We start from the raw sequence: 71,007 nt of genomic DNA, 5'->3' as shown, positions 1-71,007 counted from the left end.
GTGCTAGGCAAGCATTCTACCACTGGGCCACAAAGCCAGCCCCTTGATATTATTTCTTGAGCTTTAGGAGTTCTATTTAAGAAATTGTTGCCTGAATCTATATGTTGGAATGGTGAACCTATGTTTTCTTCTATGAGTTGCATACTTCCTGGTCAATTCTTAGGTCTTTATTCCATTTTGGGTTCACTTGTGTGCAGGGTGGGAGATGAGGATCTAGTCCTATTCTTCTACATATGAATGACCAGTTTTCTCAGTACCATTTGTTTAAAAGGGTATCTTTTATTCAATATATTTTTTATTCTAATTTGTTATCTATGACAGCAGAATGCATTACAGTTCATATTACACATATAGAGCACAATGTTTTATATCTCTGGTTGTATACAAAGTATATTCACACCATTCATGTCTTTAATCATGTACTTTGGGTAATGATGTCCATCTCATTCCACCGCCTTTTTTATCCCCATGCCTTCTCCCTTTCCCTCCAATCCCTTTGCCCTATCTAGAATTTGTTTAATTCTTCCTTGCTCCCCTTTCCAACCCCACTATGAGTCAGCCTCCTTAAAATCAGAGAAAACGTTCAGCATTTGTTTTTTGGGGATTGGCTAACTTTACCTAGCGTTACATTTTCCAACTACATCCATTTACCTGCAAATGCCATGATTTTATTCTCTTTTATTGCTGAGTAATATTCCATTGTGTATAGGTATTACATTTTCTTTGTCCATTGATCTACTGAGGGGCATCTTGGTTGGTTCCACAGTTTAGCTATTGTGAATTGTATTGCAATAAACATTGATGTGGCTGTGTCACTGTAGAATGATGTTTTTAAGTCGTCTGGGTATAGACTGAGGAGTAGGATAGCTGGGTCAAATGTGGTTCCCTTCCAAGTTTTCCAAGGAATCTCCATACTGCTTTTTGTATTGTCTGCACCATTTTGCAGTCACACCAGCAATGTATGAGTGTGCCTTTTCCCCCACATCCTCACCAACACTTATTGTTGTTTCTATTCTTAATAGCTGCCATTCTGATTAGAGTGAGATGAAATCTTAGAGTAGTTTTGATTTGCATTTCTCTAATTGCTAGAGATGTTGAACATATTTTTCCATATATTTATTGATTGATTGTATATCCTCTTCTGAGAGCAGTTCCTTGTCCCATTTATTGATTGGGTTATTTGTTTTTTTGTTTTTTTTTTTTTGGTGTTTAGCTTTTTGAGTTCTTTATATACCCTAGAGATACCTCTATCTGATGTGCAAGTTGTAAAAATTTGCTCCCCAGCTGTAGGCTCTCTATTCACCTCACTGATTGTTTCCTTTGCCGAGAAGAAGTTTTGTAGTTTAAATACATCCCACATATTAATTTTTTATTTTAATTCTTGCACTATAGGAGTCTTATTAAGGAAATAGGAGCCTAATCTAATATGATGGAGGTTTGTACCTACTTTTTCTTTTTATTAGATGCAGGGTCTTTGGTTTAATTCCTAGGTCCTTGATCTACTTTGAGTTGAGTTGCATGGTGAAAGATAGGGGTTTAATTTCATTTTGTCACATATGGATTTCAGTTTTCCCAGTACCATTTGTTGAAGGGGCTATCTTTTCTCCAATGTATGTTTTTGGTGCCTTCAATGTATGTTTTGTCAAGGATCAAAAGACTGTAAATGTGTGGGTTTGTCACTGTGTCATCTATCTGTACGATTGGTCTATATGTCTGTTTTTATGCCAGTATTATGTGTTTTTTTGTTACTAGAGCTTTATATTGTAATTTGAAATTAGGTGTTGTGATACTTCCAGCACTGCTTTTTGAATTATAACTGCTTGGGCCATTCGGGATCATTTATTTCTCAAAATAAATTTAGGAATATTTTTGCAATTCTGTGAAGAACGTCCTTGGTATTTTGATGGGAATTTCATTGAATCTGTACATTGTTTTTGGTAATATGGCAATATTAACAATAATTCTGCCCATGAAAGTTCCTTCCACCTTCCAGTATCTTCTGTAGTGTTTTTTCTTTTTTTTAATTTTTAATATTAGTTGTTCAAAACATTACATAGTTCTTGACATATCATATTTCATACATTAGATTGAAGTGGGTTATGAACTCCCAATTTTACCCCATATACAGATTGCAGAATCACATCGGTTACACATCCACTTTTTTTACATACTGCCATACTAATGTCTGTTGTATTCTGCTGCCTATCCTTTCCTCTACTATCCCCCCTCCCCTCCCCTCCCCTCCCATCTTCTCTTTCTACCCCCTCTACTGTAATTCATTTCTCCCCCTTGTTTTTTTTCTCTTTCCCCTCACTTCCTCTTATATGTAATTTTGTATAACAATGAGGGTCTCCTTCCATTTCCATGCAGTTTCCCTTCTCTCTCCCTTTCCCTCCCACCTCTCGTCCCTGTTTAATGGTAATCTTCTTCTCATGCTCTTCCTCCCTGCTCTGTTCTTTGTTGTTCTCCTTATATCAAAGAAGACATTTGTCATTTGTTTTTTAGGGATTGGCTAGCTTCACTTAGCATAATCTGCTCTAATGCCATCCATTTCACTGCAAATTCCATGATTTTGTCATTTTTAGTGCAGAGTTATATTCCATTGTGTATAAATGCCACATTTTTTTTTATCCATTCATCTATTGAAGGGCATCTAGGTTGGTTCCACAGTCTAGCTATTGTGAATTGTGCTGCTATGAACATCGATGTAGCAGTATCTCTATAGTATGCTCTTTTAAGGTCTTTAGGGAATAGTCCAAGAAGGGGAATAGTTGGGTCAAATGGTGGTTCCATTCCCAGCTTTCCAAGGAATCTCCATACTGCTTTCCAATTGGTGGCACTAATTTGCAGTCCCACCAGCAATGTACAAGTGTACCCTTTTCCCCACATCCTCGCCAGCACTTGTTGTTCGACTTGATAATGGCTGCCAATCTTACTGGAGTGAGATGGTATCTTAGGGTGGTTTTGATTTGCATTTCTCTGACTGCTAGAGATGGTGAGCATTTTTTCATGTACTTGTTGATTGATTGTATGTCCTCCTCTGAGAAGTGTGTGTTCAGGTCCTTGGCCCATTGGTTGATGGGGTTATTTGTTTTCTTATTGTTTAATTTTTTGAGTTCTTTGTATACTCTGGATATTAGGGCTCTATCTGAAGTGTGAGGAGTAAAAATTTGTTCCCAGGATGTAGGCTCCCTATTTTCCTCTCTTATTGTTTCTCTTGCTGAGAAAAAAACTTTTTAGTTTGAGTAAGTCCCATTTGTTGATTCTTGTTATTAACTCTTGTGCTCTGGGTGTCCTATTAAGGAATTTGGAGCCTGAGCCCACAATATGTAGATCGGAGCCAACATTTTCTTCAATCAGATGCAGAGTCTCTGTTTTGATATCAAGCTCCTTAATCCATTTTGAGTTAACTTTTGTGCATGGCGAGAGAAAGGGATTCAGTTTCATTTTGTTGCATATGGATTTCCAGTTTTCCCAGCACCATTTGTTGAAGATGCTATCCTGCCACCATTGCGTGCACCTTTATCAAATATAAGATAGTTGTAATTTTGTGGATTGGTCTCTGTGTCCTCTATTCTGTACCATTGGTCCACCTGCCTGTTTTGGTACCAGTACCATGCTGTTTTTGTTACTATTGCTCTGTAGTATAGTTCAAAATCTGGTATCGCTATACCGCCTGACTCACACTTCCTGCTTAGAATTGCTTTTGCTATTCTGGGTCTTTTATTTTTCCATATGAATTTCATAATTGCTTTATCTATTTCTACAAGAAACGCCCTTGAGATTTTGATTGGCCTTGCATTAAACCTATAGAGAACTTTTGGTAATATCGCCATTTTGATGAAGTTAGTTCTTCCTATCCATGAACAGGGTATATTTTTCCATCTTCTAAGGTCTTCTCCTATTTCTCTCTTTAGGGTTCTGTAGTTTTCATTGTAAAGATCTTTCACTGTGGTGAGCCGCTTCTGCCGTTTCTGCAGACTATGGTCGCCATTACGAGATGGCGCTGGCTCTGCTGTGGTATGTGACAAACAACTCCTTATCTGAGAGAGTTGGCACATGATTTTTCACCACCCTGTGAGAGAGTTCCACGCGGCAGCTTTGCATTGGGGCTTGGGATGCTTTATTAAGGCTGGGAAGGCATCCGGGAAGGGGGAGAAGAAGAAAGAATAAGAAATATCAAGGGACCTGAATAAACTGCTGAGAGAAGATTCCTGAGTGTTGCGTCTTCCTTGCGGGCAAGGGGTCGCGACAAGTGGTGCCGAAACCCGGGAACCAGAACTTTCAGCAGTCAGGGGTGGTGCACCGGTTAGTCCCAGGTAAGTGGGATCCGCGACCAAAGCGGGGTTAGTCCCAGGTAAGTGGGATCCGCGACCAAAGCGGGGTTAGTCCCAGGTAAATGGGATCCGCGACCAAAGCAGGGCAGCTCCTCTGTAAAGAAAGAGAGAGCATTACATTTTATTGCAGCTGCACTGTGTACTTTCGCTTCTACTTTCACTTTTGTTTTTTGTGCTTCCTTTGTTGTTGTGTCATGGGTGCCGCATCTTCAAGTCCGCTTCTCCTGGCCCTAGATGGCCTGTTACGTTCCAAGGGCCTGGAAGTGAAACATAGTACTTTACAGAGATTTTTACAGAAGATAGATATCGCTGCACCGTGGTTTGCATTTTCGGGCAGCCTTACTGTACCTAGTTGGGATAAATTAGGCAAAGATCTTGACTTTGCATCTGAGCAGGGCATATTAGAGGGTGGGGTGATACCCCTTTGGAAAATGGTCCGTAGTTGCCTTACAGATGGTAAATGCCAAGAAGCTGTGAGTGAGGGTCAGGCCGTTCTTGAACAACTACATGAGGAAAAATCTGAAGGATCACATAGTGAAGTGGCAGAGAGTATCAAAAGTAACAGTAGTGAGAAGGCAAAAGAGCCTGAAGATAAAAATAGGAGAAGGCTCTATCCAGACTTGACCGAATTAAAAACATCTGAGGACACAAGCGGCTCAGAGTGTTCTGAGGACCTTGATATATTGTTGCAACAACTACATAAGATAAAAGTAAAAAAGAAGAAAAAGGAGACACAAAACGCGCATGCCTACTGTAAGAAGGGGGAGGAATCTAATATTGGTCAACAGAATTCTGAGGAGGAGGAGGTTGAAAATTTAGAAGAAGATATGATGCCTGTTGCCCCACCCCCGTATGTGGGGGGGAGCCAAGGTTCCGGGAGATCTTTTCATGCACAAGTTTGGAGGACAGTTAATACAGATATGGGACTTGCATACCCGGTGTTTCAGGACAATAATAGAGGAAGATATCATGAGCCTTTAGACTTTAAGATAATTAAAACCTTAGCAGAATCTGTCCGCACTTATGGCATAGATGCCGCTTTCACTCTCACTCAAGTGGAGGGACTTACTAGATTTTGCATGACTCCCTCAGATTGGGCTAGTCTGGTGCGCGCTTGTGTCTCCCCAGGCAAATACTTGGACTGGAGAGCATTTATGCTAGAGGGCGCGGTAGAGCAGGCTGCACAAAATCATGCAGCAGGACACCCTGCCTGGGATAAGGATATGCTTTTTATCTAATGCTACTTTGCCCTCCACAGCAGTCTGTCTCCAATCTCCGTTCCTGTTTCTTTTGGCTAATGTTACATTACAGGGGATGCTTAATTGTTCTAATGTTACTTGCTACTTGTCTGAGTGTTGGAATGGCTCCTGGACTATGGCAGTGATTATGAAAATTCCAACCTTTGTCCCGATCCCAGTTACTGCAGATCCAGAATCCTTTCCTATTGTTGAATTGATTAGAGCCCGTAGAAATTTTGGAATTACGGCAGCTATAGTGACAGCTGTGGCAGTGTCTGCTGCTGCAGCAGTTACAGCTGGAGTAGCCATGGCCAGCCAAGTACAAACTGCTGCCACTACTAATCAGGTTATTCAACAAACATCCACTGTACTTGAATCCCAAAATTCAATTAATCAACATATTTTGTCAGGGATTTTAGCTGCCAACCAAAGGATAGATCTGCTTCAAGCTCAAGTTGAGGAATTGTCTGACCTAGTACATTTGGGTTGTATTGATCAACGTGCACATTTATGTATAACCTCTGTCAGATTTTATGATTCCAGAAATGCCTCCCGCATCATCGGAGAGTATCTATCCGGAACCTGGTCCATGGAAGCAGAAAACTTGATCCAGTCTCAACTAACTCAGATTGCTGTTTTGAATAGTACCCGTGTCGAACCAGTGACTTTGGGTCAATTCACCAGTTGGCTATCGTCTGCCTTTTCCTTCTTTAAGGAATGGGTGGGAGTGGGCATTTTTGGTGCAATGTGTTGCTTCAGTGTTATACTTTGTTTGTGGTTTCTCTGTCGCCTTAAAACTCGCCATGCACAAGAAAAGGCTATGATCATACAAGCTCTTGCAGCTTTAGAAAATGGCAACTCACCTCAAGTCTGGCTTGCGCATCTTAAACAGTAAACCTTTGTCATGGTCGTTGCACCCCAAGTTGTTATAACATTGCACTGGGATCGACATGACTTTCCTTGTTATTCTCTTAGTGTTGGAAAGCCCTTGCACTCTGCTGGTCTTGCTGCCATTGCACGCAGATGGGTTTCCACACTAGTGCTTTACTATCGCTTTAAAGTCCGTGCCTTTCTTTCAGGGTGCTGTCAACTTGTTTGTCATTAATACAGCCACAGTTCAGCCTCAGCTATCCCCCTTCGTCCACCATCGTCACGATACAGGATGCGAGGCAAGGCACTGCACTTGAGTGATCCTTGACGTGGACCTCAAGGAGAGCATGTCCTATTGCATGCGGGTTAGACGCGTCCACGCCCCGCCCCACGAAAAAAGGCGTCGGCTGATATGGCCTCGGATCTGGGGAAGGGCCCTCCTTAGGACTGAGCCATACTATGCAGCCACTTCTGCACAGTGGGATAGGACCTCTACTCTCGCCTGTATTGTTTTAATAAAACAGAAAGGGGGAACTGTGGTGAGCCGCTTCTGCCGTTTCTGCAGACTATGGTCGCCATTACGAGATGGCGCTGGCTCTGCTGTGGTATGTGACAAACAACTCCTTATCTGAGAGAGTTGGCACATGATTTTTCACCACCCTGTGAGAGAGTTCCACGCGGCAGCTTTGCATTGGGGCTTGGGATGCTTTATTAAGGCTGGGAAGGCATCCGGGAAGGGGGAGAAGAAGAAAGAATAAGAAATATCAAGGGACCTGAATAAACTGCTGAGAGAAGATTCCTGAGTGTTGCGTCTTCCTTGCGGGCAAGGGGTCGCGACATTTCACCTCTTTTGTTAGGTTGATTCCCAAGTATTTTATTTTTTTTGAGGATATTGTGAATGGGGTGGTTATCCTCATTTCCATTTCAGAAGATTTGTCACTGGTATACAGGAATGCCTTTGATTTATGTGTGTTGATTTTATATCCTGCCACTTGGCTGAATTCATTTATTAACTCTAGTAGTTTCTTTGTAGAACCTTTTGGGTCTGTCAGATATAGTATCATATCAGCCGCAAATAGTGATAATTTAAATTCTTTTTTTCCTATTTTTATGCCTTTAATTTCTTTCTTCTGTCTAATTGCTCTGGCTAGTATTTCAAGAACTAAATTGAATAGAAGTGGTGAGAGAGGACATCCCTGTCTTGTTCCAGATTTTAGAGGGAATGCCTTCAGTTTTTCTCCATTCAGAATGATGCTAGCCTGAGGTTTAGCATATATAGCTTTTACGATGTTGAGGTAAGTTCCTATTATTCCTAGTTTTTCTAGTGTTTTGAACATAAAGGGATGTTGTACTTTGTCGAATGCTTTTTCTGCATCTATCGAGATGATCATGTGGTTCTTATCTTTAAGTCTATTGATGTGGTGAATAACATTTATTGATTTCCGTATATTGAACCAGCCTTGCATCCCAGGGATGAATCCTACTTGATCATGGTGCACAATTTTTTTGATATGCTTTTGTTTTCGATTCGCCAGGATTTTATTGAGGATTTTTGCATCTAAGTTCATTAGAGATATTGGTCTGTAGTTTTCTTTCTTTGAAGTGTCTTTTTCTGGTTTCAGGATTAGGGTGATCTTGGCCTCATAGAATGAATTTGGAAGATCTCCTTCTTTTTCTATTTCTTGAAATAACTTGAAATGTATTGGTATTAATTCTTCTTTTAAGGTTTTGTAAAACTCTGCTGTATATCCATCCAGTCCAGGGCTTTTCTTGGTTGGTAGTCTTTTGATGGCTTCTTCTATTTCCTCCTTTGTTATTGGTCTGTTTAAATTGTATGTATCTTCCTGACTCAATCTGGGCAAATCATATGACTTAAGAAATTTATCGATATCTTCACTATCTTCTATTTTATTGTAATATAGGGTTTCAAAATAATTTCTAATTATCTTCTGTATTCCTGTAGTGTCTGTTGTGATATTGCGTTTTTCATCCCGTATGTTAGTAATTTGAGTTCTCTCTCTTCTTCTCTTCATTAGCATGGCTAAGGGTCTGTCGATCTTATTTATTTTTTCGAAGAACCAACAATTTTTTTAATTTATCAATTTTTTTAATGGTTTTTGTTTGTTTGTTCAATTTCGTTGATTTCCACTATGATTTTAATTATTTCTTGCCTTCTACTACATTTGCTGTTGTTTTGCTCTTCCTTCCTTTTCTAGGGTTTCAAGATGAAGTGTGAATTCATTTATTTGTTGGTTTTTTCTTTTATTGAGGAATGAACCCGAGGCAATGAATTTCCCTCTTAAACTCTTAAAACTGCTTTCATTGTGTCCCATAGATTCCGATATGTTGTGTCTGTATTTTCATTTATCTCTAAGAATTTTTTGATTTCCTCCTTTATGTCTTCTGTAACCCATTGATCATTTAGTAACATATTGTTCATTTTCCAGGTGATGCAGGATTTTTCCTTCCTTCTTTTATCATTGATTTCCAGTTTCATTCCACTATGATCAGATAAGATGCATGGTATTATCTCCACACCTTTATATTTACTAAGAGTTGCCCTATGGCATAATATATGGTCTATCTTTGAGAAGGATCCATGTGCTGCTGAGAAGAACGTGTATCCACTTGATGATGGTTGATATATTCTATATATGTCGGTTAAGTCTAGGTTATTGATTGTGTTATTGAGTTCTATAGTTTCTTTATTCAGCTTTTGTCTGATGGATCTGTCCAATGGAGAGAGCGGTGTGTTGAAGTCACCCATAATTATTGTGTTGTGGTCTATTTTGCTCTTGAACTTGAGGAGAGTTTGTTTTATGAACGTTGCAGCACCATTGTTTGGTGCATACATATTGATAATTGTTATGTCTTGTTGGTGGATGGTTCCTTTTAACAGTATATAGTGTCCTTCTTTATCCCTTTTGATTAACTTGGGTTTGAAGTTGATTTTATTCAATATGAGTATGGCCATTCCTGCTTGCTTCCAAGGACCATGCGAGTGGTTTGATTTTTCCCAATTTTTCACTTTCAACCTGTGTATGTCTTTTCCTATCATATGAGTCTCCTGAAGGCAGCATATTGTTGGATTTGTTTTTTTAATCCAGGTTACTAGCCTTTGTCTCTTGATTGGTGAATTTAAGCCATTAAGGTTTAAGGTTACTATTGATATATTGTTTGTACTTCCAGTCATGCTTATGTATTTATTTATTTTAATATGGCTCGTTTTTCCTTTTTGGTTATTTTTTTTTCTTCCCTTTACTGAGTTACCTCCCACTGTTAGTTTTGGGTGCTGTTTTTCAATTCCTCTTCTTGTAGTGTTTTGCTCAAAATGCCTTGCAGTGCTGGTTTTCTGGCTGCGAATTCTTTTAACTTTTGTTTATCATGAAATATTTTAATTTCATTGTCAAATCTGAAGCTTAATTTTGCTGGATACAGTATTCTTGGTTGGAATCCATTATTTTTCAGCATTTGAAATACATTGTTCCAGGATCTTCTTGCTTTCAATGTCTGTGATGAAAAATCAGCCATTAACCTAATTAGTTTACCCCTGAATGTAATTTGCCTTCTTTCTCTCGTAGCTTTTAACATTCTCTCCTTGTTCTGTCTGTTGGATATCTTCATAATTATGTGTCTTGGAGTTGGTCTATTACGGTTTTGTATGTTTGGGGTCCTGTAGGCTTCCAGGATTTGGCAATCCAATCCATCTTTCATATCTGGGAAGTTTTCTAGGATTATTTCATTCAGTAGATTGTTCATTCCTTTGGTTTGAACCTCTATACCTTCTTCTATCCCGATGACTCTCAAGTTTGGTTTTTTTATGACATCCCATATCTCTTGGATAGATTGCTGGTGATTTCTTAGCATCCTTTCTGTGTTGACTATATTCTTTTCAAGTTGATAAACTTTGTCTTCATTATCTGATGTTCTGACTTCTATTTGATCTAGTCTATTTGTAATATTCTCATTTGAGTTTTTAATTTGGTTTATGGTTTTCTGCATTTCTAGGATTACTGTTTGATTTTTTTTTAAATCTCTATCTCCTGGTAGAGCTCGTTTTTTGCCATTTGAATTTGCCTATTTAATTCATTTCCAAAGTATACTTTCATTGTTTGGACTTGCTGTCTAATGTCTTCTCTAAGATTCCGTTCCATCTGAGTTAGGTATGCCTTGAGTTCTTTCTCTGTCCATTTTTCTGATGCCTCTAGGTTCTCCTGTGAATTTAAGTTGTCCTGCATTGTTTGTAATCCTTTTTTCCCTTGTTTTTTCATGGTGCTCACGTTACTTTCCAACTCTGTTTGACTACTCTGTTTCTGTTTTCTTCTTTAAATTTGTTTTGGTTTTTATAGTTCCAATATCTCTCCTTTGTGTTGGGAGACAATGTTTAGAAATGTTGGATTTAATTGTGATTTAAGGTAAATTCATTAGTTTCATTAAAGGCCTACAGAATTTGATGGCATGTATAGAATTGAGGTTTGAACTTAGGATTTTATGTTGAGGTCGGGCGATTTGATGGTATGGAGGTTAGTATATGTTAGCTTCTTTGGGGTGTTGCTCAAATGCAGGCGGATATTAACAAGAGAAAAGACAGGAGTACTTGGGAGTAGTTAAGGGCTTAGGCGGACTATGGACCGATTTGTAGTATTCATCTATTTGCATTTAGTAAGTTGTACGTAATCTGGGTGGTCATGCTTAAGAGGAAAGATGGGGAAAAGGTAAGGAAGCAATCCAAGAAAGAGAGAGGTAGAGAGGAAAGAAAGAGAAAAGAATAGAAAAGAAAAAGAAATGATAATAAAAAATAATAATAAAATGCAGTAAAATACAAATTACATTTAAAAAATAATAATATAATTATAGAAAAGAAAAAAAATTAAAATTAAAAAATTTTTAAAAAATTTAAAAAAAAAAGAAAGAAAAATGGGACACTGTTAGACTTCTATTTTCTTCGCTTCCAGTAGGTGGTGCTGTGTCTTCTGGGCCAAGATTTTGCCCTCTGGCTGTAGGAAACAATCCATGTGAGGCCACAACCTCCTCCCCCCCCTGGTGTCTCTCAAATCCTGTTAGCTTAGGTTTATTACTGGTTTCTAGTCTCCTGACTTCTCCTGTCAGCCAGGCCTTTCCCGGTGTGATACCTCTCAGCAGTTCAAACTACACTCTGTGCCTGCAGTTTCCTGGACATGGAGCGCAGATTTTGGGAACTGGCACCTTATTGTTTTGATTCCCTCCACTAGCCCCTCCTCCAAGACCTGGCGCTACAGGTTTTGTTTTCGCCGCTGTTGGGGGCGGGAGTTGGAGGTCAGGTGCCTTTACCTTTCCCCACAGGTCTATTCACGTTCACTCTGTTAATCACACCCCCAGAAAGCCGGGGAGAGATTTTATGTGATTTCCCCACTGTATGGGAGATGGTCTAAATGACACAGACCTGTTCTATCGCTAAATGAGCTGCAATCTGTCGAAAACTGGCGATGGTGACGTCAGCTCTCCAAGATGGTGGCCGCTGGCTTCCTAGGTGGGCTGCCCAGTGTGGAGGATAGAACTGAACCGCTTCCTTCCCCCGTCTCAAACCCAGAACTCAGCCCGGAGCACAGTGAGGGCACAGCTGGCAGGAGCCCACAGAATCTGCAGCACCATTTCTCTGCATTGCTAGCTTGCCATTTCTAGGGACGCCGTTTCCCAGCACGCCACAGTCTCTAGCAGCGGGGTGGGCCACTGAATAAACAGCTTGAATCTCTGGGCGGACAGTTCACTCATGGTTGAGCCCCAGTAACTGATCCTTGGGCGATGGAAATCCTTCCTCTAGGTTTTGGTGCACCCCAATTTTGCTGGAAATTCCTAACAAGATAGCTTTTGGCCGTTCTAACTCGTCATTCACCAGCGCAGTGACGCGGTACACGGGGGTGATGCACTCCATTCGCCGCCATCTTCCACATTCTGATAAACAGTGGAAATTTAAATTTTGCCTTTCCTGTTATCCATTGTATTTCCCTCTCTTGCCATATTGTTCTGGCTAGAATTTCTAATTCTATATAGAATAGGAGTGGTAGGAGTGGATATCCTTAACTTATATTGGATTTTAAAGAAAATGTTTTTGGCTTTTCCCCATTCACTATAAGGCTTTGGGTTTGTCATATATAGTCTATAGGATGTTATGGTAAGTTCCTCCTACCCCTCATTCCTTTAGTGTTTTTATCATGAAAGAGAGTTGAACATTGTTGAAGATTTGTCTACATCTATGGAGATGATTTGTGATTTATATCCTTAATCCTATTTATGAAGTGAATTACATTTAATTGAATTGCAAATGTTAAACCATCCTTGTAACCTTGGGTTGAAATCAACTTGGTGAAGATATCTAATCTTCTCAATATATTGTTGAATATGATTTGCTAATATTTTATTGCAGATTTTTAAATATAATTTAATCAGTGATTTTGGTCTATGAGTTTTCTTTCTTTGGTATGTCCTTACCTGGTTCTGGTATTAGAATGATACTAGCTACATAGAATAAATTTTATTTTTTTTATATTTTAAGGAATAACTTGAAGAGTGTTGGCATTCTTTTTTCTTTTTTCCTACTTTTTCTTGAATCACTTTTGTAATATAATCTTTCCTAGTAATTTAACAATTTTAACTAAATTTAAAACATATTAAAAATAAGTTTTCAATAACATCTTTTGTTCTATTTTCTACTATATCTGTAGTTGAAATTTCCTTTTTATTCATAGTATTATGTACTTGGGTCTTTTAACCTTTTTATTGTTCAGTTTTGTCAAATATATTTTTAGGAATTTATTTCAACCTTTCAGAAACGGGACTTCTGATTATTTTAAATATCTGTTATCTATGTTATCAATTGTTGCTCTTTATTATTTCATCTAATTTCTCTCGTTTTATTCTGTTATTCCTCTAATTTTTAAAAAATTAGATGTTTAACTCATTTACTATAAGACTTTTTACTTTTTTTAAATGAACATTTTTTAAAGCTATAAATATCTAAGTTCAGCATTAGCTGCAGCTGCAAGTTTGACATGTAGTTTATTGACATGTATTCACTACTACATATGAAAAGAAATTATGATTTCTTTTTGAATATGTGAGTAATTTGAAACTTTTTTAAAAGAACTTTACTAAAGTATCTTTGAAAGCAATATCTCATACTTGGTTTCCTCCACAATTACAGTAAATGTATGGTGCAAGCATCATGTCATCAACATCATGGTGAGGGGACTATGGCGGAGTCATAACATAGTGGAGAAATGGACCTAGGTGTGTATAGAAAGGGCCAAGGCAAGGACTGGCCTCACTTTATGACAACCATCCCTCCTGAGGCAGCATCAATCCATTCATGAATGGTGGACTCCCATGACTTTGTAGTTTGGATCTTGAATGACCACTGGGAGGTTCATGTATTCAACACTTGGTCTCCAGACTGTGGTGCTATTGGGAGGGGGTGAATCTTCCGAAGATGAGGCCTAATGGAAAAAACATGATTTGGGGCATGCACTTGAAGGAGTTATTGAGACCCTGGCCCCTCCCCCCACCCCTGCTCTCTCTCTCTCTCTCTCTCTCTCTCTCTCTCTCTCTCTCTGTTTCTTTGTCACCATGATGTTAACAGGCCTCCTCTAACATGCATTCCTACCATGATGCATTGTTGTGTCACAGACCCAAAGCAACATGGATTAAATCCTCTGAAATTGTGAGCCAAAACAAACTTTCCACCTTTCAAATTGTTTTTCTTGGGTATGTTGTCATAGCAATAGAAAACTGACTAACACACCTTCTACTAGGCTCTCTCTCTTAAACAAAATGGGACTAAGCCTAATACCATCATACTGAGGATCAAGATGTCAGCATATGAACTTTTGAGGAAAAAAATCCATATCCAAACCACAGAAGAATTCTCCCCTAGAAGCAGCAGAGAGAACATGGCCCCACATGTATACGCCTGAATTTCTACTTGTAGCCTCTAAATGTATAAAGGATAAATTGTCACTGTTTTTTTCCTTGTCTTTTATGTAACTGGGGATCAAACCCAGGGTTTTGAGAATATGAGGCAAGTGCTTTGCCACTGAGCTGTATCCCAGCCCAATTTCTACTGTTTTAAGCCACTCGTTTTGTGGTACTAAGCTACAGAAATCTAAGGAAAATAATATTTTTGATAAAATATTTTCAATATTTTCCATGCCTTTTAATCACGTCCTGCTATTTTTCTATCCTTACTTCCATTTTGGCCATTCATATTTGCTCAGAAAAAAAGGTTCATGTCATCAGTATATTATAGATCAGTAAACAGGTATTGCAAAAGGTAGTCTCATTTAATCATCTCTGTATCTGTGGTCATATAGCATACTATTTCCTGTTTGTGTTTTTTTTCATTTTAATGAGCTTACCAGGTTTTGTTCTTCACATTTTCAGAAAAAAAAAAAAAAAACAGAAGAATGTGGAACACTTGTATTTATTGTCATTCCAATTGTTAGACCATTTTCAAAATATTACTTTTAGTTCTTATCTTTGTCAACATCATCGTCTTTTCCCATTTTCTAGCTTCTTCAGAAAAATGCTTAGTTCTTTGCTTCCATTCTTACATGTAAAAACTTAAAAGATGCACATTTTAATTGAGACCATTCACCAGCAGGTCTCTCTCAAGTTAGGACCAGAAAAATCGATATAAGATGTTGTTATTTCTCTATACTCAGAATAACCATGTTTTTTTTTTCAGGCAAATATGCATTAATGGGTAGGACCCCAGTGGGAACCCAGGATGCTATAGGATCCAAGAAAGATTCCCACAGTCCCTTCCTCACTCAGTTCTCTCAGCAGCTCCACTCTCCACTACTTCACATTTGATCCCTTACCTGTTGGTTACTTGGAGATAACTAGATTCTCAGAAGTCTTCACTCCTTTTTTGCTCTACTGAGCTTTGAAAATTACCTTTTCTGAGTGCATATTCTACCCGTCCCTGTCTCCTAAAGACCTAACTTTTGTGCCCTTTGAAATCCCTGTTAATTATCAATCAAATACTCTGAAATCTCTGTTTGCTTTTGAAACATACCCTTTACCTTTTTGTTCTGAGTCAACAGTCCACCTTTTCCCAGCTTCTGAAACCCTATCTCTTATCCCTTTGAAATCCATAGTCAATTATCAACCAAATATTCTATAATATCTATGTCTTCTGGGAACCTGTCCTTCACCTATTTGCTCTAACTTGGCCAAATTTCTACGCCTCCTCTGCTTCTGAAGCCCTATATCTTATGCCTTTTGAAATCATGGGCAACTATCAACCAAATACTCTTTAACATCAGCAATCTTCTAGGAACCTGTCCTTCAACTTTTTATTATAGGAAACATTTATCTTCCTTATGAAAATAATGCTCTCCTTGTAGTATTTTTTTTTCCAATTGTGGCCATTTTCTGTCTCATGAGTGGTGTTTGACAGTCCTTCTTTTTTATTGCTAACTTCATATAATTAGCCCATTGTCCTTCATGAAAGACTCAACCCAGTGTTGAATGTTACATTATGTCCACATATCACCCATTATCCATTCTTACTATAGAGATCAACCAACTTGATTCAGTTCTCTCATTCATTGACGATTCCACCTCCTTGATAGCTGAATTGTTATTCCTATTATTTACAACTAGAAACTGATCAAAGCAACTATCAGATGATGTTGAAAGATGGAGGAAAAAAAGATGATTTCCCAGAGATTAAGGACTTCAGTAGCTACCCAGTGTTAAGTTCTGTCTGTTCCCCCTTCTATATATCCAAGCCTGGATACAAGGACAATATATACCCAGAAATTTCAATGGGCACATACTTTAAAAATTTCTGAGCCTGGCGCAGTGGCACACGTCTGTCATCCCAGCAGCTCAGGAGGATGAGACAGGAGGATCGTGAATTCAAAGCCAGCCTCAGCAACAGCAAGGTACTAAGCAACTCAGTAAGACCCTGTCTCTTAATAAAATACAAAATGGAGCTGGAGATGTAGCTCAGTGATTGAGTGCCCTTGAGTTCAATCCCTAGTACAAAAAAAAAAAATTTTTTTGTGAGACAGGTCTGCTCTCTCAACAAGTGGATGGCAGTAAAGAGATCTTGCAGAACAGAATCCTTTTTCACCCTTTCCCAATCTCTTCCAGGCAAATACTAAGGAAAAGCCACTTACCTCCTCCACAGTGGGTTCTGCAGAGACAGTGGGTTTCAGCCTACTTAACTGGAACTTCCCCATGAGCATAAGCAGAGGTGAAATCTATTCCCAGCCATATATATATATATTAGTTATACGCGGACACAACATCTTTGTTTGTATGTGGTGCTGAAGATCGAACCCAGGCTGCACACATGGCAGGTGAGCGCGCTACTGCTTGAGCCAATACCCATCCCAATATTCTTTAATCCTTGCAATGACATCCATCAAATTTAGTCTATAGGGGACATACATGATCCTTCCCTTCTCAAGATTCTCAAGGTTAGGAGACTTCTACCCATTTTTGAGAGGAAACATTAAAATTAACATTTAAAATATAATCAGTCCTTATTTTCAGTGGTTCTCTAAGAGCCCAATGCTTTGTTCTCTTTCTTTTTTCCTCTGGAACTTTTTGCATCTGAGCACATCATTGAGTATTCCCTAATTTTTAAACTTTTGCTAACTATGAATTAATGTTTTGTCCATTTAATTACTGCAAGATTTTTTCTGCTCTTTGGAAATGTTTTCTTATTTATTTTATAAATCAAATAAATGTATGGTAAAAATCAGAAAAATATACAAATCCTATGTACACTGTCACACAAATATTCCCAAAAGGAACAGTACTAAGATCAAGGGAAAAGAAAAAATGCTAACATCCCAGAAGTGCTCTCATTTACCTGTTAAGTTACTGCATTATTCCTTGAAGGTGAACACCCACCTTCTAAAACCATCATTAGTTGCACCTTTTTTCGAATCATATAAGAAAACATGCAATAAGTGTCTGGCATGTTTCCACTGAATATTATATTTCTAAACTTGTGTATGTTTTTCAGAGAATTGTAATTCATGCTTCTTTATAGATAATTTGTTTCATAATGTGAAATATCACAATTTACTTATTTATTTGGATGTACATGGATATTGGTTTGTGCTATGGTTTGGGTAAGTGTCCTCCAAAAGACCCCTGTGTTGAAAGCTCCATCCCTACTCCTTAGTGCTCTTGGGAAGCAGACCACCTGTCGGGTCTAGATGGAGAAAGTTAAGTCATCAGGGCCATTCCATTGGGGAATATTAGGACCCTAGACTTTTCTTCTTTCTCTCTTTTTCCTTCCCAGATGCCTTGAAGGGAGGAGCTTTACTCCACTACACACTGCCCATCATGAAATAATGTTTCACTACAGCCCATAATCCACTGAGTCAAGTGACTGTGTCTGAAAACTCTGAAACAATGATCCAAAATGGACTTTTCCTTTCTTATGAATTTATTATCTCAGGTATTTTGTTATAATAATGGAAAGCCAAGTAACACAGGTTGTTTCCATTTGATGACTTTGTATGGTGCTACCCTTAAAGGCTTATAAATCTACTAAACTTTTATTAAATATTCAACTGTTCAATTTCTGTGATGTAATTTTATTGAGTGATACATTATGGATAGAACTTTGTTGTAGTGGTGGTAGTGTTACTGTACTGGGGAATAACCACAGGGGAGTTCTACTACTGAACTATATCCCCAAGCCTCCTTTCCTTTTCTAAAACTTTTGACACAGGGTCTCTGTATGTAGCTGAGGCTGGCTAGAACTTGCTATCCTCTTACCTCAGCTTCCTAGGTTGTGAGATTACAAGTGCATGCCATCCTGACCAGCCTGAAAAAACTATTTTTTCATCTAGTGCAAACTGTGATCTGTTAAATTATTAAAAAGAAGTACCTATTTATATAGGACTTCTCCATTTATTCTATATCACATTTGAATATCCACATTGATTTCGAAACCAAAGAATTAAAATTTAAGTACAAGAATAAAATGATTTTTAATGTTTAATTGATCCTGAATTTAATTGTGGGTATTGGAAAATACACAATACAGAATAATTTCTGAAGATATTTGCAAGTCATGTTTTATGCTTCCTGTTTTGCCATTTTCATGCAGGGTACCAAAGCTGCAAAAGCATTTTAATTTCTGATTTGTAATTTTAATTATTAAAGTAAAACTATTTTTTTTAAATTTTAAAGAATTCATGGCAACTGATCTAAGCATAGTTTATTTATTTTGTTAATGAAGTTTTATAATTAGTAGTAGGCATTATGTATGTTATTATTATTATGTATGTTAAGGTATAGCATTTGATTAGAGTTTACATGATTCTTTTATAGTTTGATTAGAATTCTACTCCTCATTTATATCCCAGACGAACTTGAGGGGAAAGTCTTTCATTTCCCTTTGGAATATCTGGTCAAATCTTTCATTCTGCTCCACAGTAAAATGATGTTTCCAATCTCCAATGGTACCTAATGGGATATGAACATGAATGTCACTTTGGTGAATAAAGAACACTTCATGCTAAAGACTGCCTCAACCATTTGAACCCATGTGTCCCATTGTCCCAGATGTGGAACCCCTGTCAAATTTAAATGGAGCAACCAATATACCTATTTTTTAACTTTCTAATAATATGTGAATATTATTGTGTTCACAGAATTTAAAAATTGGAAATTAATGGGTTAATCTCTTTTCAACCAAGCTAAATATTTGTTCAGATCCACAGGATTGGAGACCTCATCTTTTCTTACACAGGAATGATTGAATAAAGAATCTAGGAACAAAATAATGCAGTAAAGAGATTTAAAATTTACTTCTCCATATGTTAGCCTTTCCCACTCTGTGATCCTTAGGAATAAAAAAACTATAAAGATATGAATACATTAGAATTTAAAAAGTATTTTAATATATATACTCCTGTATATATACTAAGTGAACCTCATACTAAGTGCACCACATTTATCAACTGTAATATAATTCTTACTAAAACCCTCCAAGATAAGTATTTCTTTCTTTTTCAATTTGAAAAAAAAAAAAACAAAACTCAAGTATTTTCAACCTATAAAATCAAAGTCATATAGAGCACCAGAGCTTCTCTTTCTGCATCTTTTTTTTTTTTATACAAGATTAAACCATCATTATGCCATTCTTTTTCGTGGGGGTGAGTACCGGAGATTGAACTCAGGGGTACTCGACCACTAAACCACTCCCCACCTCTATTTTGTTTTTTATTTAGAGCCAGGATCTCACTGAGTTGCTTAGCACCTTGTTTTTGCTGAGGCTGGCTTTGAACTTGCATTCCTCTGCCTCAGCCTCCTGAACCGCAGGGATTACATTATGCCATTCTTCTTAAGTGAAAAATAACTTGGCATTTCCAGCTATCAGGTTCACATGTATAGACATTATTATTGGCCTTTGGAAAAGATAACAAGCTCTTAGGGATATGAGAATTGCTTTTTATCTACTGTAGCTGAGGAATTAAAAGGGAGAATTTATAATAAATGTCATCAAAAAAAGGAATTTAAAAATATATCAATATCTAGGGCAATTTCCATAGGATGTTTATACAATTGTTCATAAATTAATATCCATCATCCTATTGGTAAATTATGAGCCAATTATGACATAAAATGTGAATAAAGTAGAAGTGAAATGTTTAGAATGTTTATACACTAAATGATTAAATTAAAAATTAACAATTTGAAGCCAGGTGTGGTGTTGTATGCTTGTAATCCCAGCAGCTCAGGAGGCTGAGCAGGAGGATGTTGAGTTCAAAGCCAGCCTCAGCAAGGGTGAGGCTCTAAGCATCTCAGTGTGAGACCCTGTCTCTAAATAAAATACCAAATAGCAGCTGGGGATGTGGTTTAGTGCTTGAGTGCCCCCGAGTTCAATCCTTGGTACTACTATACTACTACTACTAATAATAATAATACTTTGAATTTAAAGGGTATCAGTTACAAGGGAAATAATATTCATTCTTGACAACTACTTCAAGCATGTAATAAGATCACAGTAAAAACGATTTCAAGGATTTTTTGAAGTAACTGAATTCATAGCAGATAGCACTAATAAGATATCACTCTTTGTGATGACACATGGTAACACAGTAATCCAAACCTCCTCCCAGCACAGCAAAACACACATTAAGTTTACTCCTTAGATTATTCTAGAAGAACAAAGGGAAAATAAGGATTATTGTTCTTCTCATTTAATATACCTGACGAGGCTCATGTGACTTAGAAATAAGGCAATACTAATTAAGCAGTTTGTATACTAAAACACTTAGGTTTCTTGAAAACCTCTTCAGACCTACTCTCAATTAGATGCTTAATTTCTCTAGGTTCCAAATGTCACTGTTACTTGGAGAGACATAATGGAAGCACTTATTATTTCTCCTAGGTATCAAGGACTTGAATGACAGCTTACATCTTGCTACTAAGAACTACTGAATAGTACCTTTCCGCAGAAAATTTCCTTCGTTGTTTCTCACTCCCATTTCCTGTTTTACAATATCATCATAATTTGCTTGTGGATTAGTCTTCATGTTCTGAAATGAAGCCTGTTTCACAACAGTATCCACGACTTCTTCACTAAGTTCTTTCTCAAGAAATCTACAGATTTTCAACACTGCACTTCTGAGGTCCTGAAAGAGTCATGAGTATGCATGAGTTACAGCCAAACACACAACATTTTCATATTCTAGTGAAATTGATTGCTGGAATGCAAAGAAGTGTCATCATATGAACCATGCAGTTTGTTATGAAAAGAGAATGGGGAAACAAACTGACATGATTATCTCAATTGATGCACAAAAAACATTTAACAAAACCCAACATCTTTTTATGATGAAACTCTCAATAAATCTGCAATGGAAGGAATCTACGTCAACATGAAAAAGTCTTATATGGAACAGCTAACAGCAAACTCAACTAAGAGAGAAAGATTTTCATCTGAGATGTGGAGTAAGTTCAACTCCATTTTTCCACTTTAATTTATCATGATACTAGAAATACTAGCTGCAGCACCTAAGCAATAAAAACAAAAAAGGTACTGAAATAGAAAATAAAGCAAATGAAGTGGTCCCTGTTAGCGCATAAGATTATCTTTTACATTAAAAACCCCAAGTACACTCACACACACACACACACACACACCAAAACAAACAAAAAATAAAACAAAAAAGACATTAGAACAAAGAAATTTAAGTTGTAGAATAAGAAACCAAATATCTTAAAAGTTCTACTACCCAGAATACATAAAGAATTCTTACAAATCAACGAGAATAAAAAAATCAGTCCAATTAAAAATTGGCAAAGGATTTCTTCAAAGTAGATATACACATGTCCAATAAGTACATGAAAAGATGCTCAGTATCACTAATCATTAGGGAAATGCAAATCAACCACAGTAAGGTACCACTTCACACCCATTAGGAAGGCTATTATTATTTTAAAATTTTAAATATTTTATTTATTTTTATTTCAATATTTTTATTATTAAAAATAAACCACATCAGACAACAATAAGACCAATGAATCAGAAAAATTAAGATTTATGCATGTTGGTAGAAATGTAAAAATGCTGCAAATGCAATGGAAATAGTATGAACCTAAAAACAGCATTACAATATGACCCAACAAATCCACTTCTGTGTATGTACCCCAAATATTGAAAGTTAAAGTCTCAGAGAGAGATTTGTACACCATGTTCATACATCATTATTCACAATGCAGAATATAAAAGTGACCTATATGTATGTATATGTATGAGATACACAAATACAATGTAGTACATATGTACATTGGAATATTATTCAGCCTTAGAAGGAAGGCATTATGCTACAAATGCATGAACCCTGAAGACATTATGGTAAGTTAAGTTAAATGAGCCAGTCAAAAAGGACAAATACTGTATGATTCCACTGATATGATATACTAAGACTAATCAACTTCATAAACACAGAAAGTAGAATGTTTTTTTTACAAGACCTACAGGGAGCTGAGACTGGAGAATGAGGGATTATAGCCTTGTGAATATAGAGTTTCAGTTTTGCAATATGAATTCATTTTAGAGTAGGAGAGTGGTGATGTTGGCACAAGAATATGAACATACTTCATGACACACAACTGTTCCCTTAAAAAATGGTTAAAGCAGGCTGGGAACGGTGGCTCATGCCTGTAATCCCAGGGACTCAGGAGGCAGAGGCAGAAGGATGGTGAGTTCAAAGCCAGCCTCAGCAATTTAGCAAGGGCTAAGCAACTCTGTGAGACCCTGTCTCTAAAAAAATACAAAATAGGGCTGGGGATGTGACTCAGTGGTTGCGTGTCCCTGAGTTCAATCCCTGGTATCCGCTTCAAAGTCGTTAAAGTGGCATATTTTATGTCATGGATATTTTATCACAAGTAAAAAATATACTTTATGTCATGGATATTTTATCACAAGTAAAAACTTCAGTGGGAGGATAAAACCTAAACAGAATTACTATAGGCAATAGTACTTTAACTGGAAAAACTGTATCTCAAAGAGGTTATAACAATTTTCATGAGAAAGGAACTTTTCTTTCAATTCAAGAAGCAAAGATTTCTTTTCTGGATAAAATTTTAAAAAATGAGCCCCCAACTAAAGAAACCTGAAACCCCTAACCCTATGAAATGTGAACTTCAAAGTGCTTGATACACTATGTGCTCACAAGAAATGGAGATGGGTTGGCAGGTTGGGGACAGAGGATACAGGGCCTTGCTAACTTCCTGAGTATGTTAGCTGTATTCTTGTAGGGGAAAAAATGTAGTGTGAGAGGATGAATAAAAATAACAGGTCCACAGAAAATGCTCAGGGGTTACTCCAGTTGAACTGGGCTAATTGGGCTGTGCAAAATAACCACACAAGGGACACAAATACCTTTTTCTTTGGGGTCGCTGTGATGGCTCCTCTGACCTTAAGGGTCCGCAGGAAGAGAGAGAGTGCACATGCCCTGACCCCTTTTATTGAGGAGAAGCTATTCAAATGAGGCAACGGGTCAGGTTTCAGGGGGCTGAGTCTATGTTCATGATGTCCACTGTCACCAGGTTGACTGACACCTGGGTAGGCCACACCCAAGGGCAGAGTAAGAGAAGGGGACACACACAAGGCACTTCCATGGAAGATTCTATCCTAAACAGGGCAAGGGGTTATATTACAAAAGAACAGGTGAGCATAGCTTCACCCATGGGGCTGTAGCAAGACACACCCATGCACGAAACACCAACCCTTGAACCCAAGAAGGGTGGGGAAAGCTCTGCCACATTTCTGTGATTGAGTGCCTCAGCACCCAGCAGAGGAGTGTGACTCAGTCATGTGCAAGGTTGGTCTCCCACACCACAGTTATTAACTTATTTCTACACCAAACTTGGGTGCAGAAAAAAATAATAAAATTAGGATATAAATGAATACAAAGGGATAAGAAAATGTGAACAAGTTCTAGCATAAAAAAGACAATAAAATAGAACTATCAATGTTACAAATGTAGAAATTATCCGAAAGAATTTCAAAACAGCTATACTTGTCACATACAAGGAAATAAGAGATAAAATTAAAGTCTTTCCCTCAAAGCCAACTATTATTAACCAAAGTATCAGATAAACCCCCAGCTTGTTAATCGAAATGTAGACTTTAGTGAATAATTTTAATGGAAGATGAAACACAGATTGTTTTAGTCAGGTTTTTCGTTGCTGTGACCAAAAACACCTGACAAGAATAAACGTAGAGGAGGCAAAGTTTTTTTGGTGGCTCGCGGTTTCAGAGGTCTCAGTCCATAGACAGCCGGCTCCATTCCACAGGGCCTGAAGTGAGTCAGAATATCACGGTGGAAGAATGTGGTGGAGAAAAGCAACTCAAGACATCACACCAGGAAGCAGAGAGAGCTCCAATCAGCTCATGACATTATACCACAAAGGGATATCCCTGATGACCTACCTCCTCCAGCTCTACCCTACCTACCTGCCTAAAATTACCACTTAGGATATTAATGCCCTGATTAGATCAGGCCTTTTATCATCCTATCATATATCATCCCTAAACTTTTCTTTCATAGTCTCACATATGATCTTTTGGGGGACAGGTCATATCTAAATCATAACATAGATTCAGAGAATCTTTTCTAGGTCTTGCTACAGTCTTGCACTTTGGCCAATTCTTCAGAACACCAGCTGTTCCCTAATTCTACTACCTATTACTGTCCAATATTCTGAGCCATATTCCACAAAATGGTTTTTCATGTAACACAACGGGCAGCTCTCTTCTTTACCACTGTATTTGTGGGGTCTCCAAAGACAACTGCCCCACACCCTTCAGGTATATATGCATCTCTTTCCTAGAGGCATCAGCCAGTTCCAATATGTTGAAGGAAAAGATAACAGGATGGGAATGATTAAATCTCTCATATTAGACTCCCCCCAAAGGGGAGTATCATTTCTCTTAAGATAAAGTATTTCCAGAATTTTTACATTTTAAAATAAAATACATATATGAAAATGACACGCATTCCAGAATCCCCCAATAAACACCCTTTCCTCATTTTAAACCTTGTCCTTCCCCTAATGGTAACCTCCATCCTCATTATATGATAATGAATTATTGGTCTTCTAACTTGACTTTTTCCACCTAAATATGAATCTTTAAACATTATAGTTATAATTGCTTCTAGTTCAATTATATACCACTCGACTCTACTTGTGACAGGAAAGTAGAAAATAATCCTGCATAGTCATTAAGGTTCTAGGGCTACTACTACTAATTAAGTGAGAAATGTGAAAAATCCTCTGAGAGAAACTGCCCTGAGTTTATACATTTTGCTGGGTTTATCACTGGAGAAGCAGGCATGGGCAGTGTTTCGTAAAACTACCAAGACATTTCCAAGGGAAGCAACAGACAAAGGAAGACTCCAAAACGTATTCCAACTTTGATGAATACCTAATGTTTTTTTAAAAAAAATATTGTTTGAATGTTGATGGACCTTTATTTTATTCATTTATTTAAATACGTTGCTGAAAATAGAACCCAGTTCCTGACACATGCTAGGCAAGCACTCTACCAACTGAGCCACCACCCCAGCCCTGAATATCTAATTTTTGACAACATTGTGAGGTTTCTCTAGAAAGAGCTCTAAAGCGGAAAACTTGAGTTGACCAATGTCTATATTCCTTCTCTCCTTTACTTCCTTACTCCATCCTACCCCAATCAATTTTATCCACATTCATTCTTCTCATACATTCTTTTGTTCTTTTTGGTATTGGGAATTGAATCCAGGGCCCCTTAACCACTGAACCACATCCCTATCCCTTTTTATATTCTATTTTGAGATAGGGTCTCATTGAGTTGCTTAGAGCCTCACTAAATTGCTGAAGCTACTTTTGAACTCTCAACCCTCCTGCTTCAGCCTCCCAGGCTACTGCCATTATATTCTTTATAGTGATGATGTTCAAATTAATGGCATTAATATCTAAAGGCAGAAATCTTTTTGAGTTTGATTTGTATTTTTCATTTGTTTCTCACTCTATTCATTTGATTTCTTCTAAATCACTTTAATCTTCACAGGTCAAAAACAATGTCATATTCAAGCTCCTCTGATCCCCCTCTAACCCAACCCTGCCTCAGAGTGCCCTAAACACCTTCACGAATGAGACCACTATCTGCACACCTGCACCAACTGGAAATAAAGGAAGCATCCTTGATACCTCTCTCTTTATCATTTGTACTTTGTACAATCCCTTTTCTTTTTACATCTTAACTGTGCCTCAAAACTCTGTATTCTCTTCATTCATAATGACATTACTCCAATCCAAGGAAGCACTGATGTTCAGTGGATTAACACACTGGTCTGTGTCTGGACTGGATTAGTTATACTCACTATTTTTTCTTTTTAATTCATGAATGGGAATAACATTCAAAAATATAAATCATATTCTATGGCTACCCCTCTTAATAATTCTTTTAGAGGCTCTTGACTACTTTTAACTTTAAAGAAATCACTCTCATTAACATAGTCCACAGATCTTATAAAATCTGGCTCCTACAAAACCCCTCTATATTAATATTTCATCTCTTCCACATTGTTCAAGTTCTTCCCTTAGGTCTTCAAAGGTCTCATGCATTTTCCTTTTTTCTTATAAGTCTCTCCCATTTCTTTTCTTTCTGTTCGCTCTTATTTATTTATTTCAGGAAAAAAAAAGACCTTCACTTTCAACTATACTAGATACTCTCAGTACATATGCACATTGACATTATAGTTAGACTTTTCCTTAATAATTTCACTTATTACTTTTGAACTACATATACTAGCTTGGTGAGTACCTGTTTTCCCTGATAGATTATGAGTTCTGTTTATAAAAAATTCAGTCATCTATTACTCATGATTCAGTGCCAGTCACAGAGCAATCATTCAGTGATTGTTGAAGTAACTGAATATATGATGTATTAATGAATCCACATACCAACCAGAGTCCACAGAACAATAAATTTCAACTATCTTGTGTTTGAATTACACAAAGTTTTCAGGCAGTTTTGAAACTTTCACCAGCATATAAGCATCCTATGACTTCACATGAAGATTCTCTTTAAAAAACAGGAAGAACATGCCTCACAGGCCTCACCCTCATCTATAGCAACAATTATCCTGTCTTTGAAGTGGCTTCTTCCCCCATTGTCATGGTGTTCCTTGATGAACTTTCTTAAGTACAAGTACCATGGAAAAAAGTTTGTTGTATGGTGTATCCTCAAAAAAAAAAAAAAAAAAAAAAAAAAAAAAAACCCACTAAACTAAAAACAGAACTACTGTATAATCCAACTGTTACATTCCTGGGTATATATCAAAAAGAAATAGAGTCACCATAGAAGAGACAACTCACATGTTCATGTTTATTGTATCACTATTCACAATAGATAAGGATTCAGCCTAGGTGTCTATCAAAGATGAACACATAAAGAAAACATGGTGCACACACACACACACACACACACTGGACTATTATTCAGATATAAAAAATGAAATCTTCCAGCAATATTCATGAACTGAAGGAGATCATGTTAAATAAAATAAGCCAGACATACAAAGACAAGTAGTGCAAGAGGCACACGTGAGAACAACAACAAATATGGACTGAAACTAGAATCATGAATACTAGTGCCTGTGAAGGGTCCAGGGGGAAGGGTAAGTAAGAGTGAAAGAAGGGAGATTGTATATGATCAGTGCATGTTGCATGGTCATATAGAAATCAGATAACAAAACCCATTAATACGTAATTAATATTAATAAAAATGATTTACAAGATTGGTATCCTAGATATTTGAGGTTGCCTTTATTTCTACAGTTTTTAAATGATAACCATGGTGACTGTGTGTAGTGAGAAGACACCCTTGAGGAAAACCAGTAATAATTAATGGATAAGCAGGAAATTAGACCCCCCACTTACCCCCCAAAAGCCTACGAAATATGTATGAAAATGACTAGGAGAATGAGTTTTACTGAAACCAGGAGAAAAAAGGTTTAAAAATAGAATTTTAAAAAATACTTCTTATTTTACCTTTTTCATATCTTCATAGCTCATGAACAGAATATTGAAGTCATGTCTGTGTTCATACCAGCCTTTTATGTGATCAAACCAACGACTTCCCACCACTGTGCAAAAAATAATTAGTAAGAAGGTAAAGATGTTGCACTTATTGAATAGCAAAGTATTCTGTCTTTTCCTCCTTATGGTCACAAAAACAAAAATAAAGGCCCCAACCACTGAACATCTATATTACTGTTTTGAAATGATTACTGCTTAGGGGAACAATCATGGTTTTCATAGAGAAGTGATCATGAAAAGTGACTTTATGGATGTAGGAAGGCAGCAATGAAGAAATGAGAAAGCCCCTGGGTCTAAGTTTAAATCAGATTTCTTTAAAGCAATTTCCTCCACTTTCCTATATCCACCAGAAAACACACATGTCCATTTTTCTTCTCATTCTCTAAGATTTCTGGATAGCAAAGCTACCTGTTTACAATGAGACAAAACCTGAATGTAATCTTTAAATGAGTGAGATCCTGATACTTCTCACTACAAGTCCCTTGCAAGCTTCAATCCTCATCAGTAGTGGAGTGATAAACTCCACCATGGCCCTAGAAGGCTTACCACAGGTCCAGGAGAGAGTACACAAACACCCTGATCATTAGTGATTCTGGAATGTATTGTTTTAATTATATTTGTAGCTAGTTTAAATTGATAGAATACGTGTAAGCCTCTTATGGACTGGTCAAAATATTTTCCAAACAACATGCCTTTGAAAACTTGACAAAACCCACATGGTCCTGGCAAGGAATGGAAACGCCACTGGGTGGCAGACTAAGTTGATATGTCATAGTAACTACTCAAGAGCATGCATTGTACAATTGCCCTTTTCCATCTCTCTACATATCTTTCCTAAGTTTCTTGATAAATAAACTCATAGTTACCTTGTCCATCTAGAAACATTTTTATATAATTCTCAAAAGTTTCAGAATTCTTTAATATAGCCACCCAATTTGAATAATGAAAAAAGGAAACCAAAACATCTTTAGGATTTCTGTAGATATAAAGAATCTGCAGGAAGAATTAGAAATAATATTAACAATTCCAGCATATTATTTCAAGTTTTTAACAGTTGCATCATATTCATTAGCTGAATGAATCATAATCATCTTAATCCATTCTTCTAGTCATGGAAAATTAGGTGTTCCCCCAATTTTTCTCTATTACAAAAAGTGTTGAAATAAATTCTTTTACTTATAGGACAGAAACTGTATAAAAAAATTAATATGAAAATACCACTAATGAAAAGTTGAACCAAAAAAAGGCCTTTCACAGAATACACAATAATTATTGTCAATAACCTATCAAAACAGGCTTAATCTCATTAGTGAGTATGGACATGTAGGTTAAGATCACTTTAACATACCTCTTCATAAATAACACATTGAAAAAATTTAAAAGTCTGATATGTATCATTACTAGGAGGAAGTCAAAACATGTCCATTAGCAATTTAGCAGGAACTGATACACCTGCTTTCTTAAGAAAATATAGTCCCCATCCCATAGAACTGAAAATCCTTGTACTTTTGGCTTTGCAGTTCCCTTCTTGGATGTATATTATAGGAAAATTCCTGCATATGTGCCCAAAGGCCATTCTCAAGAACATTCATAGCAGCAAGTAGTGATATGCAAATGCTGGAATATTCTAATTTTTCTATGAAGAGAAAGTACAGATCTGATAGAACTACTTTCAGAAGTTATATTATGCAGCAGTGAAAATGGCATTTCAAATCAAGAACAAACAAGAGCATGTGGCAAAATCCCAGAGATTTAGAGAATAAGGAACAAAATGAAATTAAGTAAAATTGTAGGCCAAATGATTTAACATGATGGCCCATAATTTGTTTTCAAAGACCAACAGAAAAGGAACCTTTGTCCACTGATGATCATAATAGAAAAACTTCAATGGAAAAGTTCCAGTAAATCTGTAAGTATTTTGATTTAGCCACAATCATAGTAGAACACTTACAGAGAACTGTCTTTAACATAACAATAAAAGCAAAAATAAATTTATAAAATTGATTATTAAAATTTTATTTTATTTAGTTTTTAAAATTTGTATAAGTACCCAACACAGAAAGTTTATCTCCTTTTCTCATGTATGAAACATATTACATGTTTGAAAACTGATCATGCAATTGACAATTAACTTTTAAATAAAATCCAAAAATTAGAATATGTAAACATCATTGCCCATGATAGAAAACTATACAAACACTTTTAAACTAAAAAAGTCTCAAGAGAGCTGAAACCAATTATAAAAGTAAAACTGAAATAACAGAGTTTTAAACATTAACAAAATCATATCCATAGTTATACTAAAAGTGATATTCATTTTAAAATGTTAATATTGACAAATATAAACACTGGAAATAGGTAAACTGAACATTTAATTAAAGAAGATAGAAAGACATATACTAAAATGAGATAATAATTAAAATGAAAGTATACATCCAGAAAAAAAGCTAGTTCCTCAGAGGGTGAAAACCTAGTAAAATAGAAAACTCGTTATATCCTGAAAACTCTAAAAATAAGAGAATATAAAATTTTTATCTTTGCAGCATGAATGCAAATATATAACCACAAAATTGGAGTAAATTGACGAGATTATTAAAAAGTTATACTTTTTTCAATGTTAAATATCTACAAGTGGGTAAAAAGAATAATAAAAGGTACATATTGATGGTATTAAAGTAGACCTGATAAAATAGAGACATAGAATGAAGCTCCAAGAATGTTGGTATATTGCAATGTTTGTTTTCCCAGAAAAAAATCTCTCTTAAATTAAAATCCACATTTGATAAGCGTTGTGGAACTACGCTATATTGTAAAAAGTAGATAGAAAACTTTGCCTTATCAGTTAAAATGTACAAAACAGGGAGGAACTGCTACATAATCAGCAGAAGTACCTATTTTTGGAATAAAGATTGCACACTGAAGAGAGAGACAATGAAAATTTAGCATATCAATATATAGACTTCAAAATAGTGGAGATACTCAAGTCAAAGATTTAAGAAAATATTCTGTGTCAATTAGTATCTCTTGGGACAAGTATAATGCAATATTCATATCTCATATAATAAGTAGTATAAGATTTAATTTATAATCCTAAGAAGGTTTTAATATAGCCAGGCTTGGTGACTCAAGTCTGTAGTCCCAGCTACTTGGGAGGCTGAGACAGGAGGATCACAAGTTCAGAGCCAGCCTCAAAAAGAGAGGTGCTGAAAATATATAACCACAGAAATGAAATGAAAGAATGAAACCCTATCTCTCAATAAAATACAAAATAGGGCCGGGGATGTGGCTCAGTGGTTGAGTGATCCTGAGTTCAAGCCCATGTACCTCCCCCAAAAAGGTTAAAAATAATGTTAGCTAGGAGGGTATTTACATAATCTTTGTTGTTGGTGTTGTGTTTTCTTAGTAAATCACCAGAACCAGAAGTCAGGAAAGAAGTATTAACAGTTGGGTTACATAAGGTTAAAAGTTTTAAGCCGTTTTTCAGAAAAGTCTTTTCTTTTTAAAGGGGAAGACTGCCCCAAGTAAATATTCCACAAAACAGTAAATAAGACAACCTAAAGACACAGGGGCAAAAAATAAAAAGGATATTTAAAGGCCTATAAAATATATAAAAAGATAATCTTATTAAAATTGAAAGTGAAATTCGCTCAAAAATGAGATTACTTTCTTACTTAGCATATTAGGCAAATTTGAAAATTCCCATTATTAGTAAGCATGTGAGGACAGAGGCATTCCTACATGGTATTTGATGAAGTATGATTCATATATTATAAAAAGCAGGTAGGTAATCCCTGTCAACACTTAAAATATTAGACATTTTAATTTGAAAACTTCACATTAATTGAAACATGGCATGAGAAATAAAGTGCAAGTCTTTATAGGAATGTTTATGACAACACAAGACATCCATTGGCTGAAACTTATCTGTCCATCAAATACACATTAATTATTGCAAAGCCACACAATAAAATTCTATGAAATCATAAAAAAGAATGGCATTTTATGGCCAATGTGAAAGAATTTTTGTTATATGCTATAGAATAAATTGCAAATTATATCCACAATTGCTTATTACAGGCATAGTTTTTAGGACATTCATATATTTTTATTGTGGAAGGCAATATCCTAAACATAATTTGGGGAATCAACTTAAGGCAGGTTATTTTGCTTTTGCAAAAAAGAGAGAGAGAGAGAGAGAGAGAGAGAGAGAGAGAGAGAGAGAGAGAGAGAGAGACTAAGCTCTATGACATACTTTAGCTTTTTTGTTCTTCAGACCTTTTGGAACTAAATAATATGGAAGATGAGAACTGAAGATTCGAGGGGATGGTATTTTGGTAAAGTCCAAATTATGATTATTGTATTCAAAGAAGGGAGCTCTATCTATTGTTTTGATGTCTTCGGTTCTGTTACGATGCCCCTCAAAATAAATCAAGCTTAGTATCTGCTGAGTCCAGATGGTACCTGAAAAAATAAATCATCTTGTTTTCAAACTCAATTAGTCATTAAAAATTAACTCAACAATAGTGTCATTCACCATAATCATTTGAGCTTTCTTTTCTTTTAAACACTCTAAGTATGCTAACAACTTTGTCCAACTTTCATTTTTGTCTCTATGAAACTTTAAAGTTAATAAAGATAAAATCAAAGACTCTAAATTCCTTTGTCACTTGAAGAGCTGTGTTTGTTCTGATTCCATGATAGTAATGATTTAGATTAATTCTGCCTCTCCTTCTCTGTTTCCTGCTCCATGTTAGGTCCTTTTTCGTGTTTTTAACTTTTTCCTTAACTTATAATAATTCTACATATTGATGGGGTAGAGTGTGGTATTCCACACATGCATACACCCTGTACTATCACATCAGGGAAATTAGCATTTCCTTCTCTGTGTCATTTCTTTCTGTTTGGAGTCTTCGAGCTTATTCCTTCTGTACTTTCTTACAATATGTTATTGGTTACTGAGTCCCTTTTGACTATATTTTGTGGGTACCTGTTTTTCTTTCATGAAATTCCTTTTTCAGAACTTTACCCTTTAGAATTATAGACAAATTAACAAAATTATAGCGAGTTCACTTTCCCCTCCTTTTCTCTTTACCATGTAAGGTGGTTTTGTAAACTATTTAAGCATCCAAGGATGTCAGGAAATAGCAGAACTTGACATGAGTGTATATATATATATATATATATATATATATATATATATATATATATATATATCATTTTATTCACTTGTTTGGCCTAATCATGTATGATCAACTTCTTTGTGGTGTTCTGGGGAAACCACACTATAAATAAGCAAAACATTGTATGTAAAATCTTAATAACTACAGCTTTACTCCTTAGTCTGCATGGGCCACTCTAAAAACTCAAACCAAGCCAAGCATCCCGCCCTGCTGAAGTAGAAGTCACTATTACTATTATTAGTACTTGTTTAGCCCAACAGGATTGTGTTTTACCACTTCTTTGTAATGATTATCTTCACAAATCTCAAAATCATTCTTATTTCATTTTCTAGTAGAACTTACTGGTTGAAAACGTTTTTGAGAATCTTCAGTGGAACTCAGCTGACATGGAATACTTCTCAAGAAAATGAAACATCTTAAAACATGTATAATTATGGAAGATAAATCTTCCAACTCAGGAAGCATTTACAAATTAGAGAAAAGATGAGTTTGGACTGTCTCAGGTCTGTCCAACAGACCAAGCCAACAGGTCACCCTTTACCCAGTACCTGCTCATGGCTCAGTATTTGGTTTCTTTATATATATATATATAAAGAAATATATATATATATATATATATATATATATATATATATATATATATATATATATATATATTTAACAGAATTGACAATATATCTATTGCAAATGAGCTTTGGTAGTATAGATTTGAGATTTAGCTAACTTTTTTTCTGATTCCTAATGGATATATAAATGTAGGTCAGGCTGCTGTTGATGTCTGAGCACATTTACATACACAGAGACACAATCACACACACACACACACACACACACACACACACACACATACCAAACTTTGGAAAAATCTACTCTCATGAGGCCACTCTTTACACTTACCAGATTTTGGATAGGTAACTATGAAGACATCATCATCTCTAATTTCAAAATCATCTGCACTTCGTACTATATGCATTTTAACTAAAGACCTTTCAAAATTGTAGCCTTTAAATTCAAATAAGTATTCCTCTGTGTTGTCCATAATTTTTCACCTACAAGTGCAAACATATAATATCAAGTTATTTTAGAAGTGAATAATAGTTATTGAGTGGTCAATATATGCCTAGCACTATTGCAATGACTGATGTGTATGAACATATTAATGACACTAACCACAGCACATATATGAATGATTTAAAACTTCACAAAACACCAACATTGCTGTGTTGCTAGCATCAGTGTTTTAAAGATGAGGCAGCAGAAATGCTGAAAAGTGAGACAACTCTTCTTAAAGGTCCATGAGGAACAGATACCATGATCCTCAACATAGAGAAGAGGAATTAACTCAGAGAAGTCAACCAAATTATTTAAACTTGTCCAGCTAGCTGAACTGGAAAGATTGGAGAAGGGATAATTTGGCCAGAGAATTCATAATTTTTATCCAGAAATTCTTAGTGTTTTACATTTTTATTGCTTATATTTTTTGATTGTTGTAGAAATAAGAAATTCTTCAATGGATATTCTTTTATTTCTAATGTTTTTCTAGAGTATGCATAACTCATTGCGTCTGAAAGAAACTTCTGAATTAGGGATCTGAGATGCTGTTGAAAGTGAAAAATGAAAATGCTTTGCTCTTTAAATTGTTGTTACTTCAGAAATGCTGCCCTCGTAGTTACAAGTTACTTCATGAAAGTTATCCTAGTTTACAGTAGGAGATTTTAAAATCAGAAATCATATGAATCTCAATAATAAACTAAAACAAAAATGGAAAGCAAACAATGTAAAGACAAATATAATTAAAATTTTGTAATGAGAACAAAAAGGGAGACATAGAGGCAAGATGCAAAGGGAGGAAAGATGGCAGAATGGCCAAGCTGCCATATATATTTATTTATATCCATAGGTTACTTCAGGTCATTGGCATCATTAGTACATATTGTTCATTGTATTACAGACTTAGCAACATTATGCAGCTAATCCTCAGCTACATACTAAATTGCAATGTGCAATGTTAGGTGTTTTATGTAGCTCTCAAGAAAGTCCACTGTATAAAGTTATTGTTATGTGGAGAGGTTTAGGCTCAGTGAAACATTGTGTTTGTCCCAGGAGCTGTGTGCCTGAGATCAAGGTCTAGGCTAATAAGACTCTAGGGGCATTGCCACAGCAGCTATACATTGCACATGTATTCATTATCTTACTAGTTCCTAGGAGAAATTTCAGGGCATTCTAAGGGTGGGAAACAGAGTTCCAGTTACCCTCTCTGAGTGTGCTCACAAGAGGAATGCTTCCATGTATATTTCCATGGTCAAAATACCTACAAAATTCAGACCAGCCAAGCATTTCTATTTGCTCTTCCTGAGAAATCTTTTCTTGAAGGTTACATGATTGAGACAATCCCATAAGTTCTAATAGTAGATTTAGAATCAATATAGATTTCAGGTTTTTTTTTTAATTCTGTGCATGCCAAGAAACTGAATTTGCTAAAAAGCTGCAAATATGGCTTTGTTTAAATTGTATGTCAAGAAATAACATTGAGTTCTTTACAAACAATCCAAGTTAACTGATCAATAGGAGGAATTCAGAGTTTAGTCTTTTCCAGAATAAGAACAGAAAATGATTAATGTTAGACTCACCTGGGTGATGCCTTCATGACTGGTTTCTTGGCTACCAAATGAAAGATAAAATTAAGGCCCTACTAAGCTGCTAGAGGTTTCCCCTCATTAAGTTGACATCTAGGAAACATGAAATATTGAGTCCTGGGGACAGAAGAGCTGGGCTGATGCATCAAAAGATTGTTTTCAATGCAGGCAGATGGAGAGCTATTTTGATATTGACATCCTGCATTTCCTAGGAAAAACCTTGGAGAATTCAGCCTTCAAATTGTAGTGAGGGAGAATTTATACTGCATCACATGGATAAACGGAGAAGCGCATAGTAGGAGATATAAGTTGAGGAGAAAGCCAAAAGTGAAGTGTGATCCCTACCACATCCTTCCTAACCGCTAGTAACACCATCCACACACCCTTTGAAATTTCACAAAGGGTTCCAGAAACTATGAGTGATGAGAAAGAGCATCAGGCAGCATCTACAAACATTCCGAATTCTTCTATTTAGTCACTCAACTGTCAGTCTGAGGGGAGAGAAAATTTTGAGAGCTCTGGTATCACAGAAGCAAAGGAAAAAGCTGCATGTGAAGAGGATTCAGGTAGGTGCCGTCTGGCTACCCAGTATAGTTTGCATGTCTTTGATGCATGTAGGAGAAGGAAATTGTGTAAGTAGCAAGCCTTTCTGTGTCTCCTTCTTATTCCTTCATGGAAGTCCGAAAGAAAAGGGGTGAGGGTGTTCATAGATAATTATGGAGAAAAGGAGGTCAATACAGATATTTGTCTCTCATGCAAAACAGGATGAGAATTGACAATGGCTCAGAAACTATTCTGTTACTCACTGTTGAGATCAGCTGCTGAAGGAAAACCAGCTCTCACAAAAATTTTAAGCTGACAGGAACTGCTCTGTCACTGAGGAATAAATAGTCCTATGGAGTTTGTTTTGGCCAGTGAGTAGTGTTCTAGAACCTGACTGAGTAACTCAGCTCTTATAAATTGGGTAAGATTTTGTTGACACTGTGGAAAGCATATCAGGTTATCCCAGGTTTTTTTTTAAAGGGATCAAACCTTTGGAGATACTTTAAAAATTTCAGAATAAGAGAGGGCACATTTACTGAATTACAGCAATTATGAAACAAACAAAAAAACACATTCGAAATCTTCAAGGACAGCTTCCTTGTACCTGAATGATGGTTAAGTCTGTCTTTCCAGCCCATCTCAGGGGCTGGTGATCATTCTTAAGATCTTTCCTTGCATAATCTCACCCAGTTTGTTTCTTCTGTTGTTTGACTGGCAGTGGCTACAGAAGGCTCTAGGGGTTATATAAACTTACAAGTGGGTTATATAAACTCGAAAAGAACATAAATTTGTTTTCCAGTGCACATAGAGTTTGCCTTTTCTAATCAATGTGCCTTTATTCATTTTAATGATAGATGTTAGCTTTTTGTTTTCCACAAATAACTATGATTCATCTCAGGTCTTTCTAACATTTCTCATGGAAAATTGAGTCATTCCTCAGTCTTTTGTTGCTCATAAAATCTGCTCTTAGATAATGATTATCTAATGATTGATTTTCAAGTTCCCACTACATACAGAATTTGAACCTAGGAGAGATCTTGAATCTTTTCAAAATAAAATTCCTTCTGGTTAGAAAGTAGTGTGTAATCTGAGGCTAATTTCAGTTTATAAATATTAAACCTGTCTCTTATTCCTCATGATATTTGTCAAATTAGAGTTTCTAAAATAGTCCATTTTGTGAAAATAAATACAGCATGAAAAGTAGAAATCAATAGGAGTATTCTATTTATTATTATGACAGGCTCAATAAGAATTTCTTTTATTATACAAATTTTAATGAACCGAATGTATAAGGGGGTCTTTTGAGGTTCTTGGAATCTTTTGCCTTCCTCTCTTCCCTCTTTTTCTCCCTGACTCCCAATAATTATCAGCTGTGAGACATCTAGACCAGTCAGTAATAACAGCCAAGTGAATAAGACAGCTGCTTCCATGAGCAGAGGCAGCATTTTGATTCCCTTCTTCCCTTCTTGCTAGATGTTATGTGCATCTAGCAAGTAAGGCGGCCTGAGAGGAATCCAGAGCAATGGCTGAGTGCAGAGGTGGGGCAGGAAAGGATAGATGTGGGACATCTTGTACCACAGTGTAAAGATTTACACAAAGAATAATGAAAAAGTCAAAAGGACACCAGAGCCAGCTTGCAGGTATCACATCTGACCACTTCAAGAACAATTCGAATTTTGCAATACATAATCATAGAATAGATCACAACCTTTTCAGTACAATAAGGAAATGTGAGTTTATATAAAGGTAAGACAAACCTTACTGGCTGAGACATACATTAAAAGTTTTAGGCCTTTCAGGACAAGGGGCAAGAACAAAATAGTATTCAGATGTTATCAACAAGAAAGAAAAAAGTCCCTAATTTTTTCTAACAGATGCAAAGATAACACTAATTTATAACAGTTCTTGTCAATACATGTGTAGTAAAATTAGAGTGCACTCATTTTGGAAGGGGAGTGTGATGTTAGGCAACTTTATTTTCTCTGGGCACATGTGTTCAACTGCTTTAATCAAAGTTCATTTACTTGAATGAACAGCAGGAAACAGCCTACCTTGCTTGACTCACAAATGAATACTGAGAAGTTTGTTTACAGCATCATTTTCATTTTTCCTTTTTTTTTTTTTTGGAAAAAAACATGCACTTAAAAAGTATTACTATATCCTCTTTCCAAAGACTAGACTCTTTAGTAGGCCTCACCCATTAAATCTCATTAAATTTTTTTTACCAAAAAAATAAAAAATAAAAATAAAAATAAAAATGAATCTGTAATCAAAGTCAACATCTTAGTGATTCATTTGATAGTCAAGCAGGGCAGACTATTTTCTGATGTTGAATCTATGAAACCATGTTTAATATTTTGTCCCATCCTATCAGATGTGGAACACGTATAAAATCTTAAATGGAGCAAAAAATATAACACTTTCAATAACTTTAGTAGCCTGTGTTGAAATATTTGCAAAACTAAGAATTTGGAATTTGATGGGTTTTAAGCTTCTAAATGTTTCTAAACATTTCTTTCTTGTGACTTGGGAATATTGTGATGATTGCTTAATCTGATAATGGTGATATACACTATGTTCTTTAGCATTTGGTAGCCAAATGGGTGCTTTGCCAACTTCCTTAATAAGAGGTAATCCACACTCCGTGTTTCCTTAAAAATATTCATAATACACCTTTCTCTTCTAGCTTTTACACACTGAGTATGCACTGGTGATTTTAAAACATTAACTAACTACCAGGGTATGACAAAACACCTGCCACATGAAGCACTGTTGTGTTACAATGACATCACTGTGACTTGTAGTGCGATAGGCAACAGTGCAAAGCAATGTTCATGTAGACAGCCAGGTGTAGTTTCTGCAACAATTGCTCAAACTGACTATGTAATACAAAAGTGATCAGAGACATATTAAATGAATGACCATAACATTTTGAAAATGAAACTTCATGAAATTACACTGAAATTTAGAGTTCATATAATGTTTATGTGAAAAAAATTATTTTAATTCTTTTCCATTCATGAAGGAAAATCATTCTTCCTTCACAGACTATATAGAAACAGATGATGGGATGGATTTGCCTCACATCTGTAGATAAAATATCTCTGATGGATACTGGTAAAAATGAAGGCATGATTAAATATGTGAGAAGGAAAAATATCTCTTTGGACTGAAATATCAAGAAGTAAATATAGAAGAAATAATGGGAGGGAATGCTTGAATGAGGAAAAGGTTATTTACATGTATTCAAAGCATGTACTGTCAAATAATTAATTTTTATGTAATAAAGTGCAGAAGAGTCATTTTACTAGGTAAAACCCAGATAGACACCACTTTAACCAATTTAATCAAAGTAGCATCCCTAATACTGACATTAAGCCAACCTACATTTCTCCTGTTGACCACTGAGAGCACATTGAATTCAGGGCATTCCTGTCAAAAAGTTCAACCTTATTCTATCATGAGTAAACATCAGAAAAACTCATTAATACCCATTATGCCATATACTATTTTTAACAATGCCAAAAGGAGTAAGCAAGCAGGACAGAAATGATTTGAGAATAAAGGAAACTAGCTAGACATGACAATTAAATACAAAGCATAGTCTGGCACAATGGTGTACACCTGTAATTTCAGTGACTTGGGAGGCAGAGGCAGGAGGATTGCAAGATTGAGGGCAGTCAGGAAGGTTAGTCAGACACTGTCTCAAAATAAAAAATAGAAGAGCTTGCTGGTGTACTTATGTGTTACAGTGCCCCTGGGTTCTATACCCAAGACCACAATATAAATAAATTAATAAATATGCATGATGTTGCATTTGATCCTATCACAGAAAAAAAATCTATAGGATATTGTTGTTACAACTGAACATTTTAAAATATATATTTGTAGTTTATATAATAGGACTGCATCAATGTTGCATTTCCTGCTTTTGATAATTGTATTATGTTTATTTTAGATAATGTCATTATTCTACGGAAATACCCATATAAGTAAATAGAAATAAAAGGACATGATTTTAGTCTCAAAATTTTTTTAAACATTTAGTTTTTAGTTGTAGGTAGACATAATACCTTTATTTTATTTTTATGAAGACAAATTATGCTTTTATCAGTAAATATAGAAAAAGTATTTCGCAAAATCTCATGCTCGCTCATTTTGAAAAGAAACTCCAGCAACTCAATATTGGAGTGGGACTTTATTTTATGATAAATATCTTTAAAAAATAATGCCTACATCTAGCATTGTACTTAATGGTAGAAAAATAAGTTATTTTATCCTAACAGAAAAGTAAGAATGTGCCTTTATCACTCCTATTGTACTACGTGGTCTAGATAATACAATTACACAAGTAAAGGAAATGAAATGTATACTTGTTGACAAGAAAGAAATAAAACTGGTTCTGTTCATAAATAATGTGAATATTATTTAGTGAAAAAGGTAATGTGCTATGAAATCATGAAAAGACAAGGAGGAGATTTAAATGCAAAAGGTGCAAAAAGATCAGTCCAAAAAGATTAAATACTGTGTAATACCAATTATAGCATATTCTGGAAAGGGCAACAATAGAAAGAGTGAATAGATTAGTGGTTTCCAAGGTTTGGGTTAAGGAAGAGAGGTTAACACGTGGAGCACATAGGATTTTTACTGAAACTATTCCGTATGAACTTTGAATGCTGGACTCATGATGCATTTGTCCAGACTATAAAACAAATTCAACATGAACAATGAACCCTAATGTAAACAGTGGACATTAGTTAAAAATGCTGTATCAATATTGGTTCATCAACTATGACAAATATGATGATTAGCTTGCAATCTTTTTATGTTATAGAGGACACTTGGAGCTTCCTTTCTCCCTCACTCCATCCTACTTAAACTGAAGCAAAATTCCTAGGCTGGTATTACGGTTTGGATATAAGGTGTCTCCCAATAAGCTCATTGCAGTACTCAATACAGGAATGCTCAGAGGTGAAATGATTAGATTATGAGAGTTGTAACCTATTCACTAGACTATTCCATTTTATGAAATAACCTCTGCCCTTTGCAACAGTTTTTTGAGTTTACACCAGTTTTCTCATACTAAATAAGAGACTATAGACTGAACTTCTGAAGATATGAGCCTAAAATAAATTTTTTCTCCTCTAAGCTGTTCTTGTCAAACATTTTATCACAGTGGCAAAAAGCCATCTAACGGAGCAGGAATGCCATATCAAGGTTTCATGGTTTCTTTTTAAGCTGTTCATCCTTCACATTTCAAGTTTTTCAATTGGATCTTCTTATGTAAGGAGATTCTTCACTTCTCTGTATCACTCAGGGTGCTGGGTGTCCTTGATGTAATTTGAGAATCATCAGCAACATCAGCTAAGACTGTAGTACTTACTTCTGGGGAAATACCTGCCCTATGTGATGTCCTGGGGTTGTGCCCAGTTTTTCTCTTCATATTAAAGAAAGTATATTATCTTCCAGTATCTTGTCTCCTCTTTGGGGCCTGTCAGCCAGGCCCTGCTGTGAGTATGAGGCCAGTTTTATCAGACAAACTGTTCTGCTACTCATGACAAAGTCTGGTTGTTCTCCTATTAAACATAATCAATCTTACATAACATTAGGATTAGACAAGACCACTCTGTGGCCATGATGGATCAAGACAAAACAATATCACTCTGTTGACAAAAAGCAGTTTTTGTTTATTGTTTTTTGTTTTATTTCTGTTCTGGGCAAGTTAACTTTTCAAGGACACCTGGGAGGGGGAGAGCTTTTTCTTTCCTTTCTTTCCTCATCCTGCCAGCTGTTACCATGGAGCCTAGTTGATAACTCCCTTATCTTAGAAATGTAGCCATCACTGTGAAGCCCAGCTCAAGGCCAGAGGCCTTATTTACATATTTTGTGAAAAACTAGTAAGGGAGTGTCTAGCTTTTGGAGCACTGATTTTTCCAGCCAGTGGCCAAGTAAAACAGGGCAACACGAAAAAAAGGAAGTTTATCTACACTGAACTCTTTTATAGGGATTCTTTTGCTGAAAGTCCTAAAATCAGCCATGGTGAAGATTTCTGGAGAAGGTCAGTTAAGACTTTTTGTGGGCCTGGGTAGGGAGGGGGAAGACGGGGAAGGCAGGGCTGAGAGCAGCTCTGGTGGATCTGAGAATGAGGAAGGAGATGTAAAAGAATAATGGGAAAGTGGTTTGGGATTTTCCTAGCAAGGAAAACTTGAGCAGTTGAACAGGTAGAGCAGAGGGGAAGACCAGAGTGAATATCCCAAAAAGCCTGTAAGGGACTTTAATTCTTAGTAACCTGTTTTCAGTGATGACAAAGCAATGTTAAAGGCCATTTTCATCAGGTCTCTGATACGGGGGTCTGAGGGCTCTACTCAGCTTGTTTGAGTTTTGAGTTAGCTGGCAAGAGGACCTGGTGGGTCTGAGTGTGGGCACTGACAGAAGAGAGGAGTGAGTGGGGGGAATGGCAGCTTGTTGTATCCCTGAGGCATATTGTTCTGCAGTCCCTGCGAGCATCCCCATGGTAAGGGGAACTACAGGAGTAGCATGTTGATTTCTTTCTGCCTGTTCGGATCCAATGTGTGCTTTCTCTTTGTTGAAGCATCTTTTTCTTTTAGAATTTTTTTTTCTGGTTATACTTTGGAATAATTTCTGGAAACCTTAGAATCTATAAACAAATTATTGTACTTTGATAAGAAAAATATCAATAAAAATGTAGTTTAAATCCTTAGATGTTTTGTAGACAGAATTATATTTGTTAGGGTAGAGAGAAAAGATGGGGGGAGGGGAGGGGAGGGGGATAGCAGAGGATAGGAAAGGCAGCAGAATACAACAGACACTAGTATGGCAGTATGTAAAAACGTGGATGTACAACCGATGTGATTCTGCAATCTGTATACGGGGTAAAAATAGGAGTTCATAATCCACTTGAATCAAATGTATGAAATATGATATGTCAAGCACTATGTAATGTTTTGAACAACTAATTATTAAAAAATGAATAAATAAAAAAGAATTATATTTGTTTATCATGTTTTGAGTTTGAACAATAACTTTGAGAATTAGAAACTACTTGAAGATTGTATTTTCACTTAAAAGCAAATTTATAGTAAATACATTTATCTCAAATATCTGTAACTGAAAAGGCAGAGTATCTGATGAATGTACGTATAAAACATAAATTACGAGTTTTCTGTTAAAAAAAATTAGGCAAATATATATTAACTAAACAATTAGACATGTACTAATTATTTTACAGATTATATTAAGAATAAGGACATAACTTATAATTGTATTAACTTTATGTAATCACGTGGTTTTTAAAATACTTGGATCCATTTCAATTTATTTTTACCTAGGAGTGCACTCTTTTATGTGATGTCACTTGATGTAACTGAAATAAGATCCTTGTGTATACATTTTTATTTTTTATAGTCAGGAATTAGAATAAGGGTTTTTTTTGGTCATTACAGGAACATTGCTGGCTTTGTTCCTGTGGCGAGCAAATGCTTCTCCATAACCTCCAAAATTAAAGTTAAATACAAACAAGCATGTTAGATATCTCTTATTAATAGATTATTTAGTAACACAACTATAAGAAAAGCCAGGTTATCTTTTTTTAATTTTTTTTTTTTTTAGAGAGAGAGAATTTAGTTTTTGGCGGACACAACATCTTTGTTTGTATGTGGTACTGAGGATCGAACCCAGGCCGCACGCATGCCAGGGAGCGCGCTACCGCTTGAGCCACATCCCCAGCCCCAAAAGTCAGGTTATGTAACTCAGAACTAACTTAAATTTAGGGCTGCAACATAGAAACCTGTGGAATTAAATTTTGTCTGAAAAAAATATCTTTCGTTAGCATTTACAGATAGGCATTCTTAAAAATATGGGCTCTGGGCAGCTCTGGAAGCAATCTGAAACAGAAAATACAGGTTAGTGATTGGAAGGTGGGACTAGAAGTTCTGTCTGAGTGACTGTGGAAGAATCAATTAGAAGCCCACCAAAGTGTGGGAGGTGGGACCAGGAAACTTGCTCTTTCCGCCAGGCACCCCATGGTTACCATGGTGAGGCAAACAACAAGGAGTTGGCTGCCCATTGTCCGGGCAGGAAGAATCGCCAGGACCAAAGCCCTCCAATCTGCCAAGGTGCATGGTTGATGGGCAAAGCCCTGAAGTAACTCCTTGAGATCACCTGGATCCCAGGGATACCAGGCTGCAGGGCGATTACCACCTGGATTAATATTAACAGGAAATAATTGATATGGCCCTGAACTAAGCTGTGAGCGGGGTTCTGACTCCGTGTGGAGCCAGCAACCGGTAGGAGACTTTGAGCCCTTAGAAGGGAGTACAGCCTCGGTCCGGAGTTCAGATATGGTGGAGGAAGGGCAGAGGGTGACCTGCCAGGGCTGCTGGTGGATGCTTTAAAAGGGTTCTGAGAGGATTCAGAACTAGGTAATGGAGGGTGGAGAGAATTTCCCTGTCTAGGAGGCCATGGAGCAGCATCAAAGGGGTCCAAGGGTCCTGCATTTTGGCTCTCCCCGGACTCCTCATCGCCCCTTTCCCTTTTAGGACTGGCTTCAGTTGAAGGTGTGTGGTCAGGGTCTCCTAGGGGAATAGATCTTGTCCCGAGTGCCTCCCTTAGCTGCGGGCCCTTGACCTCTGGTGTGGAACACGACCTACTAGGAGGGCAACAACTCTTAAGGGCTGACAGGATGGGATAAACTCCAAGAGGAGGAATTTCACCCCGATTAACCTGGGCTTTTCGGACCAGCTGTTCAATCCTATCCCAGGTCTCCCAATCAAATAAATTACTCTCTGGTAGCCAGGAAGCAGCCTTAACCATAGTCTCCCAGGTCTTAAACGCCTGAGTGTCAGAAATCTCGAGACCTCTACTCTTAAGGAGGATTCCGAGGGATTGAAGGGAGAGATCATTTTTTGAAGAAGACTGCCCCAGAACTTATGTGGGTACACTCACCCGTAGACTGATTGCTCATCAGCGAAGTTCCCTCCTCACATGGGGCACCAGCTGTCAGAACTGCCCTCCGATGGAGATTAGCAGAGAGCACTAGACCAGCTAGTGTCCCCAGGGCTTAATGAGATGAGTGTCACAACCCGGCCTCTGCCACCCCGCCTGGACAAAAATCACACAGAGTCCGGAGTTGAGTCAGCCGAACTGGCCCAGCAACTCTTATTGTGTACATAGGCTTTTTATAGAGAAAGAAGGAGGGGTTAGAATGGAGGAGATAGCAGGAGCCAACAGAGATAAGGCACACCCTTGTTGCTAGGGCTTTAGCAGAATTAGGTTTGCACATGCGGAAGCCATATCTGCCTTAAGGCAGGCACATACACGGAAGCCATAGTCCTAGTGTGTCAAGACACTTCACGGAAATCACAGGCATGTCTCAAGAGAGTAGCTGTCACAAGACTGAGTTCCTTGCAAAACTTTGACCCTGGATATTGCCCGACATCACCCGAAGATTTCCTCTGACATTTCAATGGAAGCTACAATGATGATACATCTTGCATTCTGTCTACTTGCCCAATGAGATCATGTGTGTAATGCCAAAGTCTGCATCTGCTATGAGCTGTGCCTTGGCTTGCTTGATCCACAGATGTGGCAGCCTCTGACTACCAAATTGGCTATACATAGAGAAATGATTCTCTAAGTCGTCCTGGGCATTCAGGGTGGCCTAGGGCTCTTTTCTCAAATGATTCTTCTCTGCAATACTTTTGAAACAAATTTGCATTTTTATATCTCAGAGCCTGTGATGGCTGCTCTTGAGAAATCCTTCTTATTGTCCAAGTGTGAAGCATTGCCATGCCCATTTTAGTTGAAACTTTCTGTACTCTTTCTTTTCTGGTCAAGCTAAAAATTTCCCAAATCCCTGTGCTCTCTTCCTTTTTGCTTTTCAATCCCATGCATCAAAATCAGTCAATAACACCAATGCTATGATCTAAATGCTGTGTTGTATTGAAATTTCCTTCACCAGATAAACTAGTGCATCATCTTTAAGCTCAGACTTCCAAAAGTGTCCCACAAAGGAAAGGACAAAATCCAGGGAGTTTTATAAATGAAGAACTATGAATAAAGCACATATGGACATTATATTGAAACTTAAAAATATATTGAAAAATAAAATAAGACTTTGGGCTTGGAGTCTGATTTTCTTAGCTCCTAACTGGAGCAAATCAAACACTCTACTTAAAAACCCTGCTATTGCCCCCAAACAACCATCTTTTTAGTCTAGAGGCTTCTCCATGAGTTTCAACACTAAATAAAAATTAGGCAAGGTTGATAAAGTTTTAAAGAATCTCCTGGTCAAAACAATCCTGTTGAAGAACAAGAACAGTGATGTTTGGGCAACAGAACAACATATACTTCAAACATAAGATTTGTGAACTGCCTTTCACATTGGTTGCCAATAGCATCTGCATATTTTCTTGTGACATATTCTCTCTCTCTCTCTCTCTCTCTCTCTCTCTCTCTCTCTCTCTCTTTCTGTGACATGAACTTTACTTGCTTTGGTTTGCTCAGCATATTAAAAATATTCAACATATTAAAAATTTATGGCTATCCTTACTCCTTGCCAACATCTCTTCCTATAAATGTTTGTTTGTGAACATTATCAGAGGCAATTCTTTTATTCTCTGTGATAGAAATCATGTAATTTTATATGTTTCATACTCTTGATATGAAACTTTCAAATGAAATGGAACTGTGGAAGAATTATTTTTAGAAGACCCTTAAATATCAATAAATGATGAGAATATAACCAATGTGAACAATACACTACCTATACTATATTTGATGCAAGAATTAGCTATTATCAAATAATCCCTATGAAGAGAAATTGGAGAATAATAACTGGAGAATAAAATAATTAAATAAAAGCTATAAGAATTTATATTGATTCTTTTCAGAACATCATAAAATTTTTAATATATATCTACAAAGATTAGGACATGCCTTTGGTGTATGAAATCAGGAACATTGTACAACTAAATTCAGAATGTCTTATGACAGTCTTAAGGTCAAAGATAAACATACACATTAAAGAAGAAACTCAGAAATAATATCTCAGGTCAGTTAATAGTAAATAGACAATTATTGAGCCTATATTTATTTTGTTTCTTTCTAGCAAAGGAGGAAATAAATAAAAAATACAATTCTAATCTTGGCCATGGAAGAACCTAATGCAGTTTCTGAATAGGAAATATATAATTTACAAAATTTTATAGCAGCAATTCAGTGTTCTCAGAAAGAGCCACTCTAAACCAAGGAAGAATTGTTTGGGAATGGCATAAAGTGGTAAGTCCTTGAGCATAAAGATGATTTTAAAATATTTTTTGAGAGAAATGACATACTGGGAACTTATAAAGGCTATTAGCTGGTTCTTACCATATGAATGAAAATGATTTTTATTAAATTTACTTCACTGGAACAGAAGGTCTAATTGAACAAATAATTAGAAACAAAATTTGAGAAATAATAAAGCATATTCACCAGAAAAGCAATTCATGCCTGTATCCACACTGAACAGAAGAGTTTCTTTTCAATGTGAAAGTATTTTGACAGAGACTTTTCTTAAAAGTAAATTCACATTGCAATTCTGGGATTTGAAAAAACATACACTAGTATTTATGTATAAAATGCAACTAGTTATTGAGAGGGTAGAGGAAGTTTCATTAATTCAGTTGTGAAAGAAAAAACAGTGTTTTTTAAAATATATATTTTAATTGTCAGCGGACCTTTATCTTATTTAATTTACATGTGGTGCTGAGAATGAACCTAGTGCTTTACACATGGTAGGCAAGCACACTATCAATGAACCACAATCCCAGCCCAAAAGCAGTATTTTAAAAACAAGATATTAGGGATGTCACATTTAATAAAGAGGAGTAATATTTGATGCCTTGTCTTTGGTCATGTGTGGCTGAAGATTGCAATATGAAATTCATTCTTTCTAGTTCTTAACTCACTGGAGCAGATAATTGGCTGAAATAATGAGATAGAAAGGAAACGAACACATCTTAAAGACAGAATCGACATGATTTAGAAATCAAATTGGATTTGGTGAGAGAAAGTAGAAGAGGGAGTGGAAAAGAAGGTAAGGCAAAAGTGAAGAAATATATAACCAAGCGATTTAAATTTCATAAATGAAATATGACAATGTACCTCATGTGGAATATGTATCTTGCTATGATGTTTTTCTTTAATAACTTAAACATACAAATCATATTACAGGTGTTTCCTAAGAAAGTTCTAGGATACGTTTGGTTCATTCATGGTATAAATTTTTCACTGAAAAATCTAGGATTTCAAATTATTGAAATTCCCTAAACATCCAACTGAGTCTTCATGAAATGATTCTTAAAATACTCTTTCTTTGCCGCAGTCTGGCTGGGCACACAATCACGAGCCACCACACAGCTTGTAGATTCAAACAGCAACTCTTTATTCCCGAACTCACACCAGCCGTCTACAAACACGTTCTGGGGAAATCCACGTTCTCTGCCCAAATCCACTCTCACTGGGCTTCTGTCTCCCAAAAAATACTCTGAATCCCATGAGAACTCAAGGGGAACTCAGGCAGCAGGATATGCCCTATTCCCAGCAGGAATAATCTTAAACCTGGAACGCCCTAAACCCAATTATCCTAAACCGGGAACACCCTAATCCGCCCTGGTCCTTGAGCAAGGTCACCTACATGCAATGTCACTGCAACATGGGGTATGCTGGCAAGGAAATTGTCATACCTACTTGGCTAATGGCTCCCAGCATCTCCCCCCTTCTGATTAATTAAACAACAAGCAATGTGGCTTAAGGACCGTGCCTGGTAGGTTGTCCAATTCAACATATGGTTCTTACCCGTCATCGGAAAACTGACCTTTAGGCATCAGCCTCCTGTCTTAGGTTGATACCACTGCAATTGAATCATACCCGTAACTGACCACCAGTCCAGCATACAGCCATACTTGTGGATAGGTCTATGCACCAGTGGGGGGGGGGGGTGAGGTTCTTTGCCTCACCTCTGTTGGCCCCCAAATTTGGCCTTGGTGCCAGTGGGGGAGTGAGGTTAATGTGGCTTAAGGACCGTGCCTGGTAGGTTGTCCAATTCAACATATGGTTCTTACCCGTCATCGGAAAACTGACCTTTAGGCGTCAGCCTCCTGTCTTAGGTTGATACCACTGCAATTGGATCATACCCGTCACTGACTACCGGTCCAGCATAAGCCATTGGCCCCCAAATTTTAGACCATCACTAGCAGAAGGGAGGAGGATACAGAAATGCCACGACACCAAGCCAATTGACGGCTCCTTCAGCTTGTAGATTCAAACAGCAGCTCTTTATTCCCAAACTCACACCAGCCGTCTACAAACACGTTCTGGGGAAATCCACGTTCTCTGCCCAAATCCACCTCCACTGGGCTTCTATCTCCAAAATATACTGTCTGAATCCCGTGAGAACTCAAGGGGAACTCAGGCAGCAGGATACGCCCTATTCCCAGCAGGAATAATCTTAAACCTTAAACCTGGAACCTAAACCGGGAACGCCCTAATTCGCCTTGGTCCTTGAGCAAGGTCACCTACATTCAATGTCACTGCAACATGGGGTACGCTGGCAAGGAAATTGTCATACCTACTTGGCTAATGGCTCCCAGCAATTCTGTATTGTGTATTTTCCAATACCCACAATTAAATTCAGGATCAATTAAACATTAAAAATCATTTTATTCTTGTACTTAAATTTTAATTCTTTGGTTTCGAAATCAATGTGGATATTCAAATGTGATATAGAATAAATGGAGAAGTCCTATATAAATAGGTACTTCTTTTTAATAATTTAACAGATCACAGTTTGCACTAGATGAAAAAATAGTTTTTTAGGCTGGTCAGGATGGCATGCACTTGTAATCTCACGACCTAGGAAGCTGAGGTAAGAGGATAGCAAGTTCTAGCCAGCCTCAGCTACATACAGAGACCCTGTGTCAAAAGTTTTAGAAAAGGAAAGGAGGCTTGGGGATATAGTTCAGTAGTAGAACTCCCCTGTGGTTATTCCCCAGTACAGTAACACTACCACCACAACAACAAAGTTCTATCCATAATGTATCACTCAATAAAATTACATCACAGAAATTGAACAGTTGAATATTTAATAAAAGTTTAGTAGATTTATAAGCCTTTAAGGGTAGCACCATACAAAGTCATCAAATGGAAACAACCTGTGTTACTTGGCTTTCCATTATTATAACAAAATACCTGAGATAATAAATTCATAAGAAAGGAAAAGTCCATTTTGGATCATTGTTTCAGAGTTTTCAGACACAGTCACTTGACTCAGTGGATTATGGGCTGTAGTGAAACATTATTTCATGATGGGCAGTGTGTAGTGGAGTAAAGCTCCTCCCTTCAAGGCATCTGGGAAGGAAAAAGAGAGAAAGAAGAAAAGTCCAGGGTCCTAATATTCCCCAATGGAATGGCCCTGATGACTTAACTTTCTCCATCTAGACCCGACAGGTGGTCTGCTTCCCAAGAGCACTAAGGAGTAGGGATGGAGCTTTCAACACAGGGGTCTTTTGGAGGACACTTACCCAAACCATAGCACAAACCAATATCCATGTACATCCAAATAAATAAGTAAATTGTGATATTTCACATTATGAAACAAATTATCTATAAAGAAGCATGAATTACAATTCTCTGAAAAACATACACAAGTTTAGAAATATAATATTCAGTGGAAACATGCCAGACACTTATTGCATGTTTTCTTATATGATTCGAAAAAAGGTGCAACTAATGATGGTTTTAGAAGGTGGGTGTTCACCTTCAAGGAATAATGCAGTAACTTAACAGGTAAATGAGAGCACTTCTGGGATGTTAGCATTTTTTCTTTTCCCTTGATCTTAGTACTGTTCCTTTTGGGAATATTTGTGTGACAGTGTACATAGGATTTGTATATTTTTCTGATTTTTACCATACATTTATTTGATTTATAAAATAAATAAGAAAACATTTCCAAAGAGCAGAAAAAATCTTGCAGTAATTAAATGGACAAAACATTAATTCATAGTTAGCAAAAGTTTAAAAATTAGGGAATACTCAATGATGTGCTCAGATGCAAAAAGTTCCAGAGGAAAAAAGAAAGAGAACAAAGCATTGGGCTCTTAGAGAACCACTGAAAATAAGGACTGATTATATTTTAAATGTTAATTTTAATGTTTCCTCTCAAAAATGGGCAGAAGTCTCCTAACCTTGAGAATCTTGAGAAGGGAAGGATCAAGTATGCCCCCTATAGACTGAATTTGATGGATGTCATTGCAAGGATTAAAGAATGTTGGGATGGGTATTGGCTCAAGCAGTAGCGCGCTCACCTGCCATGCGTGCAGCCTGGGTTCGATCTTCAGCACCACATACAAACAAAGATGTTGTGTCCGCCTATAACTAATATATATATATATATAAAATATATATATATTTAAAAAAGAATATCTTCCCTGTAACTGTTAGGGAATGAGGTAGATAATGTTTCTTAAGCCAAACATCTGTATAGAACCTGAAATACACAGGACCCTTAAAAAGATCTAGAAAAGGAATATAAATTTTCATTTATATGGATTTTATTTTATCATAAAAGTAAACACACTGGTTTACACTTATCTGGGAAAGTCTGAAACTCTCAGGTCACCCCTTAATAAGGTCAAGGTCTGGTCTGGGGTTGTATGTAGCTCGGTGGAACAGCACATACCTAGCATGTGTGAGGCACTGGGTTCAATTTCTTTTAAAAGATTAATAGTCCATTGACAAGTAAAAAAAAAAATATTTAAAAGAAGGTAAGGTCAAGAGTCTATCTATTTCTCACCTTTCAATGGAGTTGAAGGAGAAAATAAGGAATCCCTTACCTCTAGAATCTTGGATAAATGGGGAAGAAGATGAAGTTTAAATTCAATACAACTGTAAACTGGAAAAATCAGGAATTCTGGGAAAGTAGGGAATTCAAGAAAGCACAGGATCCAAGGAAAAACTACAGATGCCAGTTGTGGGGGAAAAAAAAGTACCATACAAGAGAGAAACCCACTTAAGAGACCAGGATTTTTTCTCAAATAAATCAGGCTTACAGGAGGTTAAAACTCCATGTGGTTATTCAAAAATTCATAAAACCCTACAACGAAAACCATACCATTCAATTTTCCATACCATTATGGCAATTTACCACCCTTTGAGACCCTCTGTCAAACATCTGTAAACTCTAGGCAAATAACAAAAATACAAGTAGCTGAAGATACAGAAAGGTAAGAAAAGGCAGGAAGATTGTGGAGGGGAAACAAAACTCAAAGAAGAATCTAGAATGGGGAGGGTAAAGTTTTCCCTTTTTTGTTTTTTTTGTTTTTTATTTTTGTGTCCCTTTGCTCTCAGGAGCCAGTCACAGATAATAGTACTGGCAGCTGGAACACAATAAAAACTTCAACCTGTAAGTGGTGCTCATGAACACTGCCCATTCCAGAAAATTTACTCTATTTAGTGTCTTTCATATGATCAAAAGAGGCATTTAAATTTACCATTAATTATATATCCAGTGTACAGTTATTATGAGTACATTTTATACTTAGAAAAATGAACAAAAAGATTTCTTATTTGATGATAATGTATTGGCCTCATATGATAATTGAGAGTGAAAGTCACATTAGTCTCATTTCTCTCATTCACAACCATGTCAGAGAAACTGAAGATGTGCTTATTTTTTCATCATAAACAATATTAAAAAATAAATTTATGGCATTTACTTCAACACAGTTCCTGTCTTTGATAAATAATGAATATTGTTGAAGTGTAACTGCAGGACCTACAAGATTTCCGTGTTCACGGGACTCTTCAATAGTGCTGGGCTCTGCTCACTCACTAGCTGAGTGATTTGCTCCCTAGGAGGCACCTTCCAGCACTGATACAAATTTAAGCCCAGCGCTTTAATTATTCTCTCAATCTCCTACAACTTGGTAAGGATTATATAGCTCTATGACTCAGCAGTGGGGTAGTTGTTATTTTCTACCCATTTTATCCTTAAATCTCCATTATCATCATTTAAAAAAATAAATTCAACCTACAGACTGAATCTCACAAATCACCATCAGTGTTAAAGAGTGACTTCAAGTAAATATCCAGGCAATTTAAACACCCTGTCAGGGTTGTTGTCCTGTCAATGAATCTTCCCTTTCTATTTCTCCTTCCATAAATGACACAGGACATGGAAGCTTAGTGTCCACATTTTGTGTTCTGTCTCCTTGATCTTTGCTGACCTTCACTAAGATGTGTCTTCTTCCACCTAGGCATCCAACAAAGGTATCTCTCAAGTAAAATTGGCAACTACAATTGGGAACAGTGGACCTTCCCTTGTCTAAGATCTCAAAAGTCTTCACTGAGTCACTTCCTTACCCTACCCCAAGCCCTTCTTCATCCTTTGACAGGAGCTTGGTGGAAATTCTTTATGTCCTAGAACAATGATTCACACCCTGTTAAGTCCTTATCTCTAGTATTTCCCAATTTTATTTTCCCCACAATACTCTGTTTTAATGGAAGTATAATAGACATACTACTAAATACATATATTAACACATGGATTATGGATTTTATAAAATATATACATTTCCACCAACTCAAATCGTTTCCAGTCAGTTTCCATATCGGAGACAAGCATTATTTCAGTTTTCTTAACATAGGTTTTGCTTCCTGAAACTTCATATAAAGGATAAAAATCATCTTTTGCTAAAAAAATTGAGACTCTTCTGTTTTCTAATGTATACCAGGAGGTGTTCTTTTGTAATTGCTGAGTAGAATTTTGTATGAAAATAACACAAATTGTTCAGTTACCCATTGATAGCTTAGGTTGTTTCTAGTTCAGGATTTTCGTGAATAAAATTGCTATGAATAGTCTTGAACAAGATCTTGTTTTTGGACAGACATTAAGTCTCTTGCATAAATACCTAAGAATAAAATCACCAAGTCCTAGAGAAAATGAATTGTTTACTTATAGGAAACTCCTGTTTTCCAAAATGATTATACCATTTTACACTTCCAGAATCATTTGTGAGAGTTTCAATTGCTCCACATTCCCACCCTATTGAGATTATTTGTCTTTAATTTGTAATCATTCTAGTGAGTCTGAAGTATTTTATTGTGATTTCATTTACACTTTTCAAAAAGTTCTAATTCCTTTACTCTCCTGAGATAAAATCTACAGATAGCATGACCTAAATATATATATATGCAATTTGGAAAAAACTCAATACCATAACTAAAAAGCAGAAACACGAGTGTAATAAAATTGATTCACATATATTTATATGTGAAATATGCAAGTACTACTAACATAATAAGGTGCAAATTATTACACTTATAAGAAGAATCACTATAATTCAAGAACTACAAATGTATAAAATATATACATTGTCTTGACAATTCATGTATAATATAAAGCCTTGGAATCAATAATGCTATTTTGTTAAATGTTGATAAGCTCTTGATACATTTCTGAACACAAAAAAGTGTAATCTTTCCTCCATTTTTATGGCAATTACACTCTTAAAACCCTCAATGGATATTAAAAGTTTACAAAACAAACTTATATGTAAAATGTTTATATGTAAAAGTTTATATGTAAAATGGAATGAAGTTCTACACTCAATTTTATACATGTTTTTCCACTGTCATAAATGTCTAGAGAAACATCAGAAATTTGTGCAGCATTTGGAAGAGCTTTTTGTCTTGTGGGACTATACATATCAGAAAATGTCTAGTATCACTGGCTCCTACCCACTTTGGTGTATCCAAACACTCAAAAATGCTCCCACATATTCCACTGCCCACCCAGAACCACTCTTGTTAGCACAACCTGGGGTCAGTGGGAATTAGCTTAGGCACTAGCTCAAGACCCTCCTGACCAAATTCTGCTCTCAGCCGGGTCTGATCTACTACCATCTGCCATTGAGTCACCATGATTCTTTAATTTAAATCATTGTATAAGATGCCTTAGTTTGAGTTCTCCCAGGGAAGAGACGGATTTGTATATAGGCTGGGAAGAACTCCAAGGAACAATATTTTTGTGGGAGTAGAGCAAGCATGACTGAGCAAGGGAGAAGCTGAACTGAAATGCAGTTGCAGTAGAGGCCACAGTTGATCAAATAGGGAGATAAGGAGCTCCCTATTCTACTCTTCAGAATTATTCTAACTTGAGGCAGGTTGGCTGCCACAGGTGGGAACCCAGAGCAACATTGTGCAAACTAAAGGAGATACACACTGCTAAATAAACTTTTGACTTTTTCTGGGTTTAGATATTTTGATGATATAATAACAAAGGAAGATGGAGACATATACAGCAATGGAATTCAATTGTGTAGGGCTTGTGGAATAAGATGCAGCAGGAAACATTTATAGGCAAAGCCCAGTGAAAAGCTTTACTGTAACTAACCAATAACTCAACTATTTTCCATTTCTAAAAATGAATCATTAAATATTATTATCCCCACCCTTACAGATGAGACAAGGATCAGACAGGTTCAGTGAATTTTCTTCAAATTCACACTACTTGTGCATGACTATTTCAATCCCTCATTCTAAACAACTGTACCATACATTTGCACACTAAGAAATGTGCCAACATAACTGGTGAAGTAACATATTAATTTTTTAAATACTAAATCTTCACTCTTATTTCTTGTTTTCTCTTGTGCTAAAGCCCCTCAGCACTGGCTCAAAGTATGCAAGTTCATTACCAATTGATTTCCAATGAAGATAGACAGAAAAACACCAACCTTCCCACAATATAAACAAATGTGCAGACTTCCTATCCCAAACAAAATCCCATAAAATTAGTTAATAATAGGAAGGAAAGAGAGTAGTGGCAAATATGATTTTACTTAAAATATGAACTTCATCAAAGCTATTGTTTCCCATTTTCTAATCACTGATTTTGTTATTGCTATAAAAATTCATTTTAGTATTGGCATATAAGTGCATCATGAGATAGTTTATGGCCCACCCCTGCCTCCTGCTTTTGGGGGGGGGGTTAAATAATTTATCTTTAAAAAGGGGGAGAACTAAAGATACTTTGTTTCCAACTTATTTTCAATGAATCCCAGGGTGCATCTTTCATATAAAAATGGTTCAACAATAAAACATCTCCAAAAGTAAATACTCTTCACCTCTGTGCAAGTAAAGAAAGTCAGAAAAACTAGCCAGAGTGTTCTTTCAAAGAAAAATTGTTGCAAATGTAGAGATGAGGTGGAAGTAGAAGAGCAAATTCTTAAGTATGCTTAGGATGAGCAAATGCCTCATAGAAAAAGCCAATAGGCAGGAAAACAAAACAATTATTTTAAAACATCAATTAAATGTTTAAGGAAATGAAAAGATTTGGTTAACTATGGGAAACAATTCTCTTACTTCTTTGAAAACAACCCTTTTTCTCATTAGCCTCTTTCAGAGACTACACTTTTCCTAGAGTATGAATCAGTCTGTTTCTCTTACCCTTCCTATCTCCTTTTCCACCCAGTGCTCTCTTCTCAGTTGGCTTAATATACCTAAAATATTTAGCTGCAATCAGAGAATTGAGAAACAATGAAATGCCACTTAACTTGGTGGTTCAGGACTCTAAACAATACCGTTTATGTTGGTGTGCTCACTTGTGGTGTATTGGGGAGTGTCTTTGAAAGTGGTTATTACAGAACCTAACCTATATTTTGGTGTGGCTACAAGTGGATAAAGTGCTGGTCAGAAAACACGGGGCCAAACTGCATTATTTTACTTCTTTTCTCAGTGGGGAGGGAAAGAACATTCACATTACCACAAAGGACAGCTGGCACCCAGTAGCACTCAAGTGTTAACTGAATCAGTTGCTCACCTTACTGGCTCAATAAGTCAGCTTAGTCAACAGATGTTTCAAAGTGAACATTCCCAATCAGCAACAACAAAATAAATTTGTGTGTATCTTTCTTACTTTCCATAGTGCTTGTGAAAATGAAATTTTTAAAAGTTGGACCAAAAAATGAAAACTGGGTTGAGGTTCAGTCACTTAGAAAGGATAATGCAAAATAAGTTTAGATGTAAGATTAAATCATCATAGACCATTTTTTAAGTCTTTTGATGACTTGAACCAACAATTATGAGTTTAACCAACAGAATGACCCATCAGCCACCTTCTGACACAAGTAACTTCATCAAAAGTTCACATGAATCCACTTAAAATGAAACCTGAAAACCTAACAATATACATTTTTGACAGTATTTTTAAATGTCACTTTGACACAGTTCTTAAAACAGCTAATTGTTGTTGTTCACATATATACAGTTACACAAATTCTTACTTTTCATGTCTTCTCTTCTGAAAAAGTTTACTTACCATTCAATGTTCTCAAAAACCACTCGCTACAGTTATTAAAGTGTGTGATTCATTTTGACACCAAATCACATATTGTCTCCGACTTTTACCATCTGACATGTGTATTCTTCAAAAGACAAACACCATATATTGAGGCAGTTCCCCTGCTTTTCATTTGTACTTCAACACACCTAACAAAGTGCAAGCACACAAATACTGAAAACCCACAATAATTTTCTTTGTCTGGAATCCAACATTGCATCTCTTTCCTTCTTGGCACATGTATCTTGAGTTTGTGACAATACCATCAATAAACTCATTCTTTCCATTGAGATGTGACTGATCACTCTCCTTGGTTCTATCCCAAGCAGGCAATGTCCACATAACTATTTAATGATGTGCTGCTGCCTTAGATTACAACCTGTTCAGCCTTTTACCCAGGAGAGCCCCACTGGCAAAAGTACATCAAGTAATGTGGAATCTACTACTGTCCAAAGATGTAGTTGGCAAAAATGAAATTTCTTTGAAGTCTCATGTTTTATCTTTTGAAGTACATCATTTTGCATTCTATTCCATAATTCATTCATTCAACATTACTAGCTGCTTACTCCATGACAGGAATTACTAGAGTACATTGTAATGAATATAGTTTTTATTTTTAACCTGGTAAAATTTAACTTGGCTCAAGTAGAAAAACTAAACAAAGATTTGCCGAAATCCTAGAAAAAAAACAGATAATTCAAGACATGCTAATTATTGCTTCATATACCATTAGTCATGGCTTTGCTCATCCTGGGAGTCTGTGTGCTCTGTTTTGAAAAGCTGAATCTTGATTTAATTCCCAAAATAACACCAAGAGCAAACTGAATACCTACATGAAAGGACTTGTAAATGATATTAGAACTAATCAGGTAATATTTATTTTATCACTAGGTTTTGCCTATAGTCTGAAATAACAAAAGTGGAAAGCCATATCAATACCTGGAGAAAATGTATACAACTGATCCTTAAAAACAACAAGAAGTGGAGAGAGGAATTTTTTATTTTTTGGCAGTACTAGGGATTGAATTCAGAACCTCACACGTACTAGGTAAGCACTCTACCACTGAGCTACATCCCCAGGCCTGGGAATCATTCTTGAAGATGCGAGGTCAAGTCTTCACTGAACTCAGTACCACATGGCTCCTCACTGCTATTTTAGCCACAGACTGCTTCTTCTACGTGCTTATGCATCTTTTATTTTATTTTCTTTTCCCATTTTTAACTTTATTTTTAGTTGATATATAAAAACATGAAATTTTTACATATTAACAGGTTAGCACATTATTTTTTTTGGGGGGGGGTTGTAAAAGTCTTTTTTTCCTTATTATTCATTTTCTAATTTCTTTTTTTTTCTCTTTTCTTTTTTTTTAATTTTTTATTGTTGGTTGTTCAAAACATTACAAATTTCTTGACATATCATATTCCACACTTTGATTCATGTGGGTTATGAACTCCCACCTTCACCCCATACACAGATTGCAGAATCACATCAGTTACACATCCATTGATTTACATGTTGCCATACTAGTATCTGTTGTGCTCCGCTGCCTTTCCCATCCTCCACCATCCCCCCTCCCCACCTCTCCCCTCCCCTCCCCTCCTCTCTCTCTACCCCCTCCACTGTATAACCCTGAGGGTCTCATTCCATTTCCATGCAATTTCCCTTCTCTCTCCCTTTCCCTCCCACCTCTCATCCCTGTTAAATGTTAATCTTCTTCTCCTGCTCTTCGTCCCTACTCTGATCTTAGTTACTCTCCTTATATCAAAGAAGACATTTGGCATTTGTTTTTTAGTGATTGGCTAGCTTCACTTAGCATAATCTGCTCTAATGCCATCCATTTCCCTGCAAATTCTATGATTTTGTCATTTTTTAATGCAGAGTAATACTCCATTGTGTATAAATGCCACATTTTTTTTATCCATTCGTCTATTGAAGGGCATCTAGGTTGGTTCCACAGTCTTGCTATTGTGAATTGTGCTGCTATGAACATCGATGTAGCAGTGTCCCTGTAGCATGCTCTTTTTAGGTCTTTAGGGAATAGACCAAGAAGGGGAATAGCTGGGTCAAATGGTGGCTCCATTCCCAGCTTTCCAAGAAATCTCCATACTGCTTTCCAAATTGGCTGCACCAATTTGCAGTCCCACCAGCAATGTACAAGTGTACCCTTTTCCCCACATCCTCGCCAGCACTTGTTGTTTGACTTCATAATGGCTGCCAATCTTACTGGGGTGAGATGGTATCTTAGGGTGGTTTTGATTTGCATTTCTCTGACTGCTAGAGATGGTGAGCATTTTTTCATGTACTTGTCAATTGACTGTATGTCCTCCTCTGAGAAGTGTCTGTTCAGGTCCTTGGCCCATTTGTTGATTGGGTTGTTTGTTCTCTTATTGTCTACTTTTTTGAGTTCTTTGTATACTCTGGATATTAGGGCTCTATCTGAAGTGTGAGGAGTAAAGATTTCTTCCCAGGGTGTAGGCTCCCTATTTACCTCTCTTATTGTTTCTTTAGCTGAGAAAAAAACTTTTTAGTTTGAGTAAGTCCCATTTGTTGATTCTAGTTATTAACTTTTGTGCTATGGGTGTCCTATTGAGGAATTTGGAGCCCGACCCCACCGAATGTAGATCGTAGCCAACTTTTTCTTCTATCAGACGGCGTGTCTCTGATTTGATATCAAGCTCCTTGATCCATTTTGAATTCACTTTTGTGCATGGCGAGAGAAAGGGATTCAGTTTCATTTTGTTGCATATGGATTTCCAGTTTTCCCAGCACCATTTGTTGAAGATGCTATCCTTCCTCCATTGCATGCTTTTAGCCCCTTTATCAAATATAAGATAGTTGTAGTTTTATGGATTGGTTTCTGTGTCCTCTATTCTGTACCATTGGTCCACCCACCTGTTTTGGTACCAGTACCATGCTGTTTTTGTTACTATTGCTCTGTAGTATAGTTTGAAGTCTGGTATTGCTATACCGCCTGATTCACACTTCCTGCTTAGCATTGTTTTTGCTATTCTGGGTCTTTTATTTTTCCATATGAATTTCATGATTGCTTTCTCTATTTCTACAAGAAATGCCGTTGGGATTTTGATTGGCATTGCATTAAACCTATAGAGAACTTTTGGTAATATCGCCATTTTGATGATGTTAGTTCTGCCTATCCATGAACAGGGTATATTTTTCCATCTTCTAAGATCTTCTTCTATTTCTCTCTTTAGGGTTCTGTAGTTTTCATTGTATAAGTCTTTCACCTCTTTTGTTAGGTTGATTCCCAAGTATTTTATTTTATTTTTTTTTGAAGATATTGTGAATGGAGTGGTTGTCCTCATTTCCATTTCAGAGGATTTGTCACTGATATACAGGAATGCCTTTGATTTATGCGTGTTGATTTTATATCCTGCCACTTTGCTGAATTCATTTATTAGCTCTAATAGTTTCTTTGTAGAGTCTTTTGGGTCTGCTAGGTATAGAATCATATCATCTGCAAATAGTGATAGTTTAAGTTCTTCTTTTCCTATTTTGATGCCTTTAATTTCTTTCGTCCGTCTAATTGCTCTGGCCAGTGTTTCGAGAACTATGTTGAACAGAAGTGGTGAGAGAGGGCATCCCTGTCTTGTTCCAGATTTTAGAGGGAATGCCTTCAATTTTTCTCCATTCAGAATGATGCTAGCCTGAGGCTTAGCATAGATTGCTTTTACAATATTGAGGTATGTTCCTGTTATCCCTAGTTTTTCTAGAGCTTTGAACATAAAGGGATGCTGTACTTTGTCGAATGCTTTTTCCGCATCTATCGAGATGATCATATGGTTCTTATTTTTAAGTCTATTGATGTGGTGAATAACATTTATTGATTTCCGTATATTGAACCAGCCTTGCATCCCAGGGATGAATCCCTTAAGCAGTATGTAGTGTCCCTCTTTATCTCTTTTGATTAACTTTGGCTTGAAATCTATTTTATTTGATATGAGTATGGACACTCCTGCTTGTTTCCAAAGTCCATATGAGTGATATGATTTTTCCCAACCTTTCACCTTCAGCCTATGTATGTCTTTTCCTATCAAATGTGTCTCCTGTAGGCAGCATATTGTTGGGTCTTGTTTTGTGATCCATTCTACTAGCCTGTGTCTCTTAATTGGTGAGTTTAAGCCATTAACATTTAGGGTTATTATTTAGATATGGGTTGTTCTTCCAGCCATATTTGTTTATTTCTGTTACTAAACATGGTTTGTTTTCCTCTTTGATTATTTTCCCCCCCTTTACTGTCCTACCTCCCACTGTTGGTTTTAATTGTTATTTTCCATTTCCTCTTCCTGTAATGTTTTGGCGAGGATGTTTTGAAGAGATGGTTTTCTAGCTGCAAATTCTTTAAACTTTTGTTTATCGTGGAAGGTTTTAATTTCATCTTCCATCCTGAAGCTTAATTTCGCTGGATACACAATTCTTGGTTGGAACCCATTTTCTTTCAGTGTTTGAAATATGTTATTCCAGGATCTTCTAGCTTTCAGAGTCTGTGTTGAAAGATCAGCTGTTATCCTGATTGGTTTACCCCTAAATGTAATCTGCTTCCTTTCTCTTGTAGCTTTTAAAATTCCCTCCTTATTGTGTATGTTGGGCATCTTCATTATAATGTGTCTAGGTGTGGATCTCTTATGATTTTGCACATTCGGCGTCCTGTAGGCTTCTAGGATTTGGGATTCTGTCTCATTCTTCAAGTCTGGGAAGTTTTCTCATATTATTTCATTGAAAAGACTGCTAATTCCTTTGGTTTGGAGCTCTGTACCTTCCTGTATCCCAATGACTCTTAAGTTTGGTCTCTTAATGTTATCCCATATTTCTTGGATGTTCTGCTCATGGCTTCTTAACAGTCTTGCTGAGCTGTCTATGTTCTTTTCCAGTTGAAATACTTTGTCTTCATTGTCTGATGTTCTATCTTCTAAGTGTTCTACTCTGCTGGTAGTATTCTCAATTGAGTTTTTAAGTTGGTTTATTGCTTCCTGCATTTCTAGGATTTGTGTTTGTTTGTTTTTTATAACCTCTATCTCCCTGTATAGTTGATCCTTTGCTTCCTGGATTTGTTTGCGTAATTCATTGTCGAAGTGATCTTTCATTGTCTGATTTTGCTGTCTAATGTCTTCCTTGATACTCCAGATCATCTGAAGCATGTATATCCTGAATTCTTTATCTGACATTCCATCTGCTGCAGCTGTTACCTCTTCTAAAGTTGCGTTGACCTGCATTGCTTGTGGTCCTTTCTTTCCTTGTCTTTTCATACTGCTTGCGTATCTTTCCTGCAGGTGCGGGCGGCGGCTCTGCTCTCTCCTTATTCCAATTGGGGTGTCGTGACTACCATGCTTGCAGGTCACTGGGCCTGTTCTGGGCGCTGGCAGCGGCTCTGTTCTGCCCCTACTCCAATTGGGGTGACGAGTGTACCACGCCGGCAGGCCACTGGGCCTGATCCGCCGGTCGGTTGCAGGTTTGCCTACCCTGCAGGCGCGGGCGGCGGCTCTACTCTGCCCCTACTCCAAATGGGGTGACGTGTCTGTCGTACCGGCAGGCCACTGGGCCTGTCCCGCTGGTCGGTCGCAGATCTGCCCACCTTTAGGGCACGGGTGGTGGCTCTGCTCTGCCCCTACTCCAATTGGGGTGTCGTGACTACCCCGCCTGCAGGTCGCTGGGCCTGTTCCTGGTACGGGCGGTGACTCTGCTCTGCCCCTACTACAATTAGGGTGGTGTGTGTACCACGCCGGCGGGCTCCTGGGCCTGATCCGCCGGTCTGTCGCAGGTCTGCCTACCTTGCAGGCGCGGGCGGTGGATCTGCCCTGCCCCTCCTACCACGACTGCAGACCGCTGGGCCTGATCTGCAGGTTGGTCACAGGTCTGCTCACCCTGCGGGCACGGGTGGCGGTTCCGCTCCACCCCCACTCCAATTCTGGTCATGTGACCACCACACCGGCAGGGCCTGATCCGGACGTGGGCGAAGGATCTGCTCTGCCCCTACTCCAGTTGGGGTGACGTGTGTACCACGCTGGCAGGCCACTGGGCCTGACCCGCCAGTCTGTCACAGGTCTGCTTACCTTGCAAGCGCGGGCGGCGGCTCTGCCCTGCCCCTCCTACCACACCCGTGTACCACTGGGTCGCGGGTCTGCCCACCTTGCGGGCGCCGGTGGCGGCTCCGCTCCACCCCCTCTCCAATTGGGGTCACGCAGTCACCACGCTGGCGAGCTGCTGGGCCTGCTCCAGGTGCTGGCGGCGGCCCGGCTCCTCCCCTCTGGCTCGACGACAAATCGAGGAGACTCGGGTGTCTGTGCCTCACCCCCCCACCAGGAGACCAACTGTTTCTGTCGCCGCTGGTATTGATGAAGTTCTCTCCTCCACCGCTTTCTGATGACATCAGATCTCTGCCATGTTGGTATCCTATGCGAATGGCAGCGTTTCGTTCCCCTTGCCGGGCAACCAAAGCAACGGGTGAGTCCTGACCGGCCCTCAGCAGGACCCGGACCAAGAAGCAGTTTCCGTGGGCTCCTAGCCCTGGGCCAGGGCAGTTCCGGGAGCCGGAACTCGGCCGCCCCGCGCTCGATGTATGCTCTGATAAGAGCAGGGTCCAAGAAGCAGCCTCCGCAGGCTCCCCAGCCCAGGGCCAGGGCGGTTCCGGGAGCCGGAACTCGGCCGCCCCGCGCTCGGTGCTCGCTCTGATAAGAGCAGGTTCTAAGAAGCACCCAGGCACTGAGCCCGAGCAATCTGTCTGCAAGCCGCAGGTGAATGGCAGCCTGAAATTACCTGTTCTATGGCTGAATGAGCTGAGGTCAGTCGAAAACAGGGATAGTGACGTCAGCTTTCCAACATGGTGGCCACTGGCCTCCTCTGTGGTCTGACCGGTGTGGAGAACAGAGATGGACCGCTTCCTTCCCCCGTCTCAAACCCAGAATTCAGCCCTGAGTACGGTGCTTTCACGGCTGGCAGAAACTGCAGCTCTATCCCTGCGTCGCTATCTCTTCGTTTCCCAGTGCACGCTGCAGACTCTAGCCGCGGGGCGATTTGCTGAATAAGCAGTGTTACCCTCCGTGCGACAAACCTCTCGCGTTTGAGTCCCCGTAGCCGAACCTCGTGCGATGGAAATCCTTCCTCCAGGTTCCAGAGCACCCCACTATTGCTGGAAATTCCTAACAAGATAGCCTTTAGCCATCCTGACTTGTCATACTCCCACACAGTGAAGCAGCACACGGGGGGCAATGCACTCCCCTCACCACCATCTTTCTTGCTTCATTTTCTAATTTCTAATTAGCATTTTTTTTTATTATTAGCTGTTCAAAACATTACAAAGCTCTTGACATATCATATTTCGTACATTTGATTCAAGTGGATTATGAACTCTTATTTTTACCCCGTATACAGATTGCAGAATCACATCGGTTACACATCCACGTTTTTACATACTGCTGTACTAGTGTCTGTTTTATTCTGCTGCCCTTCCTATCCTCTACTCTCCCCCATCCCCTCCTCTCCCTTTACATCTTCTCTCTCTACCCCATCTACTGTAATTCATTGCTCTCTCTTGTTTTTTTCCCTTTCCCCTCACTTCCTCTTATATGTAATTTTGTGTAACAATGAGGGTCTCCTTCCATTTACATGCAATTTTCCTTATCTCTCCCTTTCCCTCCCACCTCTCGTCCCTGTTTAATGGTAATCTTCTTCTCATGCTATTCCTCCCTGCTCTGTTCTTAGTTGCCCTCCTTATATCAATGAAGACATTTGGCATTTGTTTTTTAGGGATTGGCTAGCTTCACTTAGCATAATCTGCTCTAGTGCCATCCATTTCCCTGCAAATGCCATGATTTTGTCATTTTTTAGTGCTGAGTAATACTCCATTGTGTATAAATGCCACTTTTAAAAATCCATTCATCTATTGATGGGCATCTAGTTTGGTTCCACAGCCTAGCTATTGTGAATTGTGCTGCTATGAACATCGATGTAGCTGTATCCCTATTCTATGCTCTTTTAAGGTCTTTGGGGAATAGTCCGAGAAGGGGAATAGCTGGGTCAAATGATGGTTCCATTCCCAGCTTTCCGAGGAATCTCCATACAGCTTTCCAAATTGGCCGCAACAATGTGCATTCCCACCAGCAATGTACAAGTGTACCCTTTTCCCCACATCCTCGCCAGCACTTGTTGTTGTGTGACTTCATAATGGCTGCCATTCTTACTGGAGTGAGATGGTATCTTAGAGTGGTTTTAATTTGCATTTCTCTGACTGCTAGAGATAATGAGCATTTTTTCGTGTACTTGTTGATTGATTGTATGTCCTCCTCTGAGAAGTGTCTTTTCAGGTCCTTGGCCCATTGGTTGATGGGGTTATTTGTTTTCTTATTGTTTAATTTTTTGGGTTCTTTGTATACTCTGGATATTAGGGCTCTATCTGAAGTGTGAAGAGTAAAAATTTGTTTCCAGGATGTAGGATCCCTATTTACCTCTCTTATTGTTTCTCTTGCTGAGAGAAAAACTTTTTAGTTTGAGTAAGTCCCATTTGTTGATTCTTGTTATTAACTCTTGTGCTATGGGTGTCCTATTAAGGAATATGGAGCCAGACCCCACAATATGTAGATTAGAGCCAACATTTTCTTCATCAGATGCAGAGTCTCTGTTTTGATATCAAGCTCCTTGATCCATATTGAGTTAACTTTTGTGCATGGTGAGAGAAAGGGATTCAGATTCATTTTGTTGCATATGGATTTCCAGTTTTCCCAGCAACATTTGTTGAAGATGCTATCCTTTCTCCATTGCTTGCTTTTAGCACCTTTGTCAAATATAAGATAGTTGTAATTTTGTGGATTGGTCTCTGTGTCCTCTATTCTGTACCATTGGTCTACCCGCCTGTTTTGGTACCAGTACCATGCTGTTTTTGTTACTATTGCTCTGTAGTATAGTTTGAAGGCTGTTATCGCTATACCGCCTGATTCACACTTCCTGCTTAGAATTGCTTTTGCTATTCTGGGTCTTTTATTTTTCCAGTTGAATTTCATGATTGCTTTCTCTATTTCTACAAGAAATGCTTTTGGGATTTTGATTGGCATTGCATTAAACCTATAGAGAACTTTTGGTAATATCGCCATTTTGATGATGTTAGTTCTGCCTATCCATGAACAGCGTATATTTTTCTATCTTCTAAGATCTTCTATTTCTCTCTTTAGGGTTCTGTAGTTTTCATTGTATAAATCTTTCACCTCTTTTGTTAGGTTTATTCCCAAGTATTTTTTTTGAGGATATTGTGAATGGGGTGTTTGTCCACATTTTCTTTTCAGAAGATTTGTTGCTGATATACAGGAATGACTTTGATTTATGCATGTTGATTTTATATCCTGCCACTTTGCTGAATTCATTTATTAGCTCTAGCAGTTTCTTTGTAGACCCTTTTGGGTCTGCTAGGTATAGTATCATGTCAACTGCAAATAGTGATAATTTAAGTTCTTCTTTTCCTATCTTTATGCCTTTAATTTCTTTCGTCTGTCTAATTGCTCTGGTCAGTATTTCGAGAACTATGTTGAATAGAAGTGATGAGAGTGGGCATCCCTGTCTTGTTCCAGATTTTAGAGGGAATGCCTTCAATTTTTCTCCATTTAGAATGATGCTAGCCTGAGGCTTAGCATAGATAGCTTTTACAATGTTGAGGTAACCTGTTATCCCTAGTCCTGCTAGTGTTTTGAACATAAAGGGACGCTGTACTTTGTTGAATGCTTTTTCTGCGTCTATCAAGATGATCATATGGTTCTTATCTTTAAGTCTATTGATGTGGTGAATAACATTTATTGATTTCCGTAAATTGATCCAGCCTTGCATCCCAGGGATGAGTCCTACTTGATCATGGTGCACAATTTTTTTTGATATATTTTTGTATCCGAGTGGCCAGAATTTTATTGAGGATTTTTGCATCTAGGTTCATTAGAGATATTGGTCTGTAGTTTTCTTTCTTTGAAGTGTCTTTGTCTGGTTTCGGAATCAGGGTGATGTTGGCCTCATAGAATGAATTTGGAAGAGCTCCCTCTTTTTTTATTTCCTGAAACAACTTGAAAAGTATTGGTATTAATTCTTCTTTAAAGGTTTTGTAAAACTCCGCTCTATACCCATCCAGTCCTGTGCTTTCCTTGGTTGGTAGTCTTTTGATGGCTTCTTCTATTTCCTCCATTGATATTGGTCTGTTTAAATTGTGAGTATCCTCCTGACTCAATCTGGGCAAATCATATGACTTAAGAAATTTATTGATGTCTTCACTATCTTCTATTTTATTGGAATATAGGTATTCAAAATAATTTCTAATTATCTTCTGTATTTCTGTAGCATCTGTTGTGATATTGCCTTTTTCATCCCGTATGTTACTAATTTGAGTTCTCTCTCTTCTTCTCTTCATTAGCATGACTAAGGGTCTGTTGATCTTATTTATTTTTTAAAGAACCAACTTTTAGTTTTGTCAATTTTTTCAATAGTTACTTTTATTTCAATTTCATTGATTTCCACTCTGATTTTAATTATTTCTTGCCTTCTGCTATATTTGCTGTTGTTTTGCTCTTCCTTTTCTAGGGTTTTGAGATGAAGTATGAGCTTGTTTATTTGTTGGTTTTTTTCTTTTTTTGAGGAATGAATTCCAGGCAATGAATTTCGCTCTTAAAACTGCATTCATTGTGTCCTATAGATTCTGATATGTTGTGTCTGTATTTTCATTTATCTCTAAGAATTTTTTGATGTCCTCCTTTATGTCTTCTGTAACCCATTGATCATTCAGTAACATATTGTTCATTTTCCAAGTGATGTAGGATTTTTCCTTTTTTCTTTTATCATTGATTTCCAGTTTCATTCCATTATGATCAGATAAGATTCATGGTATTATCTCCACACCTTTACTATTTTATTATCACACACACTAAGGGTTGCCCTATGGCATAATATAAGTTCTATTTTTGAGAAGGATCCATGTGCTGCTGAGAAAAAAGTATATCCACTTGTTTATGGTTGATATATTGTATCTATGTTGGTTAAGTCTAGGTTATTGATTGTGTTGTTGAGTTATGTAATTTATTTATTCAACTTTTGTTTGCAGGATCTGTCTAATGGTGAGAGAGGTGTGTTGAAGTCACCCATATTTATTGTGTTGTGGTCTATTTGATTCTTGAACTTGAGGAGAGTTTGTTTTATGAATGTTGCAGCACCATTATTTGGTTCATAAACATTGATAATTGTTATGTCTTGTTGGTGAATGGTTCCTTTTAACAGTATATAATGTCCTTCCTTATCCCTTTTGATTAACTTAGTCTTGAAATTGATTTTATTTGATATGAGGTTGGCCACCCCTGATTGCTTCCAAGGACCGTGTGCATGGTATGATTTTTCGCAACCTTTCACCTTCAGCCTGTGTATGTCTTTTCCAATCAGATGTGTCTCCTGAAGGCAGCATATTGTTGGATCTGTTTTTTTAATTCAGATTACCAACCTATGTCGCTTTATTGGTGAGTTTAAGCCATTAACGTTTAGGGTTACTATTGATATATTGTTTGTACTTCCAATCATGTTTGATTATTTATCTTTTTTTTTCAATTTGGTTTGTTTCTCCATGATTAGCTTCCCCTCCCACTCTTGATTTACTGAGGTACTTCCCACTGTTGGTTTTGGTTGTTGTTTTTCATTTCTTCCTCAGGTAGTGTTTTGCTCAAGATGCTTTGTAATGTTGGTTTTCTGGCTGCGAATTCTTTTAACTTTTGTTTATCGTGAAAGATTTTAATTTTGTTGTCGTACCTGAGGCTTAATTTTGCTAGATACAAAATTCTTGGTTGGCATCCATTGTCTTTCAGTGTTTGAAATACGTTGTTTGAGGATCTTCTCGCTTTCAGCGTCTGTGATGAAAAATCAGCCGTTAACCTTATTGGTTTACCCCTGAATGTAATCTGCCTCCTTTCTCTTGTAGCTTTTAATATTTTCTCTTTGTTCTGTTTATTGGATATCTTCATAACAATGTGTCTTGGCGTTGGTCTACTATGATTTTGTGTGCTCAGTGTCCTGTATACTTCTACAATTTGTACATCCGTTTCCTTTTTTATAACTGTGAAGGGCAGCCATTCGTTCATTTGCTGGGTGTCTGATGCGAAGAGTGGGTCTGGTCTGGCTCTCCCAGGTCCCATCTCAATTCTGCGCCCGCTGCCTAAGAAGGCTCTGTTGGTATCACCCCAAAAGGTTCACGGAGGAACCGAAGAGTTGTTTCTTTATTCTGCGGGAGCGTCTGTGGCACTGAGTCTCAGCGGTTTGGCGGTGAGACGCAGTCAATCAGCCAGAAACTGCGTTTGGGAGCCTGAATACACCCCCTCAGGGCTTGGTGTGGGTTCTGAGGGGTGCAAACTGCTCGCCCCAGGTCCACTTCAGCCGAGCATTGCCAAGTGATCCTGAGCAAACAGCATTCAGTCGGTTTAAGACTCCCTTTGCCCGCGCAGCTGAAGAGGTCACAGAATTGATCTCTCAGTGCCCGCCGCCATGTTGGATCCCTTATGCATCTTTTAAACAGCTTTCAGCAGGAGCTTTTAGATAAAAAAAAAAAAAAAAACCTCACATAACAATTTGTGGATCTCTCCTGCTATTCTGTTCTATTGCTCTGGCATCAAGACTGACTACAAGTTTTCTTAAAAAAGTATTAAATTACCCAGTGATAATTTGGCTTTTAATAACAAAAGTCCAAAAGTCAATGTGGGATTGATATAGTTTTGTTTGCAGGTATGTGGCATGGGTCTTTTTTGACTAGACATCTCTTTACAACAGCACAAGTGATTTCCCACTGGATTTGGAACAATCCTCCATGGCTTCAAAGACTGGAAATTTCACATGAAGCCTGGCTCTCCCATATGGTACGCCCAAGTCAATCATTTCAAATTAATACAAAGACAGTTTTACACATGTATGGAGATTGATGTGTGTTCTTCTTGCACACAGTGTATAACTCTGATAATTCAGAAAACTTCAGACTGGCTAATTAGAAAGCAGATGGGAAACACTAAAACATACAGATGTCACAATTGCAAGACAGTAGTTCAATCAGGAGTGTGCATCAGAATCATCTGTAGAACTGGTATGCAATCACACTGTTTAAAAATGCAGACTGGGACTTACAAAAGTCTTACCTGAGAAGTGACCTAAGAATAAACATCTCTTAAAAATACCACAAATTC

General features: G+C 37.3%; 1 protein-coding gene across 1 annotated transcript; it reads right to left on the bottom strand.

Moving 5' to 3' along the window:
- Positions 1–18,695: 18,695 nt before the first annotated feature.
- LOC139706200 (amine sulfotransferase-like) lies at positions 18,696–29,014 on the bottom strand. Its single transcript, XM_071613880.1, has 4 exons — positions 28,924–29,014; positions 28,010–28,104; positions 20,910–21,096; positions 18,696–18,922 (listed from the first exon to the last, which is right to left on the bottom strand). The coding sequence occupies exons 1-4, from the start codon at positions 28,940–28,942 to the stop codon at positions 18,801–18,803; spliced, it is 423 nt and encodes a 140-aa protein (XP_071469981.1). The 5' UTR covers positions 28,943–29,014; the 3' UTR covers positions 18,696–18,800.
- Positions 29,015–71,007: the final 41,993 nt, after the last annotated feature.

This window comes from Marmota flaviventris, chromosome 6, assembly GCF_047511675.1.
Source record: "Marmota flaviventris isolate mMarFla1 chromosome 6, mMarFla1.hap1, whole genome shotgun sequence".
Taxonomy (NCBI): Eukaryota; Metazoa; Chordata; class Mammalia; order Rodentia; family Sciuridae; genus Marmota; species Marmota flaviventris.
The sequence above is the reverse complement of the archived record's forward strand: the minus strand, read 5'-3'. Positions and strand labels throughout refer to the sequence as shown.

What these genes read in the sequence shown, in the direction of transcription:
- LOC139706200 (XM_071613880.1), bottom strand. An exon ending in GCTATGAAGATATGAAAAAG is followed by an intron (nt 21,097 to 28,009) that starts GTAAAATAAGAA and finishes TGACTCTTTCAG; the next exon opens with GACCTCAGAAGTGCAGTGTT. An exon ending in AGGAAATTTTCTGCGGAAAG is followed by an intron (nt 18,923 to 20,909) that starts GTACTATTCAGT and finishes ATATCCCATTAG; the next exon opens with GTACCATTGGAGATTGGAAA.